The sequence below is a fragment of the Mirounga angustirostris genome, unplaced genomic scaffold (genome assembly GCF_029215605.1).
Source record: "Mirounga angustirostris isolate CCGP_5_RB_7025 unplaced genomic scaffold, mMirAng1.0.hap1 SCAF_10, whole genome shotgun sequence".
NCBI classification, from domain to species: Eukaryota; Metazoa; Chordata; class Mammalia; order Carnivora; family Phocidae; genus Mirounga; species Mirounga angustirostris.
Window position 1 is genome coordinate 117,518,209 of NW_026991718.1, and position 62,134 is coordinate 117,580,342.

The 62,134-nt window shown below is 45.9% G+C and overlaps 1 protein-coding gene across 1 annotated transcript; it reads left to right on the plus strand.

Moving 5' to 3' along the window:
* Positions 1–6,547: 6,547 nt before the first annotated feature.
* On the plus strand, positions 6,548–29,178 carry LBP (lipopolysaccharide binding protein). The gene is made up of 15 exons (XM_045886255.2): positions 6,548–6,671; positions 8,522–8,636; positions 9,797–9,925; positions 12,902–13,057; positions 13,656–13,719; positions 16,558–16,621; positions 18,663–18,754; positions 19,249–19,425; positions 20,763–20,822; positions 22,080–22,247; positions 23,471–23,538; positions 24,047–24,089; positions 26,531–26,594; positions 27,422–27,498; positions 29,134–29,178. Exons 1-15 carry the CDS (start codon positions 6,548–6,550, stop codon positions 29,176–29,178), a joined length of 1,446 nt encoding a protein of 481 aa, XP_045742211.2.
* Positions 29,179–62,134: the final 32,956 nt, after the last annotated feature.

Consider the following 62,134-nt stretch of genomic DNA (forward strand, 5'->3'; position numbering starts at 1 on the left):
TCACTTCCTCTCCCATCATCCTCTTTGGGGGTAGTTGGCCCCTCCAACAATGACCCTCTACTTCCCAAACATTCAGGCAGCCCCTGCCCTACTCTCTACAGAAAAAAAAGTCATTATTTCTTGGACCAAAAGACTAGTGAATGGAACGCACTGTGCCCCGTGGACAGCTCTCTGATGGGGGAAATAGGCAGTTGTTTGGGGTATGATTTGCGGAGAATTCCCCACCATGCTCCAAATGATCTGCCATGCTGCCAACAAAACCACTCTGAGCATCGCCAGCTCTAAATGATTGCTAGTGTATGGGTTTTCTTTGGGGGCTGTTGAAACTGTTCTAAAATTAGCTGGTGGCAATGGGGGCACGACTCTCTGAATACACTAAAAACCGCTGAACCGTGCATGCACTTGAAAGGTGAACATGAAAATATGTGAACGTGAAAAATATGTCCATAAAGCTGTTAAAAAAAATCGCCACTCCAGTCTGCCTGAAAGCTCACCATTCAAGCAGCTTCCCTTCTGGGTTAGGCATTGCCTTTGGGGGTTCCTTTTGGAAATGCTGACTTGTTAATATTCAGGAGGTGTCCCCTACTGGGGGAGAGAAGGGGAAGCAGGTCCCAAGGAGACTAACCACTACATTTGCCATTTTGCCACATCCCATTGGTGGCCATGTGTGGCCAATGTCTTCACACTTATTATCTCATGTCATCCTCATGGCCACTTCGAAAGGTAGACAGTTGGGGAGGGGGGAGTCTGAGGTTTGGACAGGCTATGTGGCCCACCCAAGGTCACTGAGCTCAGAGCCTGGTTTCAAAGGCCAACCCAGCCCCTAGTGGGCTGCACAGCTTTCCAAATGTTACTTAACCTCTCTGATCCTTCTCTGAAAAGTAGAGATAAAACCCTGCCCTCCTCTTTGGTGCCAGGTTTTGGGAGGAATCAGTGGTACAGTTAGTTAGTAGGCTCATGACTCGGTGGTTAAGAGCAGGAGCTATGGCCCCAGCCACGGTCATTTCAAATCCCAGCTCTGCTCTTTACCAGCTGTGTGTGACTCTGGGCAATTAGCTGGACTTCAGTCCCCAACGTGGGGTCCAAACTCATGACTGTGAGATCAAGACCTGAGCTCATATGCTCAACAGACTGAGCCACCCAGGTGCCCCAATAAATATTTTTTTAAATGATCTAGGATTTGAATCCCCAACTGTGTGACTCAAAGCCACTAGATCATGATTTTCAAAGTGTGACCTGGGCCTGCCTGCCTCGACAGGCCTACTACCCCCAAGAAGCCAACCACCGGCTGGTCAGAAATCTGGGTTCCATGATCAACTCATGGTGTGACCAGTCCTTCCCCCTCTCTCGGTCTCCATCTCCCCATCTATAAAAGCAAGGACCCTCTGGAATTCCCGGAAAGGAATCCAATAAAGGCAGCTCTGGCGAAGAGTAAAAGAATCTTTCCTTGCTGAGAAATTTTCATTTTAACTGAAGCTCCTTAGGGTCCCCCAAAGCTATCAAGACCCAGCAAGATGAGGCTATGGCTGGGATTTTAGATGCTGCCAATAGCAAAGGCCAAGAGAGGGTGGAGGGAGAGGGGGGAGGGTCTTCAGGTTCCTCAGAGTTCCCCTGGGGTGAGGGGCTGTGAATCCAGCAGTACGAGTAGATGACACAATTTTCAAACCCCACCGGATCATCGCTGAAAGTACTATTTTCTTCTGTAAATCCGAACGCACAGATCTGCAGCTGATGGGGCTGGAACAGGAGGCTGCCATAAATGTCAAACTCTCAACTCCAAAGTACCCCACAGAGATCCAGAAAGACAGGTCTTCGTAACATCGGTCTCTCTCAGCTAGAGCCGATGTTCTCAGGCATGTGAGCCCTGTCATAGAAAACTGCATGAAAACAGGAATGAACAGAGTTATAGAATCTCTGAGCCTGGAGGTAAATCGGAGTTCATTTTAGTCCCTTGTTCTCAAAACACGGTCCAAGATGGGTACCACCTGGGAGCTTGTTAGAAATGCAGAGTCTCAGGGGCGCCTCAGTCCATAGAGCATGCGATGCTTGATCTGGGGGTGGTGAGTTCGAGCCCCACCTTGCACATAGAGATTACTTGAAAAAAATTAACAAACAAACAAAAAGAAATGCAGAGTCTCAGGCCCTAGAGGAACCTGATGAATCAGAATTGCATTTAGCAAGATCCCTGGTATATATATACCACAACTTTTTTATCACTCATCTGTTGATAGATTGATTGATTCCATGTCTTGGCTACTGTGAATAATGCTGCAAAAAACATGAGGGTCTCGTTGAGATCCGATTTTCATCTCCTTTGAATCTGTACCCAGAAGTGGGATTGCTGGATCATAGGGTAGTTCTATTTTTAATTTTTTCAGGATCTTCCATTCAGTCTTCCACAATTAGAAAAGGTTAGCTGCACCAATTTACATTCTGACCAACAGTGCACAAGGGTTCCCTTATCTCTACACCCAAAAGTTCCACACACACACACACACACACACCACAGTGGAATATTATTCAGCCATGAGAGAGAAGGAGGGCCTGCCATTTGCCACAACATGGATGGAACTTGAGGGCATTATCCTAGGTGAAATAAGTCAGACAGAGAAAGACAAATACTATATGATCTTACTTATATGTGGAATCTAAAAAAGCCAAACTCATAAAAACAGGGAGTAGAATGGTTACCAGAGGCTGGGGTGGGGGAATCTGGGAGATGTTATTTAAGGAGACAAACTTGGAACAAGTAGGTAAGTCTTGGAGATCCAGTGTGCAGCATAGAGATTAAAGACAGCAATTCTGTATCATAAACTTCAAAGTTGCTAAGAGACTAGATCTTAATTGTTCCCATCACACAAAAAAAATAAAATAATTACATGACCTGGTAGAGATGCCACGTGACTCCAGAGTGGTAATCATATTGCAAAATATTAATGTATCAGATGAACACATTGTACACCTTAAATTTATATGCCAATTATATCCCAAAAATAAATTTACAAAGAAATAAACAAGATTCCCCGGGTGATTTGAGAAACGCTGTCATGGTCTAACACCTTTACCTGCATTGGCAGGCAAGGAAAGTGAGGATCAGAGGGTGTGGTTTGTCCCGCATCACACAGCCTGTCAGGAGCAAAGCCTAGACAAGGACCTGGGCTTCTTTGCTGCTAGTCCTTCCTATTTTATGGCTCTGTGTTTTGGCACATTCGGTTCCCTCCTCCTGGACTGCCCTCTGCTGTCCCCTCTGCAAAACGTCGATGTGACCTTCAGGACACAGCGGGATGCTACCTCTCTACAAAGTCTTCCTCTCGGTGGCCCCCAGAAACCCCTTTGGTGGCAGAGCATGGGTTGCTGTGTATTTATAGTACTGTCTTTTGTAACCTACTGTCCCCACAAAAGACCTGTACAGACTTTGGCAAAGAATTCAAAGCTTTCCGCAAGAGGAAGGCATTTGCTGCAAAAGATCAGTAAGTGCAGGAGAAATGTTCGGTGTGCTAATTGCATCCATCAAGGTCCAGGCAGGAAAAGAGAGCCCATCTCAGTTGGTTCTTGGGATTTGAATTAAGGGGCTATTTATAGAGGTGGGGGACAAGCTTAAGGACACCGGCAGAAGATGCTGAGGGACCCAGGAACTAGCATCCCTAGTTTCTGCCTTAAAGCAGCAAAGACAGGAGTCCGGTGTCCAAGCCCAGGGAGGGATGGAGCCATGGGTGAAGGGTTTGGGGGAGTGACACAGTCATGGGTCAGACTGAGATGCAAAGCATGGAGAGAGCTGAGACCTGCCCTGTTCCCTCTCTCTTCCAGACCTCTGACTTCCTGTCCTACTGCCCTTTAGCTGAGCCCAACTGCAGATGAGGAAATTGAGTCACGGAGTGCCCAAGGTCACACAGTGGGCAAGTCAGGATTCAACGCAGGCCAGGTGGCCCCAGAGTCCATGCCCTTAACCTCACACAGTTTCCTGCTTTTTGTTCATTCCCTCCCTCAACAGTGATCTCCTAGGTGCCACTTGATATTCCAGACACTGCGGTTTCCAAATTCTGGGTTTTCCAAACTCTTTCTAGCAACACTTTAGTAATCAGAATGCATCAATCACCAGCAGCGGATGGACAGCCAGGGAGAAGAAAGGCCCAGGAGTTCCGAGCAGCCTTGCAGTCATGCTGTTCCCGGAGCCTCTGCTGGGTCCCAGGTCACCAGGAGGGACCTTGAGCCACGGGCGGGCACCTGTGGGGGTGGAGGCCTGGCCTAGCGTCATGTGGCACGCTGGCTGGCTGGGCAGGTGTAAGGTCTGAAGTCCACCGCTGTGGGAATTCTCACCCCTGCCAACGGCCCCCAGTCTGGGACATCCTCAGACTGCTACCAGGGGAGTGACACTGGTGTCCCCAGGCGGTCCCCCCTCTCCAAACCGTCTTCCCCTACTCCGCACGGGAGTCACCTGCCCTGTCTCCCTCATTTTACAGAGGCAAACTGAGACACAAGGAGGACACGGGTTCGCTGAGGGTCACACACCAGGCAGGAGCTAAGCCATGTCAGAACTTAGGTCATGGTTCCAGCTCCCAGCCCAGGGCCCCTCCCCGCCTCCGCAGGCTGAGTCCGGGAAGCAGATGCCCCTGGCGCAGGGGGAGACCTTGCCTGCTGCCAGGCTTTGTCCTTGCCCTCGGCTCGGCCTGGAGTGGCTCCTCCAGAGGCTGGCTCCTGCTCATCTTTGGGGTCTCAGCTCAGCACGTTACCTCAGAGAAGCCTTCCTGGACCATCGTTTTGGAATGGCATCCACAGATCTGGATTCAAATCCCTGCTGGGTGACGGTGACCAAAATCACTTCACCTCCCTGAACCTCAGATCCTTCAGCTAAAATGAGACAGAGACACATGCATTAGAGGGCCGAGAGGTATATGCACAATCAGCGCGGGGTCCAGCACAGGGCAGGGGCTCACAGCTCCTGATTTCCTGCCCCTTCCCGCCCCATGCTGCAGGGATCACGGGATTCCGCAGCCTCAGTCCTGCCCTCAGGAGCTCCCAGGCTGGGGCCGAGGGTGGTGTGCAAGGGACCCCCAACAAATCTCAACCCAAAGGACACCAACAACAGGGGACAGAGGAGCAGAGAGATCCAGACTATAGGCTTCCCTGTGTTCCACGGCAGTGGGGGCGGTGGGGTGGAGTTCTGATCTTAACCAATCCCAGTGCCTTTTATGACCCATTGGGAAGAAACTGTTACTCCTGCCACATTTGATCTGTTGAGGTGATCACAGAGACCCAAGCCAGTGTCAGGGGGAGGATACAGAGACTCCACCTTTTGATGGAAAAGAGTATAAAAGAATTTGTGGACATATTTTTAAAGGACCACAGTTACAAAAAAGCAGAGTGGTTACTGCTATGATGGAGAAAATGCAGATATTCTGGGACCTCAGCAGAGGACCTCTCTCTAATCCGGGGAAATGTGGGGGTGATCAGGGAAGGCTTCCTGGAGGTGGGGGCAGAACAAAATTCACAAATATAGGATCTCTGGGAGGGGGGAGAGAGGGGAGGAATCCCTATGAATTAAGCACAATCCTTATTATAAATTTTGTTTCCTCAATGAAATTTTATTATCTTTACTTACTGCGAATACAACATGTCCCCCAAGAAAATAAAAATTTTAAATACCAACAAACAAAACGATTTTTTAAACACTCCGGCCCATCTAAACAGAGACAATCCCTCATAACTCCTTGCTAAAAATTTTCCAGGCTGGCAAACATTGGTACAGAATTTCACTATACGGTGTCATTGGAAACTGCCCCTCATGAGCATCTTTCCAGATCAAGAAATACATTTATTTCTGCAGCCTCACTTTTAAATGTACCATAGTTAATTTGGCCAGTGTCCTCTTGCTGGACCCTGTAGGTTGGGTCCCGCTGCTTGCCTGCCTGCTCCATGCAGCGCAGCGATGGGCACCTTGGTGAAGTGGCGTATTTGCACACTGATGTCAGGATGTACTGACGTTCCAGAAGCAGGACTTCAGGGTTACCAGGCATGCAAGCGTTTGAAGATTTACCAAGTTGCCTTCCAGAAAATGTTACCACCAGCAAGGTTTGAGAAAGCCTGGTTTCCCACGGGGGCATGGCAGAAAGATTTCTTTAAACTCAACTCTTGTTTGTTTAAAAAAAAGAGGTAAGAACTTGGCTGGCGCCAGACCCGGCTTTGACTCCCAGCTCCACCACTTGCCAGGTGTGGGATCTTGCGGGAGTGCCATGACCTCCCTGAGCCTCCCAGTCTGTAACCCCGGGCCTTCCCAGAAACGAATGTGGGGTCTTTTTGTGGGAAGGGTGGACACAGATTGTCACCTGGGGCCAGGCCAACCCACCCTCTGACCAGGGGCAGCAGCAACCGGCTTCTAAGCATGACCCATGACCCCAGCAATGTCGCAAGCAAGTTCCAGTCTCTGTGCCTCCCATTCCCGATGCCACGATTCCAGGAACCGCCCCCGCTCAGGAGCCACCCCTGCCCCAGGCCCCTTGCTACTTAAGGGGGGCGGGCCCTGCCAGGGCCACTGCACTGGGAATCCAGGATGAGGGCCATGGCTCAGGCCCTGCCCTCTTTACTGCTGAGACTACTGCTCACGTCCACTCCAGGCACCCTGGGTACCAACCCCGGCCTGGTGGCCAGGATCACCGACAAGGGCCTAGAGTATGGTAAGAGGATGTGGCTGTTGGCTGGACTTGGCCGACCTGCCAGGCGCCAGACTTCTCTGGAGCTACTTGGGCATGTTACTTGTCTGAGTGGGGGCCCCTACTAGCCGACAGGGAGAAGGATTTGGAGCAAGCGTTGATTTGGGAGAAAGTCTCCAGGATACAGCACAGGAGAGTGGGAAGGTGAGCTGAGAAGGGGGAGCCGCCAGAAGACAAGAGAGGTGTGTTATGAACCCAGCCACTACCCACTGACAGGGACAATTCCACCAGAAAGTTCTTGATAGAGTTTGAAAACATATGTCTTAAATCTAGAAGGCAGAATGGTGGTGACCCCCAGAGGAAGGCTGTGACCCAGAGAGGGCAGGAGGGAGGCTGTGGGGGTGCTGGGACTGTGCCGTCTCTGGTTCTGAGGGCTGGCTACGTGGCCGCAGAAACATTTAAAAGTGATCTGGTGATGTCTTTTATGTATATGTCAGTTTTAGAGAATGAACAAAAATAGGACGACTTTTTGAAAAAGATGCTGAAACAAAGCATCCGAATTCATCCATCCAGAGAGTAGGGAGCTGAGTCGTCTATACAGCACTCCCCACGATAACTGAACCAGGGCTCTCCTCACATTCATGGAACCTCAACTGCCTAATCTGTTAAATGGGGTAATAACATTTCCCCAGGTAGGGTTGTTGGGAGCAGAGGAAAGGAAATCAGGGAAGGCTTCTTGGAGGAGGTTCGGGGCGGTACAAAAGATGAGTGGCACTTGGTGAGGGACGAGCGATAGCATTCTGGCAGGACTGGCATGGGCATTCTCTCGAGGGAGGAGTGCCAGTTGGAAAGAGAGGAGGCCCCTGGTCTTCTGTGTACACATGCGCCCCTTGAGGGCAGAATCCTGGGTCCCTCATATATCCGAACAAACAACGAGTGCTAGTAAGAGCTGTTTATATTGAAATCCTAAATCAGGCAAAATTTGCCTTTGGTTCCTTTCCACTGTGTGATTGATTGTACCATGTTCACTTAGCCAATTGGCTAGAGTTGGATATTTTGGTCCTTTCCATATTTTTAATAACATAAACCCCGCTTTGCTGTTCCAGGCCTGAGTGCCTGGTGTGGGCCACGCACCAAAGCTAGGAGTGCATGTCATCCCCCCTCACCCGCTTTGTGCTCTGCAGTGATCTCCTTTAATATTCATGCCAGCCCAGTAAAGAAAGTTCTGTTGCCGGGGCGCCTGGGTGGCTCAGTTGTTGGGCATCTGCCTTCGGCTCAGGTCATGATCCCAGGGTCCTGGGATCGAGCCCCGCATCGGGCTCCCTGCTCAGCGGGAAGCCTGCTTCTCCCTCTCCCACTCCCCCTGCTTGTGTTCCCTCTCTCGCTGTGTCTCTCTCTGTCAAATAAATAGATAAAATTAAAAAAAAAAAAAAAGAAAGTTCTGTTGCCATTGCCATGGAGAAGGTGAAGCTGAAGTGTTGCTCAAGGTCACCCTGCTAGAGAGATGCTGGCGCCAGGATTCTATCCCTCAAATCCCTACAGTGTCTTCTGCACAGGCTAGACGCTGGGAAGGACAGAACAGAGGAGCACCCACCCACGCACACAGCCCTCCTCCCCTTGTGGGGCTGCTGACAAAGGCACTGTTCCCTCACCCACAGATTGGGCACCCACATAACAGCACCACGTGAAATGCAGTGATGCTCCTGTTTCTCATGTCCCTTGGTACGCAACAGGGGCTCAATAGTCTGGAACTGTCTTTAATGCTTATAAGGAAGTCAGCCTTTCTCCCTAGAGCAGGTGGAAGCCACTGAAGTGTTTAGAGGGGAAGCAGGCAGGCAGGCCAGGCTGACTTGCAGCTTTTTTCCTATCCACAGTAGCCAGGGAGGGGTCGGTGGTTCTGCAGAAGGAACTGCTCAGAATCACGCTGCCTGACTTCACTGGGGACTTCAAAATCAAGCCCTTTGGCCGAGGGCACTTTGAGTTCCACAGGTGAGGCTCCCTTCTGCTGGGGCCCTGAGGTGGCTGGGGGTAGGGGTGGGGCTCTGCAGGGCGGGGAGGGAGAACCCCAGGACTTCCTTGGGGCAGCGATGGGGGAGTTCCTCGCAGCATTCAGAGCGAAGTCCTGGGAGGAAATTAGGTTCCCCCATTTATTCATTCATCCAGCAAATATCAATGAAGACCTACTAGCTGTGTGACCTGAGCCTCGGTTTCCTTATCTGCAAAATGGGGATGACACTGTGAAAATCCAGGCTTCGGTCTGGCCTCGGCATGTAGTCCGGGAGGGAAGATAGACCTTAAACTTTAAATATAGTAGCCCAACTGTTAGAGCTAAGGTTTGTCCACCCAGGGGAGTCAAGGAAAACTTCCCAGAGGCGGTGGCATTTGAGCTGAGTCTTCAAAGGATCATTAGACATGGACGGCTGATGCCAAAAAAAAGGCGTAAAACACTTGTGGAGGAACAGGCGACGGAGGAGGGCAGTCGAGTCACAGCTCAGCACCCCCTGCCTGCCCACTACCATTGATAGCTCCACTCATTCTTTCTTTAATTCAGTCCATTAGCAAACATTTATTGAGCCCTACCACGTGCCGGGCATATCAAATGGAACTTGACCACTGTTTTCCCACTGACGGCCCCACAATATGTGTCGTCTTGGTTTGCTTCTCCCAGCACTTTGTACCTTTTCTTGGGGCCAGCCTCAGCCTTCCCTGAATCCAATCCCCACCTGGATCTCTCGAGGGAGAGGATGGCTCTAAGAAGGAGCTGCAAACCCAAAGGGGTGTGCCGATGTGCCCTACTCCAGATCCCACCCAGGATCATGACATTCATGGGCTCTGATCCCGACGGTGTGACTTTGGGCAAATGCATCTCTATTTCCCCCTCTGTAAACAGGGAACAAGAAGAGCGCTGACCCCTCTGAGAGGCGCAGGTGACATAAAGGAGGAAACGCGCTTAGCATGGCCGCATGGTCAGCACAGAGCACGCCTCAGGCGCTCAGGAAGTGGGGGGGCCCATGCCTGCCTGGAGCCGGCTCTGCCAGCCAAGTCCCCACGGGGTGGGAGTGGGGCGTGGCAGGGGCGGGAGCAAGAGCCCCGCTGAGGCTGGAGCCAAGCTGGGGCTGACGCCGTGCTCCCCGTGTCTCTCTCCTCAGCCTGAGCATCCACAGCTGTGAGCTGCGTGGTTCTGCTCTGACGCCCCTGCCCGGCCAGGGTCTGAGTCTCACCATCTCTGACTCCTTCATCAGAGTCCAGGGCGAGTGGAAGGTGCGCAAAGCATTCGTGTAAGTGGACTCTGCTCCCAGGCTCTTGGGCCCTTGGCCTTGGCCTTTGCCCCATCCTTCTTGGGTCCAAGGTGTTCCTAGCTCATCGGAAAGGCCCCATGGTGGATGGAAAGAGCCCACAGGGGTTGGAGGCCTGGCTCTTAGTTGAGTCTCTTCCCTTCTCATGCTTCCCTGATAGGGTTGTGGGTGACTTAAATGAGAGAATTCTGGGTCTTTTTAGTTTGCCTTCCCCAGCAGCAGACCCTAAGACAAGAATTCAAGCGTAAGTACTTTATCCGGGAAATGATCTAAGGAAACATCCACGGGGGTGGAAAAGGGAGGCAGGGAGGGAAGGAAGTCAGCTGAGCTGCCGACTGGAGCTCAGCCTTCCTGCGGACCTCTGCAGACCATACAGGCAGAGCACACCTCTGAGCTACCCCAACTCAGCCATTATGACCCCTTCTTCCTGTTTGCCGTTGGTCAAGGGGGGCTCCCAGGGGCACGAACTCCCTAGCACTTTGAACTGTTCTTGACCTCCAGGGTCCTTGGATGGAAGGTGGGTCGTCTGCTTGAGCTGCCATGCTAAGATATCACGGACTAGGTGGTTTCAGCAACACTTCTGGAGATCCAAGGTCCAAGATCAAGGTGTCAGCAGGCCTAGTTTCTTCTTAGGTCTCTCTTCTTGACTTGTAAATGACGGCCCTCTCGCTGTGACCTTGCATTGTCGTCCCTCTGTGTGCATGCACCCCAGTGTCTCTCCGTGTCCTCTTCTTACAAGGGCACCAGTCAGATTGCATTCTGGCCCACCCTGATGGCCTCATTTTTTTTTAAGTTTATGTATTTAAGTAATCTGTACACCCAACGTGGGGCTCATACTACAACCCCGAGAGCAAGAGCAGTATGCTCCACTGACTGAGCCAGCGAGGTGTCCCCCCAGTTGTCTCATTGTAATGGCATCAATTCTTTAAAGGCTCTGCCTCAAATGTAGTCACATTCAGAGGTCCTAGGGTTAAGGACTTCAACAGATGAATCTGGGTGGGGGCACAAAATTCAGCCCATAACAGGAGGGTTGACCAGTCTTTTCTGGGTGACCTGACCATATTTATACTTTATTTTTTTTTTATTTTATTATGTTATGTTACTCACCTTACAATACATCATTAATTTTTGATGTGGTGATCCACGATCCATTGTTTTCGTGTAACACCCAGTGCTCCATGCGGTACGTACCCTCCTTAATACCCATCACCGGGCTAACCAATCCCCCCTTTCTCCTCCCCTCTAAAACCATGTTTGTTTCTCAGAGTCCATAGTCTCTCACGGGTTCATCTCTCCCTCCGATTTCCCCCCCTCCATTTTTCCTTTCCTTCTCCTCATGTCCTCCATGCTATTCCTGATGTTCCACAAATAAGTGAAACCATATGATAATTGACTTTCTCTGTTTGACTTATTTCACTTAGCATAATCTCCTCCAGTCCCATCCATGTTGATGTAAAAGTTGGGTATTCATCCTTTCTGATGGTTGAGTAATATTCCATTGTATACATGGACCACATCTTCTTTATCCATTCATCTGTTGAAGGGCATCTCGGCTCTTTCCACAGTTTGGCTATTGCGGACATTGCTGCTATGAACATTGGGGTGCATATGGCCCTTCTTTTCATAGACCTGCATTGTCCAATACAGTAACTTCTAGCCATGTGTCTTCACTGAGTACTCGAAAAATAGCTGGTACAAATTGACATCTGCTATAAGCGCGAAACACCATATTTGAAGATTCAATACAAAAAAGAACAGAAGAAACCTCATTAGTGACATTTTGTGTCTGACTTCTTACATTTATCCTAAGATTTTTGAGGTTCATCCACATGGTAGCATGCATTAGTCCTTTATTCCTTTTTATGGATGAGTAATACTTCATTGTGTAGATAGACCACATTCACCCTTATTCTTTTATTTTTTTTTTTGAAAGGGGCAGGGTGGGGGAGAGGGAGAGGGAGAGAATCCCAAGCGGGCTCCACACCCAGCACAGAGCCCAATGCAGAGCTCGACCTCACGACTCTGAGATCATGACTGAAGCCGAAACCAAGAGTCAGACGCTTAACTGCCTGAGCCACCCAGGCGCCCCTACCCTCATTTGTTTTAAAGCCTGCGTGGCATAGATGCCCATGACTTACTGAACCCGTCCCTACTAGCTGACATTTAGGTGGTTCATCACTTTTTGCTATGACCCATGCTGCTTCCATGAGCTGCCCCACTCATATATCTGGGCGGGAAGAGCTGCAGAGTAAAGCCTTAGAAGTAAAATTCCAAGATCGAAGACATGTGCGTGAGGATGGATCCCAGCAGTCTGTATTCCAGAGGTGCTCTTCCCACTACAGCCCCTGGGACCTCTGTTTACCCATACCTGCTCAAACTTCAGAACTTGCATCCGACAGGTGAAAACTGGCATCATTGTTATTTTCATTTTTAATAATGTTTCATATGCTTATTTGCAGTTGAACTTCCTGTTTGATATCTTTGATCCCTCTTTTTAATTTTTTTCTTTTGGGTTGTTTTGTCCTTTTCTTATTAATTTGTATGAGCTTGTTCTTTGTGTATTAAGGAAATTAGCTCTTTGGCTGGCTCACCATGCAGGGTCTTTCTTTCTTTCTTTTTTTTTTTTTTAACTTTGAATATGGCATTTTTTTGTTCACTGAAGTTTTAATTTTCTATGCTGTCAAGTTTATCAACCATTTCCTTTAAGCCTCCTGAGACTTGAATCCTACAGAGAAAGGCTTTTGCTCACCCGTTCCCAGAAATAACTAGACCCAGGCTTTCTTCCTGATCTTTTATGGTCTTATTTGTAATAAATCTTTACTTTGTAATAACTTTCCCAATTAAATTTTTATTCCAGCTTCACTTACTTTGGGGTAAGAATCGAGCTTCATATTTTACCCACAAATGGTGGCTGATCTTAGTCTAGGAATGGATGAATTCTTCTCTTATCTCCTCCAGGAAACTACACGGCTCCTTTGATGTGCAGGTCAAGGGCATTACCATTTCGGTCAACCTTGTCTTGGGCAGGGAGCCCTCTGGGAGGCCCACCGTCACTGCCCCCGGCTGCAGCAGCCACATTCAAGATGTGGAGGTGGACATATCGGGAGATTTGGGGTAAGTCACCACTGAAACACTGGCCCGCTTGACCCCTGGGTGCAGCCTGAGGCCCATCCAGCCCAAGGCCTGGCCTCTGATAAATATATATGTCCAGGTGTAATGCAGGGGCACATCACAGGCACTTGGAGGTCATTCTTTGGGGGACCCTGCTGAGATTAACAGATGCAGCTTCGAGCCAGGAATACTGGTGGGGACCACCATCAGATGAATGAAATCTGTTAGAGGAACACAAGGGCTTTTGGCCTCCGGACAGTGTGTGGACAATGTACAAGTCTTCGGGGACATATTTTTGAGCCTCAGTTTCCTTGATTAGAATATATGGATTCTCAAGCCTCTCCCCTAAATCTACTGAATCTGATTAGGGGCAGCAGGTGGCTGGGATGCCAGACACGCTGAATCAACGAGTGTGCTGGGATCTGGGACTCTGCATTTTCATCCTTTCCAGGATTCTGAGACACAGCAGGGTCCCAGGATGGGGTGAGGAGGGCTCCCTTGTGGACCAGCCTGGTCAGAGGCCAGGGCCAGGCTTTCTCTGCTGCCTCACTGTCCCTGCATTCAGTGGTACACAGCTGACCGTCCACTGTTCTCTCCCTAGGTGGCTGTTGAATCTCTTCCACAACCAGATTGAGTCCAAGTTCCGCAGAGTATTGGAGAGCAAGGTAGGAATGTCCAAGCTTCTGGCATCTGCTGTGTCACTCAAGGGCTAGGTGGACACCTTCACTGGCCTCTGGCCCTGGATGGCCAGGCTGACTGGCCCAGACATATTTAGGCCCAAGGCCCAGAGAGGACAAATCATTTGCCCAAGGTCATGGAGCGTGGCCAAGCTGGGGCAAAATGTAGGTCCCTGGACTCCAAGTGTGTTTAGTGAGGCAGAGAATGTTCGATGTTCAGCCAATGGTAAAACAGCGGGAGCGAACAGAGACTCCTGCCCCTCCCTCTCCTTGACCTTGCTCACTGGCCCCCGCCCCCTAATGCCCTGCACTCCACAAGGCCAAAAAGGAAATCAGCACTTAGGTGCCTGCAGACGCCAAACAGGACAGTTGGGAAATGTGAGAACCAGATTGGAGCCCTGGTTCCTACCTGGCTGTGCTCATAAGCACATGCCCTGGAGGGGACGGCAGCACAGAGTGTCATTTTTTCCCATTAAAAAAATGTGAAATCTCCCAAATTTTGAAATCTCTGACAAAACAAAGAGGTTTCATGTTAACAAATACTTCACCCCAAAAATCCCATTTCTGAGGTATCATGGACCGGGAGCTGTGTCTGTAGCAAAGACTGTGCTTCGGAAGGGAGAAGGTCATTAAGGAGGAAAGAGGAACACACAACACACGCACACACACACACACACACACACACACACTCTCCACTGAGGCCCACGGCTGGTCTTGTGCCCCTGGTGGTTGAGGTGGGAATAGCAGACAGACCCTGGAGATGGGGAGTGGCAGACTGCATTCTGTTCCTTTTCTTGTTCTGGGGTCCTGGGGTCTAGGTGAGCCTGGGAAATATGCCAGCCTCCTTCTTGAGCACCTCATTTCCATGTTGCCATGCTTTTCTTAGTAGGACATAGTTATCTTCAGCGGTGTGCATTACCTTGCTGGTGAGGAGCTGAGTCAGCATTTGAACTTCCTAGAATATGGAGCAGCTTATACCAAAGGCCTTCTAGGGGCTGGGTGTCTTGGGAAAGATGGAGATCTCACTTGATCCCTGATCCTTATGGGTCTTCAGAAATTTCCTTCTTCTAGGAAAACGAAGAGCCTGGTACAGGATCTTTCAAATTCCCCACTGATGGTATCTGACCAACAGGGCTAAGAATAACCACTTCCTGCATGTTTGCTCTCTGGGCCATATAGACTCACTGTCTCAGCCCCCTCACCCTCCAAAACTCCCTGGGAAGCACTTGGCCTTGTCACTGTATCCTGTGGGTGAGGACTCAAAAGCAGGGAGAGATTCTGCAAAGGTCACACAGCCAGTGGGGGACTGGACAGGATTTGAACCCAGGTTTTTTAACTCACCTACAACACCCTTAACCTGCCTCTCTAGGAGGTCCTGTGATGAGTCTGGGACTGAGGGCCGAAGGCCTTCCCTCCCCCATCAGGCAAGTCCCCTCAGGGGTGGGGCATCCGGGGGGGGGTGCCTTTAGGAAGATCTGATGGGCCCTTGTCTGAAGGAAAATCAATAAGAGAACAGTCTCTAGTTGAGGCCAGCAGTTTCCTGGTTCCCGTGAAATCAACTGTGACTGTCCCTCACCACTCCATTCTTTGCTTTTTGGCAACAACCTGAGACCAAACTCCTTTGCCAAAACTAAGCTGTCTGCAAAGGGAGGTTAAGATTTCACCTCTTGCCTGCCCAACCCCCAGCATAGAGCTTCCCCACATCCCCATGCCTGATTCATGTCTGCTCACCCTTTTACCTGCCCTTAAAATGCCACCTCCCATGCTCATGGAGCCCCCAGCCCCCATATACCTCTCCTTCCTTATATACGTGGATCCGTCTGAGCAGAAGGTGGTGGCCGCTTAATCAAAACAACTTGTACCGTGGGGACACACACACACATGCACGAACAAAGAAAATATTTACATGTAACTGCAAATGTTTTAAGATAAAGTAAATATAAATCCATTTGTCATATTGTGACACAGGGCCCAGAACTGTTCTTTCAAAATAGTCTCCTGATTGACATTGGACTTTGTCTTTCGCGCATAAAACATTGATTTGCTACAAATTCCAGCTCAGATTTCTTTAACCACAATGAGAATTCAAAGACATTTGCAAAGCAATCCCAGTGCCGAATCCTTCTAGATTTTTATGATTTTTTTCCTCCTAAGCCTTTTCTTGTGCACACCAAGAAATTTCTCTAAGCAGCTCACCTTTCCCAAGTACTTAGGTTTTCTCAGTCATATTTCATTGGTTTACACAATAAATATTCCAAGCGATTATGAGAGCAAATATAGCCACCAGATTTGGGAACACGCATTCCCTCATCTTGAGAAGCAAGGCACTCAAGTGGCCACCACGAAGTGTGTGGGGAAACGTGGAATACGGATCCATCCAGCCAACCTGTGAAGTGATGATATTTGAGAAGTATCTACTAAGTACACACTTACGTATTTCTACTGACCGTCTAGTTCTGCTGTTCAATTCTAAATTCTGGGGGGGGCCAGCACCTCCCAAAGGAAAGTATCTTTCAGGCTGGAATTTCAGGCAGTGCCTCCAGCCAAGGTACCCTACCCAGCTGGGTAGCTGACTACCTAGCTCAGATGTCCAGCTCCAGGAAAAACTTGGAAAGGTCCGGATGGGCCCCATTGAGGTCCACATGGGGACCTGCATGTTTTTGATCATTTCTGTTTCCTGGCACATGGCACGTGATGAGCACTGATACATTTTTGTGGACTCAATCAATGGGCTAATATATGAACGACGATGACTACAGCAATTAACACAGTGGCAGACCAAAGCTGGGGGGACCCGCTCAGGCTTTCTCCTCCTGTGTTTTTCAGATTTGCAAAATGCTCCAGAATTCGGTGACCTCAGACCTACAGCCTTATCTCCAAACTCTGCCAGGTAGGCTACTCCACCCATCCCCGGGATACTCTATTAATTTATATAAGCACATAAGCATGTCTTATAAAACATTAAATGGGACAGAAGTATAGAAAATAATAATTTTTTAAATTTTTTGTATTTTTTATTTTTAAAGATTTTATTTATTTGAGAGAGAGAGAGCACAGAGAGAGAGGCAGAGGGAGAAACAGACTCCCCACTGAGCAGGGAGCCTGATGTGGGGCTCGATCCCAGGACCCTGGGATCATGACCTGAGCTGAAGGCAGATGCTTAACCGACTAAGCCACCCAGGTGCCCCAAAGGTAATTATTTTTAAGTATCCCTTCCTCCCCAAATTTTCTTCCAAGAGGTAACCTCTGTTTGGGGTGTCACCCCTCAGATATTTTCTTTTGTATATAAAAATATAAATATACATGATCATTCAAACATGCATTCATTATATATTCCTTTCATTCATGAATACATGTGTATGTGCCAAGTTATGAACATATATCAGTCTACACATAGTAGACATTGTTTCTTTTGTAACTTACATACCTTGGATATCTTTCTATATTAGCGCACATAAATTTATCTCATTTTTAAAAAACTTTTTGGGGCACCTGGGTGACCCAGTCGGTTAAGCGTCTGCCTTCAGCTCAGGTCACGATCCCAGGGTCGTGGGATCAAGCCCCGTATCAGACTCCCTGCTCAGCGAGGGGTCTGCTTCTCCCTCTCCCTCTGCCATTCTCCCTGCTCATTCTCTTTCTCAATAAATAAATCTTAAAAAAAAAAAAAAAACTTTTTGTGGAGGTTTATAGAGAGAGAAAAGTGTTCAAGTCATAAGTGAACAGCTTAAAGAATTTTGCCAAACTGAGCACAGGCACGTCCCCGCTCCCAGCGCAGGAAACAGAACATGATGGGGTTTTCAGAACCCTTCCCAGCTCCTGCCCCTGCCCCCCACTGAAGGAAAACCACTATCCCAACTTCTCCCAGCAAAGATTAGTTTTGCACTTTGTACGCGAATGGCACCACGTAGTATTTTGAGTCCTCTATCAAGAGCAGAAGGTTTTCTTTGCTCAACTTTAAAAGATGAAGTTGATCCATACTGCTGTGCAGAGAGAGTTCATTCATTCTCCTTGCTGGGTGCCGCTCCTCGGTGTGGGTGTCCCTCCCTTTGTTTATCCATTCTGCTGTTGAAACCCATTTGGGGAGTTTCACTTTGGGGCCATTATGGGTGGTGCTGCTATGAATATTCTAGTACATATGGACACATGTCTTTGGGTATATACCTAGGAAAGCGAATGCAGGCTCATCTAGCAGACATAGGTTCTGCATTATCGGATCCTTCCAGTGTTCCAAAATGATTGCCACAGACTTGGTTTTAGTAGCTGTGTAGTGTTCCATCCTATGGATGTGTCTGAGGTATTCTGTGAGGCCCTGGCCCCCGGGCCTTACCCTCACTTGTTGGCAGCTGTCTTTCAGGGGAGGCTCAGGCAGCCACAGACAACCTAGTGCATGGGACACAGGACTTCCATTCCCCTACGGCTTTGGAGGGCAGTTTCTGGGCCCTCTGGACATGGCCTGACCTTCCTGGTTATTTGGTCTGTGTTGATAGGAGGCCAGTTTCCCTGAAGATCAAGGCCTCAGTTGGAAACTGGGGAACAATTCGCTTGATTGGAGAATTCTCCCCATTCTATGGCTTCTTTGGCATGAAGCTCCAGGTGTGGAGGGGCTGTGAGAACTGGGCTCCTCCTGCCCTCAGATGTGTGTGTGTGTGTGTGTGTGTGAGAGAGAGAGAGAGAGAGAGAGAGAGAGAGAGACCCTGGAACCCACTCAGGCTCCAGGAGGAGCATACCACCCCCTTCATGGCTAACCCACCAGTGGGACAATAGAACCATGTCCTCTCTTTCTTGGAGGAGCAGCTCTTTGCTCCGGGGCTGGGCTGGGTAGAAGGTCTTGAGGCAGAGGGGCAGGGGGCCTTGAAGAATGTGACAAGCATGTGGATCAGTCAGAGCGCCCATCACCTGGCTCCTAATCCTGCCCCTCTCCTGGTTCACAGTCAAAACAGAGATCGACAGTTTCGCTGGTATTGATTACAGTTTAATGGAACCCCCTCGGGCAACAGCCCAAATGCTGGATGTGATGTTTAAGGTGAGAGTCCTAGAGCAGGGGTGTGGGTAGGCTCGGCCCCAGCGTAGCATACCCTCATGGCCAGCCCTTACTTGGGGCCTCCCATCTTTCTGGCTTCAGGTCTGTCCTCATCTCCCCAGGGGTTCCAGCTGTGTTGAGGGCAGGACAATATGGAGTGGTGGGGATCAGGGCTCCAACAGTTGTCTTACAAGCCTTCAGCCTTGAAACTCACCCTCATCCCCTCCTTCCTCTTGACCACCATGCAAGTGAGGTCAATCAGAACTGGGCTAGGCGGTGCAGAGGGTACTATGGGTTAAAATGCCAAAGTTGGGGAGCTTTTCATTTACAGATTCTGGACACACAACACTTTGACCCAAAGGAAAATACCTTTAATGGTAGTTTCAGACAGTGACTTGCCAGTGCCCCCACCTCATATATAAACAACTGCCTAGCTCAGATGTCCAGTGCTGGGGTAGACTTTGAAAAGTTCAAATGCATCCTATTTCTCTCTCCAGGGTGAAATTTTTAACCGTGATCACTATTCCCCAGTCAGCTTCCTTGCTCCTGTCATGAGCCTTCCTGAGCAATACAGCCGAATGGTCTACTTTGCCATCTCTGATTATGTCTTCAACACAGCCAGCATGGTTTATCATGAGGCAGGATTCCTGAATTTCTCCATCACAGATGACATGGTGAGGATGGTGGCAGAATAGCACTCACAAATGACAGGGTAACCTGTCCTTCTTCCTTCTTTCCTTCCCACCTCGTTTACATCAATGAAATAGGAAGTTACTGAGAAGAAAGATTCAGACAAGGAAATACATAAATTAGCACAATTTCCCTTTTCACCCTGGCTGCCAGGAAGCTCGAGTCAAAATCCTTTCTCCCTTAGAACTGTGAAAGATTATGACTTCCCTGTCTGGATTTTACTTTTGCCCCCATCTAGACCTGTTGTTCTAATTCATATTTTCTCTCCTGCTTGGTTTGTAGAGGTTTAAAAAAAAAAAAAAACTTTAAAAAATTTAGTAAATGAGGCAGGATAATAGATACACTAATAAATGCATAAAGTTATATTGAATAGGAAATTAAGACCAAGTTAAAAGTAAAGCACAGTTACAACACCATGCCCATAAGTTGATTTTTTTTTTTAAATAAAAAATTCTACTTGAGAGCTTCCTTGTAGCCAAAGTAGAAAAGGTCCATGATTTAGTGATTCGTGGTGAAAGGAGAGACAAGGTCTTCCTAGGACTTACCTCTGAGACAAGTGTTTCAAATGGGGCTTTGTATAAGGAATATTAAATTTTATAGTGGATTGCATCTTTAATAATTCTCAAGTTTCTTTAAAATTTCTGGGTTTCAGAAGATTATTTCTTGTAGCTTTTTGTCAAGCTGAGGCCTCGTGAACAATGTCAGGATGATGAGGGAAACACAGCACAGCCCCACTTGGATGGTCCAGCTCGCTCTGATAATAGATGGGGGCCCGTCAAGTGGGTGGGTGGGGTGGCTTGTGGTCTTTTGGGTGATTTCTCACCCTTGCACAGGCCTTTTGCTTCTATTATCATGTTTGAGTAAGGCACCCCACCTGTGGTGCTGTCCTTTCTTTTAGTGGATTGGTCAGAATAGCTGTGTTTTATAACAGCTATGCGCTGGGCCCTGTGTAGGCGCTGTGTTTACCCCACCCCATTTACCCCTCATGATGACCTGATAGGCTCAGAGAGGTGAAGGGACTGGCCTGTGACCACACGGGAACAAAGCCAGGAACCATACCTAGGTCCTTATGTCTACAAATCTCACCCTCACGGACCCTCTGAGTGTGTCCCACGTGTCACCTATGTGCCAAGGAGAGCAGCCGGGACCCTGGCAACTGGTGCTTGTGGTGAGTGCTGGGCAGGCATCTCACTATTGCTATGGCAACCCAGGTAGTCAAAGAAGCTGCAGTCTTGAACATTTCCCCCCTCCACCTCCCCATCTTTCTCAGACCTTCAGTTCCTGCGGGAGCACCCTAAAACTTTGTGTCTCTTTGCTGCAGGTTCCCCCTGGCTCTAACATCCGGCTGACCACCAAGTCCTTCCGCCCCTTCGTCCCCAGGGTAAGCCTTCTCTCAGACCTTGGCAGGAGCAGGCCAAGCCCACTAGCCTCCAGGAGTTTCCCTTTAAAACCACAGAGCTACTCTCGGCTTAACTAAGAGTCAGAAGGCCGGCAGTGAGACCCCCAGGGAGGGCAGGGCCTTCATTCTGCTGGCTTCGGGGCCCCTTCTCTCCAAAGCCCAACAACAGAGGCCTGAGCCCTGTGTCTCTGGGACCCTGGGTTGCCCAGTCTTTTGCCGACGATATCTGAAAATCCCAAGGAGCGCCAACATGTCCCCTCAAATACACCTTAGTTAATAACATCAGACAATTACAGAGGGCACACTAGGGACCAGGCACTGTTCTTGGTGCTTTAAAAATTATGTTTTGACCAGATAATAAATTCTCATGGTTCAACATCCAAAAGACATAAAAGGTTCTAGAGTGGAAAATTTCCCATCCACTCCTGGCCCCTAAGCACCCAGTTCCCATCCAGAGCCTACCTCCTTCTGGGAATATTCTATGTATATGCCAACAAATGTTGTGAATCTTTTCCATTTTTGTACACAAATGGGGACATATCATACACACCATTTTGTACCTTACTTTTTTTGCCTCACTGTTCCGGGAGACCATTCTGCAGAGGTAGAGAAGGAGCTTCCTCACTCATGTTCTCATGGGCATCCAGCCTGCCATCATATGGACTCACCATAGCTGGTTTAACCAGTCTCCCAGGAAGGACCTGGGGTTGTTTCCAGCAGTTGCTACAGCAACTCTGTCATCACAGGGCTAAGCTCCTCATTCAATCCCACAGAAATCCACTGTCCTCTCCCCCACCTCCCCAGTCCCCTCCAAGGCGCAGCTCAGACAGGCGGTCATGTCGAACATCCAAGGCTTGACAATACTCATCCTGCCCTTTGACTCAGCAATTCCACTTCTAGGAACGTACCCCTCCCCCCAACAGCCAAGGGTATTCACAGGGATGATCATTATAAGGGCAAAACCTTGGAGACCACCTGATGCTCACTGTGGCTAGATCAGTTACAGTACCCGTGCCCGATGGAACCCAATGCAGCCGTGAAGTACATATACAGACTCCAGATGTCTGACAGGGCAAGATAAGATCTCCAGGTGCACCATTAAGAGGAAAAGGAACAGAGCATTTTGTGAAAATAACATCAATCAAAAAGCATTCTCGGCTTTCTCTGACTCCCTCGGGATCCCCCTGGCAAACCTGCATATTTCCTTCTCGTGACATAATATCCTCATTCTGCCCCCAGTTAGCCAGACTATACCCCAACATGAACTTGGAGCTCCAGGGAGCAATGGCCTCTGCCCCATTCCTGAACTTCAGCCCTGGGAATCTGTCCTTGACTCCCCTGATGGAGATTGAAGCCTTTGTGCTCCTGCCCAGCTCTGCCAAGGAGCCTGTCTTCCAGCTTGGTGTGGTAAGGCTCAAAGCCTTTGCAAATGCTATTCCGTTTTTCTGCATGCTCTCCCCCTTTCCTTCAGATCTCAACTTCAATATCACTTCCTCAAGGAGGACTTTTTTGATTGCCTCTTACCACCTTAGGCCCCCTGTCATTTTTTTTTTCTTAAAGCACCCTATTGTTTTTCGGCATAGCATTTATTATAAAGATACCTATGTAGCTGTTTGCAGGTTTTTTTGCTTAATGTATGTATCTCCCACTAAGCAAGACGGGGCTATTGTTGGGAGGAAGGCATCAGGGTCTTTGACTTGTTTGCTCTGCAGCTGTATCTGACCCATGAAGACTACACTTCCCAGGCTCCCCTGGACTTTGACTTCTAACCAAGTCAGCCAATGGAAAACACTGTCAAGAGACTAGAGGGCGGGAGGAAGAAAGAAGCCGAATATTTCTTCCTCTGTCTTTGTCCTGGACAGAGGCTCAGGCAGTGAGTGTGTCTCTTCCATGGTGGTTCCCATAACCCTAGTCCCTACTTCTGTTCTTCCAGTCCTGGGGTGGAAGCAGCGTCCTACCTCTGCTAGTCTCTAAGTTGCCCCTCTAGCTCTCTTTGGCTTCTTGGCAATTCCATCACTTGTGTAACCAGTTCCCTATATTAAAGTCCCTCTGAGTTAAATATTGAGAGGGGTCTCTCTCAATAAACCCTAAGAGCAAAGGGATTCTGAGTCCTTTGGGGTTCCTGCTCACTGGATGTTTCAGGGTTGCAACTCAACAAGACAAATTTCTGGAAGGGTAATTGCTCCTAGATGCTATATCTGCAATTTGATTTTGTTGTTATTGTTGTCGAATTTGTTGTTATTAATATATTGTAAATTAAAACAAAATATTATTAATATTATTTTTATTATTATCACCCCTAGGACTGACTCTTAGCCCTGAGATAGCTAGAAATGATGCCTTTAGAGATCTCCAGAGATAGGCACTCTACACCTCTTGGTAGTCTGTCTATTCAAAGTTCAATCACTATCATAGTCAGAAACTTAAGGTAAAAAGTGTTCAAGTCCAAGTTCAAACATGTATTGAGTACCTATGATGAGCCTTCTGGGAGTCCACAGTCTAGTGAACAAGTTCCTGCTTTAACTAACTGAGTTGTTTGTTTAAAGGAAACAGCTGGTCCTAATAGTTATCATTCCTGTACGTGACAGCCTTTCTCATCTAAACCAGTTTTCTTCTACTGGAATTTCCAGGCTACTAATATGTCCGCCATGTTGACCTTCAACACCAGCAAGATCACTGGGTTCCTGAAACCAGGAAAGTAAGTCAGCCTCCTGCCCACATGGAGGCATTAAACTGGGTTCCTTCCATCTGGACACTGTAGCTGATTTTCTGTAGCTGGGGGTAGGGATGTGAGTAGATCTTCTTCTCGATGTTAGGGGCTGCCATTGGGGAAGGAAACTTAAATTTTACCTCAGTTGGCCCAAATCTTTTCCCCCACTAGTCCTGCCTCCACAAACTTCCTTACCACCTAATCCCCATAACTTCCAAATTTCTAAAGAATTTATTAATACTGATTTTTCTTAATCTGTAAATTTTCGACATCAGCTATATTGACTTTCTGACATACACTACCCACCTCCGCTCTGTGAGTCTTCCCAATGAGGTTGTATCACTGGTTTTGGGTCTTAAACATCTTTTCCAGTCCCATCCTTACGTTGGCTCTGTGTCTTCTCAAGCCAGTACTTCCTTTCTGGGGACCCCTACATTGCTTAGGTTTGCCATGGGCATTATGCCCCCATCTCTGAATCTTCTCTGATTCATTATAGGATACAAGTGGAGCTGAAAGAGTCTAAAGTTGGAGTGTTCAATGTAAGTTATCATTGTTTTTATTTATGAAGTGATTAAGGTATTAACTAATTTAGTATATTTACTAAGCAATGCTATAGCACCTATAGGAGAAAGTAGAAAAATGAAAAGAGCTACTCTCTGCTGTAGAAAAGTATAGAAGTTCTCGAGGACATGATACACAGGGCCAAGGAAGTTACATCCCAATAGAAGATAAGATATAATTAAATTGTCTGTTGGACAGAATTCTTTTAACTACAAGAATAGAAAACCAATTAAAAGTGTCTTAAGCCAACACGAGGAATTCATAGGGTCATAAAACTAAAAAACAAATTAAAAAAGAGGTTTCAGGCATAACTGGATCTAGGTGCTCAAATTAGTGCATCAAGAATCTCTCCCCATCCCTCCCTTCTGCTTTCATCTGTGTTGGCTTCATCCTCAGACAGGTTTTTCCCACTGATGGAAAACCTCAAAATTTTGTAGTTTAATTTTTTAAAAAAATCCAGATGCTAGCTCTCTTTAGGTGAATCTGAGTCATGTGTCCATTCTTTAGCCAATCACTGTGGTTAAAAATTGGAGAAGGCCAATTGACCAAACATGGGTTTCATCTACACTTCTGGAGCCAGGACGTCTAGTCTGAAACCATATGGACTGAGATTGGAAAGGAGGGTTCTCCAGGGGAAAATAGGGACTCTGTTATTAAAACAAGAGGAATTAATTGCTGGGCAGGCTGAACCAAGAGGTGATTTCCACAAGGAGGAACAACTGGCAAAATGGATGGCCCCATATTGAAGTAAGAAAGACAGTGGGAAAATCAATGTGGGCTGATGTGATCAGGGAGAGATTTTTTTTTTTTTACATTTTAAAAATTTTATTATGTTATGTTAATCACCATACATTACATCATTAGTTTTTGATGTAGTGTTCCATGATTCATTATTTGCATATAACACCCAGTGCTCCATGCAGAACGTGCCCTCTTTAATACCCATCACCAGGCTAACCCATCCTCCCACCCCCCTCCCCTCTAGAACCCTCAGTTTGTTTCTCAGAGTCCATAGTCTCTCATGGTTCGTCTCCCCCTCCGATTTCCCCCCCTTCATTTTTCCCTTCCTACTATCTTTTTTTTTTTTTAACATATAATGTATTATTTGTTTCAGAGGTACCAGTCTGTGATTCATCAGTCTTACACAATTCACAGCGCTCACCATAGCACATACACCAGGGAGAGATTTCTGACAAGAGGGAAGGCAGGGTGAAGGCAGCTCCTCTTCACAGGCCAAGGAGGAGATGGATAGACCTTAACCTGCAATAATTGTCTTCCTTTTCACCATCCTGCCCACACTGACCCCTCTGGCCAGCCTCCCTTTGCCCTTCGCTGCACAGACCCTCCCTTACAGATTTACGAAGTAGGAACAACCATATAAACTGTAGGGAGAGATGCAGCCCACAGGGACCCCAAAGGATGACCCCTTCCAGGGAATGAAGGAGGAAGTGAATAATGACACACTAATATTGCATCTGTGCATGGCATGTAAAAATGTCCTATGAGGTAAAACATCCGTATGTAAAGATTCACAAAAAGTCATCGTATCAGGTGTTCAGAACATGGAATGCAGAAAGCAAGAACTATAGAATCAGATAAATCTGGGTTCAAATTCTGCCCCTGCTGCCCCGTTTCTAAATGTCACTTTCATTCTGTGGGCCTCAGTTTTCTGGTCTGTGAAATGGGGGCAGTGATAGCAACTTCAAAGGGTTATTGTAAAAATTGAATCAGATGTATATGTAATGCTCTGAGCCCTATACCAGCTATATGATGAGCGTTAAAAGTTGTATTTCATAATTTTTGTTTTGAATTTTTTTTTAAATTATTACACAAGTAATTCAGGAAAATATTCTGTGAAAAAAAAATTAAACTGTAAAAAAAAAAAAATTAAAGGTAAAGCTAAGCCAAACCTTGATGTTCTCCTAGAGGAAAGACAGTTGGGTGTATAATCTTCCAAGTGTTTCTATCCCTTTGCACACAAATAAATGTGTATCTCAAAATAGTTTTATATTAGGGGCGCCTGGGTGGCTCAGTTGGTTAAGCAACTGCCTTCAGCTCAGGTCATGATACTGGAGTCCCTGGATCGAGTCCCGCATCGGGCTCCCTGCTCGGCAGGGAGCCTGCTTCTCCCTCTGACCCTCCCCCCCTCATGTGCTCTCTCTCTCTCATTCTCTCTGTCTCAAATAAATAAATAAAATCTTTAAAAAATAAATAAATAAATAAATAAAATTTAAAAAATAGTTTTATATTATAAAACAGTAGCATGATGTAGGCATCTATCTGAAATTTGCTTTTTTCAGTCTTGTTTGCCATGTCGGCACATACAGAACTACCCCCACCCCAGGGTGGCCATGTGGAAGTTCTTTGGTGGGCAAAATGGCACGTGTGGTCACGGTGTATCTCTCCTGTTCTCCACCAGGTGGAGCTGTTGGAGGCGCTACTCAACTACTACATTCTCAACACCCTCTACCCCAAGGTCAACGGTGAGAGTTGCTAGGGATTTTTCCATGTCAAGGAAGACAGTGCTCTTTGAGGGAAAAGGAACTGGACTTGGAGCTGGGAAACAGGGCTCTCCTGCAGGTTGAGTGATCTTGGGTTAATCATTGCTCCTCTTTGGGCTTCAGCGGCCTATGAGATGGGCGTTTTGAAGGTGGTCTCCTCTCCCTCCGGGGCTCTAGTGAGGGTTAGGGACTGAGGGACTCTTTGGAACACAGGAAGCCCCCTTCTAAGAGAGAAGGAGGGACTTGCAGAAGTGTGCCCCCTACACCCTGAAATGGCAGGTAAAAGACTGAGGACCAAGCTAATACAGAGGGCACAGGGCAGCCCGTCTCTGAATCCACATTCCCCAGTCAATTGCCAACTCCCTAGTCAGAAAATAAAGCATAAAGCCCTAAACACTGTTTCCACAAAGCCCTGCTTCATTTGGCTGCAACAGAAAGCAGGACGGGGGTGGAGGGCAGAGAGCAGGTGCCCACTAGCTTCTTACCATGAGCGTCTGCTGCCCCATACCTGCTACTCTTCCCATATAGCACCAGGGCTGGGAACCCAGGCTCCTGGAGCAGCCTGCCGGGGTTGATATCCCAGTTCTGGCTGTGTGACCTAGGACAAGTTACTTGGCCACTCAGTGCCTCGATTTCCGTATCGGTAAAATGGAAATAATAGTCTTATCTACCTCGTAATCTTTGGTGATCATTAAATGGGAATAAACTGTGTATAGAGTTGGCAGAGAGAAACTTATTTTTTTCTATTACTTTATTTATAGTTGTTATTTATTAACAAATCTCTCTCCATGTTATGCCTCAACCTCCAGAGAAGTTGGCAGAAGGCTTCCCCCTTCCTCTGCTCAAGGATATTCGGCTCTATGACCCTGTTCTCGAGATCCACAAGGTCAGTGGGTTCCGGTGGGCTTTTGAGGATTTGGGGGGGTGGTTAGTTTTCCAGGTTCAGAGCCATAGCTCAGTGGGCAGGACCCAGCCCGGCCCCGCAGCTCAGAAGGGGGAGGGAGACCCCAGGCATGACTAGACACCATGCCACCACCCACGTGTCCTTCAGAAGTGGCACCCCTCCTGTGGGTGACCTGGGGGAATCTCAAGACCAGCTCAGTTTGAAAACATTGCCATGGCAACAGTGCAGGTTCTGAGAGCCAGTTGTAAGTTTTGAAAATTTCTTCTAAATTCTTTTTCTTTTTAAAGATTTTATTTATTTATTTATTTGTCAGAAAGAGAGAGCACAAGCAAGGGGAGGGGCAGGCAGAGGGAGAAGCAGGCTCCCCGCTGAACAGGGAGCCCAGTGGGGGTCTTGATTCCAGGACTCTGGGATCATGACCTGAGCTGAAGGCAGACGCTTAACCGAAGGTTCATAGAACCATTAACAGAACCGACAGTTCTATCCATCAGAGACATCATTTACTGAACTATTTCCACACCAAAGAATATATCTGATTCTTCACTCTTCTCTCCACTATTCTGACCAAGTATTTTCTGGTCAGTCTGTGCCCACGGTTCAGGTTATCTTTCTAGAATAGAATCTGTAAGGTGGGATGACTGGGTCGGTAGCCCCATGAGCAGTAAAGGAGATGATGCATTGTGTCTGGTACATCGTCAACATCCAGCAAATAACAGTCACTAAAAACAGGGAAGGGCCGGGGCGCCTGGATGGCTCAGTCAGTTAAGCACCTGCTTCGGTTCAGCTCCTGATCGGTTCTGGGATCGAGCCCCACATCGGACTCCCTGCTCAGCAGGGGCGTCTGCTTCTCCCTCTGCCTCTCCCTCTGCCCCTCCCCCTGCTCGTGCTCTCTCTCAAATAAATAAGTAAAATCTTTAAAAAAAAAAAAAAAGACAGGGAAGGGCAGCAGCATGGTCAGGGACATGGACACAATGACCGACTGCTGTGTTTGAAAGACTAATATCCAACGTCCTTTTGGACCCAGGGATGCTCAACATCCTACTGCTGAGAGTTTACAAGCAGTCAGATAGCTGGTTATTTGAAGTAAGACCTGACAATTCATGCAGCTGGCCTCAGCTGGGCACATGGGAAATCATCAGAAGATTTATTATATACTCTCATGTTCAGCAGACTTTTGAGGTCATTTGTTTGATGCCCAAAGGCAAGGGCTGGATCACTGTGGGAGAGAATTGGACTTTGCCTCCAGTTCAGAGTTTCCGCCCCTTCGGGTGATGGAAACTTCCAAGGAGGTAGGAGAGTAAACCTCAGTGGCGCACAATTTTGTGTTATTCGCGAAGGAGAGAAAATTTAGGTGACACAAAGGACATTTATGGGGCCTGCCAGGAAGCAGCAGTAGCTTGGGAAATGACAGATAAATTGCCACCTTTGAGAAGGTGGCTGGAAAAAGCTGTGCTTTATGGAGACCTTGGGGATGGAGGCGCATTCAAGATTTATGCATTGACCTGGTTTCTGGCAGAGCTCATGCTCCCACCAACGTGGGCCTCCCTTTATATTGGAGATGCATTTTTTTGGCATAGGGGATGCTTTTGACAAGCTGTCCTGTCTTGTCTCTCCTAGGACTTCCTGTTCCTGGGCACCAACCTCCAGTATGTGAGAGCTTGAGAGCAGGGACACAGCCGGGGTTTGGAGGCCACAGCTGGATCGGCAACTTGCATTTCCAGATGTGCCGTGTATTCCCAGTGATTCTGGGAAGATGAAGACTTCTCTGTTCTCAGCTCCGGGGGAGAGGTCCGCCTGGCCTCTGCCCCCACACTGCTTCTCTTCAGCAGGTGCGCCCATACCCTCTCTGACTCTGGGCTTCAATGCCCCCACCTTCCCGCCCTGGCCTGGACTATCTTTAAGGGCGGGCATCATCTTTTTTAGTCACCATCTGATCCCTGTACCTGGAACTTAGTAGATCCTCAATAAATATTTATTGAATGGTTCAATGAAGGAACCAGTTGGTGTTCTCGATGAACCTCCTTACCACCCACCCTCTTTTGTCTGAGGGGTCTTTGGATGGTCAGCCCCATCCGTGGTCTCACGGACGCCCACCCAGCCCTGGTCCTGGCTCTAATGCCCGCTCTGGAAGGTGCTTGTCTCTCTTGGTGCACGGGCAGCTCAGGGGCTCGCTTCAGTGTGCGCTCCCTCCCTCACGTCTTGCCTGCAGCACCCAAGGGAACCAGTGGGTCTCCCAGAGCCAAAACTCAACCTCCTGCTGTTTTCCCCACTGAAATGGGTGTAAATTAGGAGGAAATGGATCCCTCTAGGTTTTTGGTCCGACCCAAATAAAAAGCTCATCCAACTGTTGTTTATGAGCCCCAAGCCCGGAGGAAGAGGCCATGATTTCTAATTACTGAACAACCAGCCTTTGATCAGACTTACTAAAGAGTCATTTCCAAGTTATGTAATTGGGCCCCCGGGAACTGGGAATCAGAAGACTCGTTTGATATATTTTTTTATTGTGTTAATGAGCAGTTGGATGGAGCTGCGGGCTAACAGATCATTCACAGGGAATAGACCCATTTACCCTTTGTGTGACAGAGACATGTTCCAAGATGGGACAATGCGCAGTCACCCAGCCGTTGGCAAAGTAGGCCATGGCTTTGTGTCCTCCCTCCTCTTTCCTTTGGTTCACTCATCCACTTACATCATCCATCCCTATGGTGGACAGGTGACAGACTTGGGCCTCGTCCATTACTAGCCATGTGGCCTTGGGCAGGTCCCTTCCCCCACTCAGGGTCCTCATCTATAAAATAAGGGTGATAATGACAATAGCCACTTCCCGAGCCTGCTGTCATGGTGATATTGGGTAATCCATGTAAAAGGACTTATTTAGCTGCACTGGGCATTTGATACTTATTGGCTGGACGTGCTTACTGAGCATCTCCTGCTTGTAGACTCAGCATGGGAGAAGTAGAGGCAACATAGACCCAGTTCCAGTCCCTGCTCTTAAGAGTGTTGCCTCAGGTGTGGTGGAAGGAGCCAGCCTCGACTCCAGTGTACTTGTTTTGGGCCCCCGGGCAAGTCCCGTGTCCTCACCTGTCAACTGTGGCTGCGAATCCCTCCTCGCAGGGCGACTAGGGACTCCAGGACTTCCTATCAGGCCCTCGGGGTTGCCCGGGCCATACTAGGTGCTGGTAAACGGCTGATGCGATTATCACCTGCCTTACTTTGGGCTCCTCAGAAGCAGCCCCGGGCACAAGGAGGTGAGTACAAGTAATTTATTTGGAGGAAGATCCCGGGAAGTTCTAGTGGAGGAGAGAAAATGGGATGGGTGGGGGAAAGCAGCCAAAAAGGGTATATGATCAAACCACGGGTGACCGCAGCTTAGTTCTCCTGGGGAAACTCTGGGAGCCAATGCAGAATGCTCCTCAGAGTGCACACCCAAGGGCCACGGAAGCTGGAGTATTTATATACCATCTCCCACCACTCACTCGTGGAAGGGAGCTTCTGGGGGACCTGAGTTCTCTGGTTCTCCTAGTCTTTGCAGAGAGGGCTCTAGCAACCATAGAAACCTCTCAGGCAAAGAAATACAAATGTCAGCAAGCAGAAATCAGGTTGGTGTACACGGCTGTGGGAAGATGGGTGGGGCCTGACATGGCCCGCACACGGTCCCACAATGGAATAGGAGCTCACCAGCTCAAAATCCTGAACGTGCTAGAAAACTGTTTGCCACAATGCCTGGAAAAGTTGTTTTCCTGCGCATATTTTTAAGAAACTTAGGCCAGTTTGCAAGCAAGCCTGCCTTCTGAACATTCTAGGACATTCCAGAACATCCCAGGGGATGGGTCCAAGAAAAGACTCAGGGGAGCCCAGGCAAGTCCTTGATGAGTATGGGGCAACCATTTTGCTATGAGACAGGGGAAGAGCACTTATTTGTAAAAGAACAAAATATTTGTTATTTATAAAGCAAGGAAAGGCCGTTCTTACCCAGTGAGACTAAACACATTCATTTAGTAACAGAGTGTCATCATATCTTGCTGGGCTAGGTCCAGGGCACCCACAGCTGGCTCATAACAGGTTCCAGCACCTTGAAGTCTGACTGTGGGTATGACTATCCTGGACAGCTCAGACCTGTAGAGAAGGGCTGGCTTTGGGACAAGACAGTCTGCTATTAATGATCAGAACTCTGAGCTGTCACAGAACCCTCGTGAGGCCACAGTCTCATTGCACCATGGACCTCAGCCTCCCACCAAACTACAGTGCCGCCCTGGAGACCCTCCTCTTGACGGCAAGCTGTAGCTCCCCCTTTGCTCTTCCCTGACTTCCCCACGCCCCCTCCTTACAGCTACACAGAATTTCACGCTTGTGTGTATACAAGACAACTTCCTCTTTCTTAAAGATGCATAAGGCTTCCTGGTGAGGAGATGCCACAGTGTATTTAACCAATCCCCTACCGATGGGCTCTTAACGTTGTTTCCAATACTCTGCTTTTATAAATAAGGAGTCCACCTCCTCCTTTTAACCAAAGTCTGGCATTTTCACCAAAAACTTACATGTGATTTCTGAGGCCTGACCATAGACGATTAGAAAGGCTTTCTCTGATAGGCCTCCCGGAGGAAGGCTGGCCTCCCTGCACCAGACCTGGTGAACAGCCAGTGCGTTGTATCTGGGAAGGCTTCCGCCCGTCATGCTCTTTGCATATTTGCATCCCTCGGTCTAAGTCTCTCCATGTGAGGCCCTCGGTAAAGGCTTCTTTAGGCGCCTCTGCCAAGGACCCTTCACAGGGAGAGAAGGGGGATGCCTTGCAGACACTTTTCCCCGACCATGACTCAGTACTCAGTACTCAGTACTTTCTACTCCCAGCCCTTCCCCCCATCACTCCCTGCTGGCCCAGGGTCCATAAAACTGCCAGGGGCTTCCTCAGCCGTGAGATGGTCCCCACGTCTACACTGATCCATCTGATCCACCAGCATGCCATTTCAAAGGGGGAAAGGGAATAGGGGGGTCTCGGTGCTTTCTCTGGCTTGATCCTTTGCTTACACTATCAGAGTGAATGACTGAAGGCCTCCCTCTTACTTTCATTTTGGCTTGTTGTTGCTGTAATCAGCATCTCCAACACCTGGCAGCTCAGCTCTGTCTCCAGCTCAGCCGAGCTCTTGACAATAAATAGTGCTTCAGTGAATAGCTTTATCCATACATCACTTCTATTCACACATCCACTCATGTATAGGTACAGATACATCTGGAAAATTAATATCCAGAAATGGAATGCAATAATTGAAGGAATCTCTTGCATAATTTAGCCCGTGGGTATGGGCTCATGGTCCCTCCTCTTACACACTCCCCCTTTCCCCCAAGCTGGGGCCTGAGTACCCATGAAATCAGGCAGTGGAGTGGGGGGGCTTCTGCAGTAAACAATTCAACCCTGCCCAAAATAGCGGTCTGATCTTTACCCTCAGCCCAAGAGCTAATCTCTAAGCCCTTGGGAAGTCTTGCTTGATTGGAGTGTCTTTGTCTACCTGGGGGCATTGGACCATGCCCGTCTAACAGTGTAATCTGTGCTAGGGGCTTTGGGTTACATGGCATCACCTGGGCCTCTGCAGGGGCTGCAGACTGCAGTCACCCACGTGGGTGCTCAGTAGTGCCGACAGATGAAGCCCCAGTAAAGACTGGAAGCCAAGGCTTGGGTGAGCCTCCTGGTCGGCAACACTCTATGTACATTGTTACGCACTGATGCGGGGGATGGGAGGGCATGGGGATGGAGTAAGGCTGTCCAAATATCCACAAGGAGAGGTTGACTGAAACTCTGTGTTTGGAACTTTCCTGGGCTCTGCCCTATGGACCTCTTCCCTTGGCTGATTTTAATTGGTATCTTTTACTTTTAACAAGCTGTCACTATGAGATGAATAGGTTTCGGTGTGTCCTAGGCGTCCTTCCGCGAATTACGGAATGTATGGGTGGTCTTGGGGGCCTTCAAACGTGTAGTGGGTGTCAGAAGACAGAGATCTCCACAAGATCACTGCCAGCTGACTCATCTTCAGCTCTGCTCCTGTTGGCACTGCAAACTTCAGAATCCACTCTGGTCAGTATAGGCAGGAAGGGGGTTTCAGCCTCCAGGGCCTGGAAGACCATGGCTGGTTGCAATGACCTTTATGCATATGTTTCCAGACCAGACCTATCCTGAGACCCCGACCTATCCCTAACTGCAGGCCTGACATGCCCCTCGGGCTGACTGGATTTGGGGGGTACACGGGGCCTGTGTGACAAAGGTATTTGTAAAGGCATCCTGAGGATTTCCCCCAGAGTCTGGTGCATAAATCTCCCCCCCAGCACATCCACCTGGGTCTGCTTCTCAGAGCCCGCACAGCGATGCTGGTAATAAAACACAGCAGAACAGAAAACTGCTTTATGGGCCAGGAGGAAACGATTTCCCACCCGGGACCACTAAAGAATCCAGGGCTCACATCTCTACCTCCCTTAGAGAAGGCTTTCCTCCCAGCTCAAGTGATCTCCTGGGGCCCTTAGTGCAGACCTATCAGCAAAAATCCCAGGGACAGGAAGGCTGTTTTTAAAAGGATGATCTTGCTGGGGCGCCTGGGTGGCTCAGTCGGTTGAGCGTCCCACTCTTGGTTTCGGCTCAGGTCACAACCTCAGGGTCGTGAGATCCAGCCCTGCGGCAGGCTCCTGCGCTCATAACGGAGACTGCTTGAGATTCTTTCCCTCTCCCTCTCCCTCTACTCCCCCCTGCTCCCCCTGCTCAAGTGTGTGCTCTCAATCTCTCTCAGATAAATAAATAAAATCTTTAAAAAGATGCTCTTGCCATTCCATCCCACCTTGGGGTGTTGGGGTGCAGGGGTAGGCCCAGAGCCATTACTTGAGTCCCCCAGACCCAAACAAGCCCAGCTTTCTTCCAGCCCCACCCCTCCACTGCTAGCTAGCCTTCTAAGACCTGCCATTCAATCAAGAGCGGTCCTCTAAGAACTACCCCTGCCCCTGCGTAGAATCATTTTAAGTTAATATAAGATGGTTAAAATGAAAAGTGCAGATAAAAATCTGTGTTGGCAAGAACGTGGAATAACTGGAACACGTGTCCACTGCTGGTGGGAGTGTAAGTTGGTACAACCATTGGAAAGACGTCCCAGAGTGGAATGTGCACGTGCCCAGGACCCCACAATTCCAGTACTCCGTAGATACCCAATGGAAATGCCTGCACACGGTCAACAAAAAACACATACCTACCGGGATGTTGATAAAGCACCCTTCCTAATAACCCCTAACTGAAACTAATCCAAGTGCCCATCAATTGTAGGTGGATAAATTGTGGAATATTTACACGATGGAATAGTATACAGCAATGGATACAAATGAACTTCAACTACAGGGCAATAATGTAGATGAATCCTGCCAAGAGAGAGCTTAGCTAAAGAAACCTGATATAAAAGGGTCCATGCTGTGTGATTGCACCGACACAGAGTTCAAAAACAAAATTAATTCATATGGACGTAAAAGTCAGGAGAGTATCCATGGTGCCAGGGAGGGGATGAGTAACTAGAAAAGGACGCGAGGGTCTCCCGGGGTCTGGAAAATGTTCTGCTTCCTGATCCCTGTGCTTACTGGCTGGGTGGGTTCACTTTGTGAGCAACACAAACAAGTGTATATCCCCAAGTGTAGTTGTGCATATATGTTTTACTTCCAAGAAATATATGTAAGATGATTCTAACTGTATTTACAAGACTTCTTACAGTGCCTTTGATGACTTAGGCTCCTAATACACAAAATCCTGTTTCTCCAGGTTTATTCATGTAACACACTGAGATGGACACCTTGTATAGGGTGCTTTTTATGGCATTATTTGTGATACAAAACAAGAACAAAACAAAAAAAGCAACTCATATGACTTTTGATTAGGGCTGGTAGATCAATTATGGTGCATCCATGCAAAAGAAAGCATTAAGAAGAATGACGCCATGTGCACACACATGAAAAGATATCAAGACATTAGTAAGTGGAAGGAGTGATCTAGCTATGGAACAGTAAGTACAGTATTATCACCTTTTATTTAAAATGATAGGGACACATACACACATGCTTAGATGTATACAGGAAATTTCTTGGAGTTTACCCAAAATGTTGGAAGCAGAGGTTACCTCTGGAGAGTGGGAAGAAAGGGTTTATAAAGTTGTGAGGTCTTGATTTCCCTTCTTGTGCCATTTTGTATTGTTTGGACTTTTTACACAAGTAATTATTATTTTGTCAAAATATAAATTTAAACACGTCAATCAAAGTAACTGAGCGCATGCTTTAAAAACCAAATGTTTGAAAGGGCCTCTATAAGAAACAATGGTCACAGGGGAACAATTTTTTTTTAATTTTTTATTGTTATGTTAATCACCATACATTACATCATTAGTTTTAGATGTAGTGTTCCATGATCATTGTTTGTGCATAACACCCAGTGCTCCATGCAGAACGTGCCCTCCCTAATACCCATCACCAGGCTAACCCATCCTCCCACCCCCCTCCCCTCTAGAACCCTCAGTTTGTTTTTCACAGTCCATCGTCTCTCATGGTTCATCTCCCCCTCCGATTTCCCCCCCTTCATTCTTCCCCTCCTGCTATCTTCTTCTTCTTCTTTTTTTTTTTCTTAACATATATTGCATTATTTGTTTCAGAGGTACAGATCTGAGATTCAACAGTCTTGCACAATTCACAGCACTTACCAGAGCACATACCCTCCCCAGTGTCCATCACCCAGTCACCCCATCCCTCCCACCCCACCCCCCACTCCAGCAACCCTCAGTTTATTTCCTGAGATTAAGAATTCCTCATATCAGTGAGGTCATATGATACATGTCTTTCTCTGTTTGACTTATTTCGCTCAGCATAATACCCTCCAGTTCCATCCACGTCATTGCAAATGGCAAGATCTCATTCCTTTTGATGGCTGCATAATATTCCATTGTATATATATACCACATCTTTTTTATCCATTCATCTGTCGATGGACATCTTGGCTCTTTCCACAGGTTGGCTATTGTGGACATTGCTGCTATAAACATCGGGGTGCACGTACCCCTTCGGATCCCTACGTTTGTATCTTTGGGGTAAATACCCAGTAGTGCAATTACTGGATCGTACGGTAGCTCTATTTTCAACTTTTTGAGGAACCTCCATACTGTTTTCCAGAGTGGCTGCACCAGCTTGCATTCCCACTAACAGTGTAGGAGGGTTCCTCTTTCTCCGCAACAGGGGAACAACTTTTAATTCCTTAAATGTTTGGTCTTAGTTCTGGATACCTCCAAATATCATGTAATGTTTCTATTCCCCCCCCCCCGCTTTTTTTTTTTACTTAGCAATTTTAAACAAAATTACCGACTTCATGAAGGTTAAGCTCATGAACCTGTCCCACTTTCCTTCCCTCTCTCAAAATAGTTACATAACTTAATATTTCTGGTTACGCTATTGGTAAGTGTATAATTTTAGATACTATATTCACAACTTTTTTTTTTTTTGCTCCATCAACTAGTTTTGGTGGTGTCTCTTGACTTCTCTTTACTCACTGTGTGACCTTGAACTTCCTTGAGTTCAAGATCCCCCCCCCCCCGAAAAAGAGGCAGGTATGGGAGAATCTGACCAGATAGCTATTCACAAAACATTTCTCTTTCTTCCTGGACACACAGCTATGTCTCCCAGCTTCCCTTTTAAGTAGTGTGACCATTTGGCAAATGGATTGGGTGGCAGAAGTAATGCTTACCACTCTGGGCAGAGCCCATAATGCACCACATATATGATTCTCTCTGTCTCTCTCTCTCTCTCCCCCACATCCCCCATAGCTGAAGCTGAATATTGACACCCAAGATGACTTGAGAAAAATGTGTTGAAGATGGCAGAGCCTCCAGCAGCCTGGGTCTTTTGAACGATTGTATGGAGCAGAGGAGCTCCTTCCATACCCAACCATCACTTGGACTTTAGAATAGCAGAAATGAACTTCTGCCATGTTTAGCAACTGAGATTTGGGGATTTATCTATTACAGAAGCTAGAGTTGGTTTAAATTGCCACAGAAGGTAACAATAGCAACCCATGAAACTGTTGAAAGACTTAAATGAGTTAAGTACAAAGTACGTAAACTGCTGAGTCTGCAGTCAGGGTTCAATAAATAGGAGCCATTATTATTGCTAACACGCTCCTTAGGCGTCAGGTTGTCTCCTGATCCCCCATCCAGAGTCTTCTGTGATTGTCCTGCTCATTCTTTAATATAGTGATGTTTATTTTAATTGAGTTTCTAAAATTTGTTTTATTGTGGTAAAAAAACACATGACATGAAATCTACCTTCCTAACAAATCTTTAAGTGCATAGTACAGTATTGTTAACGATATGTACATTGTTGTACAGTGGATTTCTACAACTGTTTCATCTTGCATGACTGAAAAGAGCTACAATTCCTCATTTTCCCCTCCCCACCGGCCCTTGGAAACCGTGATTCCACTTTCTGCTTCTATGAGTTTGACTACTTTAGATACCACCGAATAAGTGGAATTATGCAGTATTTGTCCTTCTATGACTATCTTAGTTCACCTAGTATAATGTCCTCAGAGTTGATCCATGTTGTAGCATCTGGCAGGATTTCCTTCTTTTTTAGGGTGAATAATAGTCCATTGTATGTATACACCACATTTTCTTTATCTATTCATCCATCGTTGGACACTTAGTTTGTTTCCACCCTTGGTTATTGTGAATAATGTTGCAATGAACATGGGAGTGTAACATCTTTTCCAGGTACTGTTTTCTTTTCTTTTCTTTTCTTTTTTTTTTTTGGTAAAGATTTTATTTGTGGGCGCCTGGGTGGCTCAGACAGTTAAGCGTCTGCCTTCGGCTCAGGTCATGATCTCAGGGTCCTGGGATCGAGTCCCGCATCGGGCTCCCTGCTTCTCAGGAGCCTGCTTCTCCCTCTGCCTCTCTGCCTCTCTCTCTCTCTCATGAATAAATAAATAAAATCTTTTTTTAAAAAAAGATCTTATTTGTTTATTTGACAGAGAGAGACACAGCGAGAGAGGGAACACAAGCAGGGGGAGTGGGAGAAGGAGAAGCAGGCTTCTCGCGGAGCAGGGAGCCCGATGTGGGGCTCGATCCCAGGACTCTGGCATCATGACCTGAGCCCAAGGCAGGCGCTTAACGACTGAGCCACCCAGACGCCCCCCAGGTACTGTTTTCAATTCTTTTGGATAAATACCCAGAGAGGAGATTACTTGATCATATGGGAGTTCTATTTTTAATTTTTTTTTGAGAAAACTCCATGTTTTCCATAGTGGCTGCACCATTCAACATACCCACCAACAGTGCACCAGGATTCCAAGTTTTCTATACCCTCACCAACATTTGTTATTTTTCTGGTTTGTTGGTGTGGTTTGTTTGTTTTTTTTATAATAGCCATCCTAACTAGTGTAAGGTTATATCTCATGTGGTTCCCATTTACATTTCTCTGATGATTAATAATGTTGAGCATCTTTTCATACACTAGTTGGCCATTTGTATGTCTTCTTTGGAGAAATGCCTATTCAAATTTTGCCCATTTTTAGTAGGGTTATTTGTTTTGTTTTGCTTTGTTTTGCTATTGAGTTGTAGGATTTCCTTACATATTTTGGATATTATTTTGGACTTTGGATATTAACTTGGATTTTATTTTGGATATTAACTCCTTATCAGATATATAGTTTGCAAGTATTTTCTCTCATTCTATGTATTGGCTTTCACTCTGTTGACTGTTTTCTTTGCTGTGCAAAAGTTTTTTTAGTTTAATGTAGTCATATTTGTCTATTTTTTTTTTTTTGGTTCCCTCTGCTTTTGCTGTCATATCCAAGAAATTGCTGCCAAGACTAATGTTACAAAGCTCTTACTCTATGTTTTTTTCTAGGAGTTTTATAGTTCCAGATCTTACATCTGGGTCCTTAATCCATTTTGAATTTATTTTTTGTGTATAGTGTAAGAAGAGTCCAATTTTATTCTTTTGTATTTGGATACCCAGTTTTTTCAGTACCGTTTGTTAAAGACTATAATTTCCCCATTATGTAGTTGTGACACCCTTCTTGAAGATTATTTGACCGTATATGCATGAGTTTATTTCTGAGCTCTCTATCCTCTTCCATTGGTGTAGATGTCTGTCTTTATGTCAGTACCATATTATTTTCATCACCACAGCTTTGTAATATGTTTTGAATTAAGAAAGTGTAAAGTATTTAGAATTCAGCTTTCTTCTTCTTTCCCAAGATTGTTTTTGGCTGTTTGGGATCCTTGTGGTTCCATATGCGTTATAGGGTTGTTGTTGTTTTTTTTCTATTTCTGCAAAAAAAAAAAATGCCATTAGGATTTTGATAGGGATTGCATTGAATCTATAGATCGCCTTGGGTAGTATGGACTTTTTAACAATATTAAGTCTTTCCATCCATGAACATGGGATGTCTTTCCATTTATCTGTGCCCTCTTTAATTTCTTTCTGCAATGTTTTATAGTTTTCATTGTACAAGGTCTTCTACCTCCTTGGTTAAGTTTATTCCTAAGTAGTTTATTCCTTTTGAAGCTATTGTAAATGGGATTGTTTTCTTAATTTCTTTCTTGGAGTGTTCATTTTTAATATAGAAATGTGATGGAATTTTGTATTCTGCAACTTTGCTTATTTTGTTTATTAGTTCTAACAGCTTTTTGTGGAATTTTTGTATTTTTTTTTCGTATAAGATCATGTCATCTTTGAACAGAGGTCATTTTATTTCTTCCTTTCTGACTTGGATGTCTTCAATTTGTTTTTTCCTTGCCTAATTGCTCTAGGTAGGACTTTAAATACTATGTTGAATAGAAGTGGTGATAGTGGGCAACTTTGCCTTGTCCTTAATCTTAGAGGAAAAGATTTCAGTCTTTCACTATTGAGTATGATGTTAGCTGTGGGATTTTAATATATGGGCTTTATTATGTTGAGATAGTTTCCTTCTTTTCCTCATTTGTTGTTTTTTTTTTTTTTTTATCACGAAAGAGTGTTGAACTTGGTGCTTTTTCTGTATCTATTGAGATGATCATGTGATTTTTAGCCTTCATTCTGTTAATGTGCTGTATGATTTGTATGTGTTGAAGTTTCCTTGCATCCCATGGATAAGTCTCACTTGGTTATGGGGTGTGATCATTTTAACGTGAGATTGAATTTTATTTGCTAGTATTTTGTTGAGGATTTTTGCATCTACAATCATCAGAGATGTTTTCTTTTCTTGTACTGTTTTTATCTGGCTTTGGCGTCAGAGTAACACTGGCCTCATAAAATGCATTTGGAAGTGTTCCCTCTTCTTCAATATTTTGGAAGAGTTTGAGAAGGATCAGCATTAATTCTTCTTTAGGTGTTTGGTAGAATGGTAGAATTCCCAGTGAAGCCATCTGGTACTGGGCTCTTCTTTGTTGGGAGATCTTTGATTACTGGTTTAATCTCCTTACTAATTATAGGTCTGCTCAGACTTTCTCTTTCTTCATAATTCAACCTTGGTTGGTTGTATGTTTCTAGGAATATATCCGTTTCTTCTAGCTTACCCAATTTATTGGCATATAATTGCTTATGGTATTCTCTTACCATCCTTTTTATTTCTGTGTTATCAGTTGTAATGCCTCCTCTTTGATTTCTGATTTTGAGTCTTCTCTTTTTTTCTTAGTCTAACTAAAGGCTTATCAATTTTGTTGATCTCTGTTAAAAAAACATCTCTAAGTTTCATTGGTTTTCCCTGCTCAGTTAACCCTTCCTTTCCCCCAGCAAGAAAATATGTAGCTATCTGGATCACAAATAAACAAATAATATCTCCTGGTTCAGAATTCTAAAAGCTTGTTATCAGCTCTACAGTTCATTTAACAACAGATCTTGTGGTATTGTAGATTACTATTTAAATATTTTGTTTTCCTACTTCTCCTGAGTTTTATGTCTAACCTTCCTAAGTAAATTATAATTTCCTTGAAGGCAGGAAATAGATATTATATGTCTTTGTGTCACACATGGCTTATTGCAATACTGAGTTGAGCACTTAATAAGTACCTGGTGATTTGAGTTGAAATCTCTCAACACTTAACCTAATACTCCAATCTTTTCCCCAGTTACGGGCTGCCCTAGGCCCTTATCATATAGCTCCTCCAATTTATAGTCAGTTGTTAATCATCTCCATATCTTTGCCTCTGCTTGTGCCACACTTTCACTTTCATGTCACTCCTGTTCAAATCACAGAGTTGCCCAAAGGATGTCTCACTCCATTCTCAATCTTTCTGATGGTTCTCCAGAGGTACTCAGGAGGGAGATGAGTCATGAAATGTTAAGTCAGGAGGATGGAAACCCAGGGCAGCAAAAAACAGGAGAGGACCCAGAGGGCCTGCATTTTGGAGGTTGATCAAGGACTCCAAGGATGGGCGATCTGGTAGACTGAAGTGACCTTTGCCATAGTTAATATTTTGGTGAATTTCCTTGACAACTTTCCATTTTAGGAAACGCTACTCATGGTTAAGGTCATGTAGAGGGAGTATAGAGTGGGGTGGTTCCAACAGGAAAAGTCCCTTTTAGCACTAACATTCCATGATTTGAAGTAACTTACTGCTATGAGCTGAATTGTGTCCTCCAAAAAAAGATATGCTGAAGTTTTGGCCCCAGTACCTCAAAATGTGACCTTATGACCTTACTTGGAAATAGGGTCTTGATAGAGGTAATCAAATTAAAATAGGGTCATTTGGATGGGCCCTAATCCAACATGACTGGTGTCCTTATAAAAAGGGGAAATTTGGACACAGACACAGACACAGAAAGAAGCAAGATGATGTGAAGACATCCATCTGATGACAGCTGCAGAGCTTGGACTGATGCAGTTGCAAGTGAAAGAATTCTTGAGGCTACCAGAAGCTAGGAAGAGGTAAGGAGGGTTCTCCCCAAAGCCTCAGAGGGAGCGGCCCTATGGATACCTTGATTTCAGACTTCTGGCCTCCACCACTGAAAGGCAGTAAATATCTGTTGCCTGAGCCACCCAATTTGTGGTCCTTTTTACAGCAGCCCTCAAAAACTAATATACTTACCTTCTCCATGCTTCCTTTCTTTCCCTTATCCATAAAATGGGCACCTAATGTCAACCTCCCAAGGGTGGGAGGGTATCAGCTGAGATAAAAATACCGATGGGCTTTAAATTAGTCATACTAAAGTCATCTCACTGAAATAACCACAGGTGTTCCAAGTATCTTTTTGAGAGGAAAATCTTCCAAAGTGTTCCCTGGAAGCTGGGCTCCCAGGTGGCAATGTTCTTCTCAGGGCAATGTCCCAGACAGCTCAGCTCCCCCAAGATCACCCCTGCCTGCCTGGGTGGGTCTCAGATGTGCTGAGGCAGAGAATCAAATGGTGGTGGCTGTTTAGTGTTCAATTATTTGGAAAAATTCTTTTTGTTTCCATTAGAACATTCAATTTCTCCAATCTACATGCCAATGGGGGGAAGAGAAAAATTTACTCATTCCACGAATATTTATTAAGCCTGCACTATATGCCAGGTGTTGTTATGGTACTTGGCCTATATTAGTAAACAAAGCAGGACCCCCAAATCCCCACCTCCGTAAAGCTTATATTCTAGTGGGGAGAGAGAGGCAATAAACAAAAACATAATATGTTAATTATACGGTTAATTAAGAGACAATAACAGTTATGGGAGGAAACAGAACAGGGTTATAATCCAATCTTTATTTTGTTGCTCAAATAGTCCCTGCTTTAAGCCTTTAGGAATAATTCAGGCTGGCTTCTGTGTCTTTTCACTATGGCCCCAGCATTTTCCGCCCACTTCCTTTCTCTCTAGCACCATAATATGTTCCAGGCTCATGTTTTACTTTCTCTAGCCAAGCTCTGGAATTAACCATTTCTCCAAGGAACTTTTTGTTTGTTTGTTTCCAAAATGTGAATTTCTTTCTTTCCTTTTTTTTTTTTTTTTTGGATCCACTTATTAATTTGAGAGAGAAGAGTGAGAGCACGGGCCCAAGTGCATGGGGGAGGGGCACAGGGAGAGGAAGAGAAAATCCCAAGCAGACACCCCACTGAGCCCCCAATGTGAGGGGCTCAATCCCATGACCCTGGAATCAAGAGTTGGTTGTTCAAATGACTGAACCACCCAGGCACCCCTCTTTAATTTATTTTAATAGGAAAATGGTATATAGAGGCCACAATCTGGGCACTAGAGATCTTGATGTGCTAGTTGCCACTGGGGCGTTACTGCCTTCTGAGAGCTCAGAACTGGGATATACACGTGGATGGACAAACACATTCATACATGTGTCTGTATTTATTTCTGTTTATCCATCCGTAAATATATTAAAATCCATGGATTCATCCTTATATTTTTAATTCCAGTCCAACACCACACAGGATTCATTCTAGCTCTTTCCTTATTACTAATTTCTTTTTCTGACCGTGAGAAACCTGTCTCTCATTGTCCACAAAGTATTTACTTTTTTGTTCAATACTAGCAAACATATATTTACTAAATAGAGTATCCAGTCAAAATACTGTTTTCCAAAGTTACTTAGGTTGGTTCTTTTACTCCCCATATGCTTCAGTGGGGTTATCTTATTCACTTGTAACCCAGGTTGGTTTCTTATTCTTTGTATGCCATTTTGGCTTTCTCCCACATATCCTGGTTGGTTTGGGTTATTTATTTGTTTATTGGGTATACGAAATACTACTTTGGTTTTGTGAGTCAGGGCTATACCAAAGGGTGTACTCACTAGCCCTTGGTATTGTCAGTATTTTTAATTTTAGTCATCCTAAGAGGTATGTAATGGTATCTCATTGTGGCTTTAATTTACATTTTCCTAACAGCTAATGATGTTAACATCTTTTCACGTGCTTATTTGCCATCTTTACATCTTCTTTGGTGAAATGTGTGTTCAAGTCTTTTACATATTTTCTAATTTGATTGTTATTTTAATGTTGAGTCTAGAGAGTTCTTTCTATATTCTGAATACAAGTGTTTTACGGGGTATGTGATGTGTACATATTTTCTTCCAGATTGTGGCTTGTCTTTTCACTCTCTTAACAGGGTCTTTCACACATCAAATGTTTTAATTTTGATGAAGTCCCATTTATCAATTATTTTTCTTTTATGGCTTGTGCTTTGGTCTAATGTCAAAGAACTCAAGTTCACCAAGCCCTAGGTCATGAAGATTTTCTCCTGTATTTTTTTCTAAAGGTTTTAGAGTTTTGAATTTTATGCTTAGATTTATGATTCATTCATTCAAGTTAATTTTAGCATACCCTGTACAGTTTAGGACCAACTTCATTATTTTTGCCCTTGAAAGTCCAGCCGTGCCAACACTATTTGTTGAAAGGACTACCTTTTCTCCACTGAATTGCCTTTGCTCCTTTGTCAAGAATCAGTTGGTCATAGTTCTGTGGGACTATTTCTGGACCCTATTCTGTTCCCTTGATTTATGTGTCTATCCCTATACAAACACCACTTTCTTGATTACTGTAGCTACATAACAAGTAGTAAAATCAGGTTGTGTGATTCCTCTAACTTCATTCTTCATTTTCAAGTGTTTTAACTATTCTGATTCCTTTGCCTCTGCGTACATTTTGGAATCAGCTGGTCTGCACCTACAAAAACTCCTACTGGAAATTTGATAGAAATTAAGCTAAACTTATGAAAAAATCTGGGAAGAAATATCATTTTGGTTATGTTGAATCATTCAATCCATGAGCACAGTCTGTCTCTCCATTTATTGAGGTCTTTTACTTCATAACACTTCATAGTTTCCATCATACAGGTTTTGTACATGTTTTGTTAGATTTGTACCTAAATATTGCAATTTTTAGAGCTATTATCGATGGTATCGTGTTTTTATTTCAGTTTCCAATTGTTCATCAGCAATACTTAGAAATATGATTGAGGGCACCTGGGTGGCTCAGTTGGTTGGGCAGCTGCCTTCGGCTCAGGTCATGATCCTGGAGTCCCAGGATCGAGTCTCGAATCAGGCTCCCTGCTCAGCGGGGAGTCTACTTCTCCCTCTTACCCTCCCCACTCTCATGCTCTCTCTATCTCATTCTCTCTCTCAAATAAATAAATAAAATCTTTAAAAAAAAAGAAATATGATTGAAATGACTGATTTCTGTGTGTCAACCTCCCACCATCTGGCAACTGATTGTTATTCTTTAATTATATTACTGGATTTTACTTCTTAATCTTTCATAGAGATGTTCTGCTTCAATATTCAAAGATGAAATTAGTCTGTGAAGTTCTTTTTGTTGCTTTGTCCTAGCTCAGGCTGCTATAACAAAATAGCATAACCTGGGTGGCTTACAGAACAGAAATTTATGTCTCACAGTTCCAGAGGCTGAGAAGTCCCAAATCAAGGTGCTAACCAATTCAGTTCCTACTTAGGGTCCAAATCTCAGCTTACAGATGGCCATTTCCTTGTCTTAATATGGCCGAGAGAAAGGGAGATCTCTCTTGTGTAAGCGGGCTCCACCCTCAGCACCTCATCCACACCTAACCACCCCCAAAGCCCCAACCTCCCAATACCATCACACTGGGAGTTAGGGCTTCAACATATGACTTTGGGGAGAGGACACAATTCAATCCACAGCAATATTGGTACCCTTCATAAGAATAACTGGGCAGTGTACCTTATTTCTTTATGCTCTGGAAGAGTTTGGTGAGCTTTGGAATGACCTGTTACTTGTAGATTTGGGACAAACCATGAAGTTCACTTGAACAACTTCTTCAGCTACTTCCAACTTAGTGGTTTTATTTCTTCTTAAGTCAGTTTTGGTAATTTGTGTTTTTTAACTTATTTTGGGTTGAAATCATCCTAATTTTCAAGGGGATTAACATCGCATTGCGTTAAACGCAACAGTTAAAGAGAATAAAGTAGAGCTATATATGCTGACATGGAAAAACCTATTAGACATAATGGGGGAGGGACACAAGTCTCAGGAAAATAAAAAAACCATTTTTTAAAATAAACTTTCCTTTTGGAGTTAGAGTCTCATTTTTATATATAGAATGGATGTAAAATGGTCTGAGCAGATACCCACTGGTTGTAGCAGTTTTATATTACCCTTAGACCCAAACAAGAGATGCCTCTGCCTTGGGCTTGCACTTTCGAGGGGCCTGCTCAAGCCCCCTCCAGATGCACCACACCCCCAGGGGACATACCCTTCTAGAGCCTGAGCCTTCCTCCTAGACCAGGCTCCCTATTCCTGGGAGCCTGGAATTCCTTCCAGGGTGTGTGGGAGCCTCATCCAGGTACCTCCTCCTGAGGATGATGTGACCCCTGCAAGGTCCAACCAGGGCGCACTCTTTGAGGTGGGGGAGGAGCTTGGATGTGCAGGTTGGAGTCCCCATGCACACAGGTGTGCACAAGGCCCTCGTGGTGCAGACCGAGTCAGGTGTGGGTAGAGAAGGGTGCTCCTACCTCCACATTCTGGCAAGGAACTCTGGAGAGTTCAGGAATTCTAAATCTGAACCTGGTTTTCCAGGTCAACATGCAGGTCTATTTGCCTAGAGGTAGGAAGATAGAACATTTTTATTTAAGTGTTTGTTAGCTGGATTTACAGAAAATATGTAGACATTCGGTATGTGAGCCTCAGTTTGACCTTTGTCCTGGGCCCCCCAAATGTCATGGGAGGACCTAGTCAGTCGGGACACTTCCAGGGAAAGAGGTAGGACTTGAGGCGAAGAAGGTGAAAGAGGGTGTTACAGGCTGAATTGTGTCCCCACTCAGATTCCCATGAAAGTCTTAACCACCGGTACCTCAGAATGGGACTGTGTTGGGACATAGGGCCTTTAATGAAGTGATCAAGTTAAAACGAGGCTCCAGTCTCCAGAACCATAAGAAAATACATTTCTGTTGCTTAAGCTCCCCCAGTCCATAGTATTTCGTTAGGCAGCCCCAGCAAACTAATTTAGAGGGCTTTAACTTTTTAGTATATTTTTTTCTTGTTATTTGACTCTTGTTTCTAAAGCACATGTATCCGCGCATTATTTATGTAATTTAAAAATACATATTAAAATGTTCTCCTATCATGCTTATCTGTCATTTCCCATTCCTAATTGTGCCTTCTCTGTCCGTGTCTTGCCCTGTGATGAGGCAGGCTAGCGGCTCGTCTGTTTTCCTGTGTGGGGTTCTTTCCCACAATGAATCAGCTCCTCCATTTATCAATTCTCCCTTTGTTGTGTTTTCTGATTCATTAATTTCTGCTTGTCTTCATTCTGTCCTTCATCCCCCGGATTGATTTTGCTGCTCATTTTATATCTTCCTGGATTGAATGCTTGATTCTGTTTTCCTTGTTCTTCTTTTTCTTTTTCAGAAATATAAACGTTTCAGACTACATTTTCTATTCGGTATGGTTTTAGCTTTATCTCATTGCTTTTAACACATAGTGTTTTCATTCCCTCCCCCCTAATCTGGTTTAACTTGCAATTCTGACTTCCTTTTGTTCTCGAATGGAGTTTTAAATTTTGAGGAGGGTGTTTTAAATTTTCCACGTGGTTGGGGTTTTGGTCCCATTTCTCCTCTTGTTTTAATTTCTCGTTTTATTACTTGGTGGCCAAAGAGGTCTCTATGATTTCTGTCTTGGGGAAATATATTTGTATTTCCTTTATAGCCATGGTCAATTTTTATAAAAGCTTTTATAAACATTTTTTAATAAAATCTCTCCTGGGTGTTTGAATGGAAGGTGTATTCTCTGTCTGCATGACTGATGTCAGCCTGATGAGTTCTTTGACTCAGATTCTCTGCATCCCTCTGGGACCTGTGACTCATGGTAAAGACTTGGGCCACCTTTATCCGGTGAGATTTAATTTATTTATCTCTGTTCAGCTGACATTGGGCGAGGGTGGTGTCGGAGTGTCGTTCCTACCTGTCCTCTCTTCATCTTGCCCTCAGGTTGTCGGTCTGGGTGAGGAGGCCAGAGAACAGAAGGGTGGTAAGGTTACTGGGTCCTCCCTCCAGCTCGGATCCCCACCTCCCTGGGGCTTGAAGACAGGCTCGAGGTGTGACCTTCCCTAACTCAGTCCACCTCTGCTCTGAATCCTCATCTTTCCAAGGAAAGACGTTGGCCAGACCTTTCCAGATCCTCTTGCTTACTTTTGGGAAACCGGACCTACTTAATATCTGGGAGACAGGCGGGGACTCTCAAGGTCTCCCTTAAATGTGTTGCAGATATCCCTGTATCTGGAAGACACTCTTTCCAATTTGCTCAAATCTGCTAAATTCCTGATCGATGGCATGTTCTCCTGTGACTCACTCCAGCATTTGTCTCTGCTTCTGCTGTGGCTGCTGATAGAGAGGGTCACCACGGGCTTTCCCTCCACCCTCGGCCTCCTCACACCCGTCTGAGCCGATCGCTTCTGTCTGTTGACACATTCTATGAAAGCCAGTAGCTGGATCCTCACGAAATCGAGACACTAAGTGTTGAAGTGTCTGACTCAGAATAAAAGCTATTAACTTTGTGGATCCCTGGGGACACCTCAAAGGTCATTCTGAAACTGGAAGCCAGTGGGAAGCTCGTGTGCTTGCTTGATGAGGACAGACGAGGCATGTTAAGATGCCGTTGAGAGAGAACCCAGCAGCTTCAAATCATGTCTCATGGCTAAGGAGATGCTCTGCATGGTGTCTCGCGCAGACAACTCGACTTGGTCTTTAGGCAAGCAGCAACTAGGCTTCAGAGGTTTGATAATATTCCTTTTAGTTTCCTGGGCAACATCGGGGAGTCTGTTGAGTGGTATATCAACATAGTATTCTCAAACTCTCTTTGCTTTTCCCTTAACATCTTACCTTTCTCTTTCTCCTTTCCATTTTGTTCTTTTTATTCCGCCTCCTGACCCTGAAACAAATCTGTAAGTACCAGTATTTCTGATGTCCAGGAATCATTTGTAGGACTCTTTCCCCTTTCCTTTGAATAAGACCTTACTAGCTCTTTCTTTAGCCATAATTCTTAACCTCCTCACAGTCTTTTCAGAAACAGAGAGATCTTCTATCTACCTTAACTGGCAATTGTTATATAAGACATTTTTAATGTGTATTGATCAGGTTTCACCAGGTTGTGCTGCAAAACAAAAAAAACCCCCCAAGATCTGAGTAGCTTATCACCACAATGGCTCGTTTCTCATTCACATCACCCATCAGCTGCAGTTCTGCTCCAAGTCCTCTTCATTCTGGATCCAGTTTACAGGAACAAAGAGAAAATCAAAGTATAAAAGGGACAAGCCAGACAGACCTAATCCCTTTTAAAGGTTGTTTTTTTTTTTCCGGGATCCGCCCCCTTCCCGGTTGGGGTGCGCTCTCTCCGCAGCCTCCTTCCGTGTGGGCAGTTACTCCAGCCCCCGGGCCCTGTGGTGGGGGACAGCCTGCGGCACTGCCACTCCAGCAGCTCCCCCCAGAACCCCCATCCATGAAGATTTTGCATCCCAGTGCCTCCACCGAGACACCTCTGAGCTCCAGCTCAGTTCTGAGAGCAGTGGCTGCTCCTTATCCTATGTTCTCTTTGCTTCTTCTTAGCCAATCCCTCATCACTGCAATCCCCTATTATAATTAATAATTCTTTATATTAAACTCTCCCTGTCCAAATTACCATGCGGTTTCCCTCTCCCGACTGAACGCAGACTAATACACCCTGCCAGCCTTATTGGCTCACATCTCATTGGCCAAGACATTGCCAGGGCTCTTGAGCTGGGCAGGTGGCCACTTCAGCTAATCCAGGGTTCTGCTAAGAAGGAAAAGAATGGGAGATGAGGTCTTGTATAAGCAACTGGCAGTGTCTGCCCCAATAGCAGTATATATTGAGAAGGATTCTTTCCAGAGCCCCAGACGTCTCTGTTTTCTAGGCCACTTCTCTTGACCACACCCTTAGGTGAAAATTCCCACCTGCCCACATCTCCAGGCTCATTTCACACCATCCTCTCAGATACTATGGACCCCATCTCCTGAAAATCCCCTCAATGCAATCTATTAGAAAAGAACTAAATAAGTAGAAACAAATGTAACAAGTATGATTTGCACTATGATATCACAGACCAAATGTCCCACAGTGTCCCCCAGTCTTTGAAAGCTGCGCAGCCCTTCCAGCCCCTCAGAGTCTGCTAGACAGCAGTCCCCTTGAGCCCCCTTCACAGGGGGATGACCCTGCGTCTGTCCTGGGCAACTCCAGGCCCAGTCACACTGGCCCCCATAGGCAGGGATGCATGTCCCCTCCTTTCTCAGGATGCTCCCAGGGCTCTCGGGGCATGTGCCTGTGATCTATGCCCTCCTCTAACTCAAACATGAATTCCAGCCACGATGAAACTGGAGGTGGTGATGGTGCCTTGCTGTGTAACTTGGGGCAGGTTACTTAGTCTGTACTAGGTCTTCCTCAGGGCAAACCCTGAGTTTGTTGTGAGCCTGCAGGAGACAATGAATGAGTCGTGCTAACCACGGCGCCTGGCACGCAGTAAGCGCTCAGTAAATGCTGGGCGTGGGTAGTATTCCTCCTGTTGTTTTAACCGTTCCTGGTTAGCTTTTCAGAAGAGGGGTCTCTCACTCAGGAGTGGATCCTCCCTGGCTGAAGAGCCTCCAAGTGAATTCTGGCCCCTTTGAGGTCTTGAGGCATCAAGAGAGGTCCCTCTGAAGGGACAAGATGGGAGAGCAGGAGGCAGGCAGCTTAAGGAAGCAAGCTCTCCTGATGGATGTTAGCTTGTATTCCCAGGAAACCAGGCACAGGGAGATCTTTCCAGAAGCCCAGAAGCTGCTTTCAAAGTGCAGACTGCACTGCCATCTGCTGGCCATGTCTTGGAGTGGTAGGCTTGAAGGAACTTAGGTAACTACTTAATATCCGGGAGATAGGCGGGGACTCTCGAGGTCTCCCTTAAATGTGTTGCAGATATCCCTGTATCTGGAAGACACTCTTTCCAATTTGCTCAAATCTGCTAAATTCATGATCGATGGCATGTTCTTCTGTGACTCGCTCCAGCATTTGTCTCTGCTTCTGCTGTGGCTGCTGACACAGGCAGGCAGGTTCCTGGCCCACGCAGGCACCCAGGGGTCCTGGGGTATTGGCGTGTTTATCGAGTCCCTCAGGGGATCCTCTGCAGGCAGTCCAGTGCGCCCCACCTCTTCCTGTGAGGGCACCCCATTTTTAGGTTGTGAACAAAAATATTCAAAGGATGTGACGAACTGAGATGTGCTCATGCCCAAAAACCCCTAACCTAAATCTAATTATGAGGAAACCTAAAGAGAGTGACTGACTGGCTTGTACTCTTCAAAAATGTCAAGGTCATGAAGGACAAAGAAAACTAGGGAACTGTTTCAAACTCAAGCAGACGAAGAAGACAGGACAACTGAATGCAAGATATGTTCCAAGACTTTTTCTCGTGCTGTACAGGATGTCATGGGCCAACTGACAAAATCGGAATATGGTCTTCCAATATAACAGTATCGTATCACTGTCAATTTCATGACTTTGATCACTGTTCTGTGACTATATAAGAGAACGTCCTTGCTTTTAGGGAACACACAACTAAGTATTTAGGGGTATAGGGCCACCAGGCCTGCATCTGATTTGCAAACAGTTCAGGAGGAAAATATATATATATATATACATGCATGTATAGTCTTGGTGGAGGGTGTTCAGGAATTCTTTGTACTGTTTTGCAACTTTTCTAACAGCCTGAAATTATACTCAAGTATGTTCAAAATTTTTCTCACAGCCCTCCTGAGACAATAAAGGGCGACATGATGCCGCCCTAGGTTCAGGTAGGCACCCCAGCAGGAACACCTCACAGCTCGTAGCTACACTTGCGGTGAGCAGAGCAGAACACATAGGGATTTGTGCAACCACCATTCTGTGCATCCACAGCCACTGTGACATTGTGTGCTAACTATACTTTGTTAAAAATCAATTAATGAAGTAAAACAGGAACACCCCAACTTTTTATAGATCCCCCCGGAAGGTGCCAGGTATGTCCTAATAACTTTTCGAGGCTTACGCCATTTATCCTCACGGCGATCCCATGGGAGAGATGCTATCATTCCCCCTCAATTTTCAGATCAGGAAATCTTCACTCCAGACAGCTATGTGCCAAGATCACACAGCTAGGAAGTGATGAAACTGGGATCCAGGGTCCTAAAAACCCAACTAGCAGCAGGTAGGGTCCACAACACTAGATGACTCCAGGCCACCTCACTACTGAAAGGACCAAGGCCCACTCCGGTGGCTGCCACATTGGACCCTACGATCTCAGCCGAACTTGCCTGGCCCTTGGCTCTGCCTCTGCTCACGTCCTTGCTCCTTCTCACTGCCTCCAATATTCCTCCCCTACTTCCTCTTCCGAGCTGACCCACCTCCTCCCCCACAGTTCCTTCCACGTCTCTCCCCGGGAGGGATCTCTCCCTCTTCTACTGTCCTACCATCCTATGGCATCCCTCTCTCTCTGAGACTCTCCCACCCTCCATCTCCCACTATAATTCCTTTGGCAGAGGCAGAAGAATGTAGTTATTGCTGGCTCTAGCTATGCACTCAGGTCTGGAGTCAAAGCCCAGTTCTGCCATTGATTGGCTGTGTGATCTTGGGCAAGTCGCTTCACCTCTCTGAGCATCTTATAAGTAAGACAGAGCTATTATAACCCAACTCATTATGAAGAGAAAGTGAGCCAAGCTCTACAAAACCTTTCATATAACATCTGGCAAGTGGTGAGTGCTCAGTAAATATTAGCTCCGATTCCTATGTCCTTTTTCTGTAATGACCGTTTTAAATTTTTCGGGTAAATTCGTTATAAGCAGGTGTCATAATTTTATTTCAATCTTGCCACAGAGCGAAGTCACATTTCCTTCTTGTTAAGAGCATTTAGCAGGAAAAGCGAATGGTTGGATAATCACTATTAAACTGAATACAAGACAAAGAATGTCTAATAATCAGCTGAATGTGTGGGTAGCTGATTTCCCCAAAGACGTTTTAATCTTGTTAAAGTTTATCAGAAAATTGCTTAAGCAGTTATCAGGAATGCTAATTTCCTCCCACAAGGAGGCTGTGCATTACATCAAGTGAGAGAGTTCTACACCAGACCGTGATTGGGGCACTCTCTTCTTAATCACACCCATAATCATCAAGGCTGACATTTCTCGAGGCCTCACTATGCACCCAGCCTGGAGCTGTGTCCCAGGCCTTGCAGATCCTGGTAGCAGATCCTGGGTGCATTTCAGCATTGCCCACCTGCTCCCATGGAGCACGCTCCCACTTAGTTCTGGGTCAGACTGTGCGGGCAGCTGCTAATCGCTGATGGAATGGGTACAAGGGGGTAGTGGCCATCATGCCCCAGGCCTTTGTGCAATGTGGGGCACACACCCTGTCCCACCCTCCACGCCACCAAGATGGAAATAAATGGCTTTCTGAAAGTAGAAACCACCCACTGTACCCCCAATTTAATGGGGTCTTAAGTAGGTGCTATTCGGGAAAGTGTGATGTGGTTAGGCTTTCTGGTCCAATATCGTCCACTGGGGCCTTTGTCAGCTAGATGACAAGGTGCTTTATTCTGGCCTCAGAGCCCAGCAAAGCAACCCAGGGCTCATTACCAAGCATGGATGCCTTTTCTCTGACAGACAATAAAGAGTTGGATCCAAGTTGCTCGTTAGCTTCTTTCGGGATTTGTTGGACATCTTGCTACTGTATGAACAAACAGATGGACTCGGCTCTTGGCTGTAAGGATATTTTGGAAGGAGCAGATCTGCCTGCCCATTGTGAAGAGCAAAACACCGTATCTGAATGGGGTGCGCTGTGTCCAAGGTAGTTGGGGATGTGGTCAGTGGTCCTCAGAGTGTGGTCCCCTGACCAGCAGCATCAGCATCACCTGAGAACTTGTTAGAAATGGGAATTCTTGGTCCCCACCCCAAACCTACTGAGTCTCAAACTCCAGAGTGGGGGCCCAGAAATCTGTATTTTAACAAGCTGTCTAGGTGGCGTGGATGCATATCGCAGCTGGAGTGGAGTCAGGCTATCTATCTACTCTGTTTTTCCTCTTCACTCACTTCCTACCATCCTCTCTTCCTTCCTATCTTCTCTCATTCGTCCTCCCCTCTAAACCAACACCTTCTCAGAAGCCCCTAGGGTTCCATCTAAACACCCCAGCTGGGTTGTGAGACCCCGTGGGCCACAAGGAAGATGGGAGATCATGACCAAGCTCCAGAAAACAGTCACGTCCTCCCGGGTGAATGTTGGTGCGCAAACCCGTGTGGATAAACTAGAAAACGTTGTGATGGACATCGGAGGCCATGGCTCCATGTGCTTCTGAGGCAGAAACGAGACCAGGCCAGAGTCTGGACCCCGTGCTGTCCTGGAGCCAGCCTTAGCTTCCTAGGAATGTTTGGAGTAAAATGGCTTAAGCAAAGAACTGCAACCAGAAGAAACTAAGAAGTAGCCGCCAGCAACCACAGAGAAGCCAGAAGCAATGGAGCCATTCAGAGAAAAACACAACACACAGCCGTAGGACAGATCTTTTGAAATATATCAGCATTTTCTAAAGACTCAAATGGATTTTCTGCAGAGTTGGGGGCTGATATTCAGTGGATGTTCAAGGAGACAGTGACTCCTGAAGGCTGAAGAACTAGAGACACTCATGCGCAAAAAGATGCTACGGTTGATTCTTTCAACAAACATTTGCCAAGGGCACCTGGGTGGCTCAGTTAGTTAAGCATCTGCCTTCTGCTCAGGTCATGATCTGAGGGTCCCGGGATCGAGCCCCACATCGGACTCCTTGCTCAAGCCTGCTTCTCCCTCTCCCTCTGCTCCTCCACTCACGCTCTCTTTCTCTCTTTCTCAAATAAATAAAATCTTTAAAAATAAAGCAATAAATAAAAATAAATATTTGCCAAGTGCCAACAGGTCAGCACGGTGCATGCTGGATTGTAAGCAGAGGACAAATCTAATACCTCACTCTGGTACTGGAGTCCCTTCTGGTAAGCTCTGCAGCCGGCTCCTCGGCTCCTCGTGTGGCTGGGTCTGCTCAGACCCCTCAAGATCCTAGAGCATCTCAGGGAAACTAAATTCCAAGGCCCCCTGCTATGAACTGAATTGTGTCCCTTCAAAATTCATATGTTGAGGGCGCCTGGGTGGCTCAGTGGTTAAGCGACTGCCTTCGGCTCAGGTCATGATCCTGGAGTCCCGGGATCAAGTTGCGCATCAGGCTCCCTGATCAGCGGGGAGTCTGCTTCTCCCTCTGACCCTCCTCCCTCTCATGCTCTCTGTCTCTCATTCTCTCTGTCTCAAATAAATAAATAAAATCTTTAAAAAAAATTCATATGTTGAAACCTAGCCCCCAATGTGACTGTATTTGGAGTAAAGAAGTAATTAAGGTAAAATGAGGTCTCAGGGTGGAGCCCTGATCCAGTAGGATTAGTGTCCTTACAAGAAGAGACACCATTGAGGTCTCTCTCTCTCTCTGTCTACTATGTGAGGACACAGTGGGAAAGTGGCCGTCTGCCAGCCAGGAAGAGAGCCCCCACCAGAAACCAAATTGGCTACCACCTTGACCAGGACTTCCCAGCCTCCAGAACCGTGAGAAAATAAATTCTGTTGTTTAAGCCACCCAGTCTCCAGTATTTTGTTATGACAGCCCAGCTGACTTAGACACCCCCCATCCCCCAGCCGCCCAACCCACCAAGCTGTCCTGTTGTCCTACATGTACTACAGGTTAGCACCGGGAACTGTCCCAGAGGAGGGCTGAATTGCAAGCAGGGTCAATGATTCCCTCCTTGTCTTCCATGTTCCCACTAATCCACCTTCCCCCTCCAAACTTGAGTCCAGCGAAGGGAAATTAGGACACCCATCTTAGCCTTTCATCTCCTGCTTCGCTGTCCTTCTCCTTCCTCAAACTCCAGAGGTCAAGAAGGTGACAGGCTTTTCTTTTGTGGCTCCTAATTACACCTTCTTTCTTCCTGGCACCAGCTAAGCCTTAATGGTGGGCAACGTACCTACTCCACGTCCCTGAAAAATTCAACTGGGACAGATTCTCCAAGTTTGCTTCCTGATACAGGAATTTGGAGAACTCGCCTTGCAAGGCTATTGTCCTGTTGTATAATTCGATTTTTGAATGGCAAAAGTTGGTGCTGTGGTGTCTCTTGGCATTTTTTCTGGAACAGATTTGAATCTCTGCCTGGCCCAAAAGATATCTAGGGTGTAATGGAGAAAAAGATTATGGCTAGGAAAGACAAAAGAGAAAAGCACATCGAAATAAAAAGACTACTCCATTTTAAGTATATATATATATATATATATATATATATACACACACACACACATATATACACATACACACATTTTTTTAACAAAAAATGACATCATGTTTTATATACTTCTGTGCTCCTAGCTTCATTCAACTAAAAGTATGTCCTTGCCTTTCATATTGGCACATAGAGATAGCTCTCATTCTCTGTCTCTACCTCCACGGTCCCGGCCGCCAACATAGCTCCTCTAGGCCACTGCCTCAGTCTCCTACCCGGCCACCCTGCTCTCACTCTTGTCCGGCCATAGTCTGCTTTCCAAATAGGAAAGAAGATCTTTAAAAAAATAAAGACAGCAATAAGACAAAACTCCCGCTAAGAACAACTGGAGAAGGGAGATAAAATATTTTTTAAAAAAACTATTTTTAAAGACATCCAAGAGCTTTGAAGTCCAAAAGCACTAGAGGGATTGAGTGGTGGTGATGGGGAGAACTGCAGCCCCTTCAGAAGAGGTTGGCTGAGCGTGTGCCCCACCCTTTCTTGCTGAGACCACGGTCAGTCTCACATGGGCTGGAGGCTGCAGATCTGGGTTTGACTCCTGGTAAGAGTCCAAAACATGTTAAATTCTACCTGTGGCTCATGTTACTTTTTTTTAAAAGATATTTATTTGAAAGAAAGCGAGCGAGAGAGAGAGAGCACAAGCAGGGGGAGTGGCAGGCAGAGGCAGAGGGAGAAGTAGACTCCCCGCTGAGCAAGGAACCTGATTCGGGACTCAATCCTGGGACCCCGGGATCATGACCTGAGCCGAAGGTAGAAGCGTAACCGACTGAGCCACCCAGGCGTCCCTATGTACTTTGTTTTATAACAGCTTTATCGAGATGTAATTCACATACCATAAAATTCACCCCTTTCAAGTGTATAATTCAGTGTTTTTTGGTATTTAGTACAAACATCACCATTATCTAATTCCAGAACTCCTTCATCACCCCCAAAAGAAATACCCATAACTGTGAGTAACATAAAACAACTCTGAGCCTAAAACAACTCTGAGCCTTTTAATGAGTTCAGAACTTTTCTGTGTGGGGGCTCCTGGAACTATTAAAAATTGAAGCAATTCTAGGGCACCTGGGTGGCTCAGTTGGTTAAGCGACTGCCTTCGGCTCAGGTCATGATCCCGGAGTCCCGGGATCGAGTCCCGCATCGGGCTCCCTGCTCGGCGGGGGGTCTGCTTCTCCCTCTGACCCTCCCCCCTCTCATGTGCTCTCTGTCTCTTTCATTCTCTCTGTCTCAAATAAATAAATAAATAAATCTTTAAAAAAAAAATTGAAGCAATTCTAAATAGGTTTACAGGTTTGATTTACAAAATGTCTAAAAATTTAGATACTTACATTTAACATAGAAACACTATTAAAATATCATATAAGAATGCCATGAAAAATAACCGTGCTTAGGTAAGTATGGGATCTGTTTTTTAAACATTACTTCCCAGTGCACCGGAGGCAATATTAGTCCAGTAAGGAGATGCAAATTCATCTTTGCAGATTAGCTTCCTGAGAGTTCAAATCAAGCGGCCCCTGGAGAAAAGAGGCCCAATCAAGTATGACTGTTTTCCCACCGCTGCCCACCCCTAGCATCCAAGGTCTTGCTAAGGTTATTTTGGGATTATGGAATACTTTGTTAAAGGGTATAAATGCAGACCCCAAAAATACACCAAAAAGGAATGATGTTTATTAAAAATTAGGGGAACACCTAATTTTTCTATTTGGGAGACGATGTGATGAGTCTTGCCCACCCCTCCTTAGAGCAAGGCCAATCTTCTCAATCCGATATGCCCAGAGGCCCCTTCTCCACAAGCTTCACATGTTCCTTTACTGAGAAGATAAAAGGAATGAAGAGATTGGAGCCTCTCTGGGGTAATGGACTGCGGTAACTGGTCTCCAAGCAGAGCCAACCTCTCTCCCCGGGTCAAAGTCAGGCCTTGTGGGGTTTAGGTTTTGTCCTAAGAAATATGGAGAGTCACCAAAGTGCCTTTAACAAGATTCACTTTTTTTAAAGGATGGTTCTGGCTGCGATGTGGCAAATGGGCTACAAGGAGCAAGAAGGGAATCGGGGAGACTAGGTAAGAAGTTCTTTGTCGTGGTCCAGGTAGAGACATAGGGGAAGCTTGGACAAGCAATAGTAATGGCAAGGAGTGGTTCCCTTCTGGACACCAGCGCTGCCAGGACTTGCTAATGAATTGGAGTGGGGTCTGATGGGAAGAAGATCCTTAAGTACGTGGCTTAATTACTGAACGGACTTGTGAAGGAGCCCTTTGAGATGCCTACCAGACACCCACATGGAAATGTTGGGTAGAAATTTGGTGCTGTGAGTCTGGAGCCCGGGAGAGAGATAGGAGCTGGAAATAGAACATGAGCCTTACACATATAGAAGATATTTAAAGCCAAGAGACTAGATGAGGTTACCCAGGAATGAGAAAAGAGAGGAAGGCCCAAGCCAGAGCCCAGAACACTCCAACATTTAGAGGTTGGGAGGAGGAGCAGGCCAAGGGCCCCGAGAAGAAAGGGTTAGTGAGGTAGGAGGGAGTGCAGGAGAAGGTATTGTCCCAGAAGTCAGGCAGGCAAATGTTTCAAGGAGGGAAGGGTCAACGGTCAAAGGCTACTCAGAGACTGGCCCAGATGGAGGATGAGAACTGACCACGGGCACGGAATGATGGAGGTGACTTCAGGGAGAACAGGGTCTGTGCAATGGTGGGGCTGAAACCGGACGGCTGTGAGTTTAGAGAAGAAGGAGAAAAACGTCGTGAGTCCAGGCAACTAACTCAGGAAAGGTTTCCCTTTGAGCTCCTAATTTCCTCTTCGCCCTTCCACTGGGCTCTGTGCCCAGGGGGCTGATCTGTGTGGACCACACCAATGGGCCCCTTACCCTCTGGCTTCCAAGGGGGTCTGGCAGGGTCTGGGAGGGAGAAAGATGAGCGGGGTGTCCTCCCTTCTCCTGTGGTACCTGAGGTATAACAGCTCAGCTGTCCCCAGCTCCAGGTTCCTGCTCTGTCCCCTCTCTATATCTTGCCCTTTCCTTTGAAAACAGTCCCTTTGTAGATAAACCCTCCTCCAATTGTCCTAACGTTAAATATGTCCTCCATTTCCTGTTGAGACACTGATTCACATAAGCTATAAGCCAAGAATTGAGCAACTAGCTGAAAACCTTAAAAAAAAAAAAAAAAAAACACTCTGTTATCATGAAAAATTTCAAGATATATTAGAGTAGAGAGAATATTAAAATAAACTCCCCAGGGACCCATAACTCAGCTTGAGCAATTAATTTCCTCTAATTTCCTCTAACTCCTGCCCACTCCCCACCACTGCCACTGGATTATTATTTTTTAAGATTTTATTTATTTATTTTATTTTGGGGGGAGCAGTGGGGAGGGACATAGGGAGAGGGAGAGAATCTCAAGCCAACTCCACTAAACACAGAGCCCGAGACCATGACCTGAGCCCAAACCAAGAGTTGGACACTCAACCAGCTGAGCCACCCGGGCAGCCCCTGGATTATTGTTTTTTTAAGATTTTATTGAGAGAGAGAGAGAGAGAGAGGGAACGGGAGAGAGAATTTGAAGCAGACTCTGCACTAAGCACAGAGTCCAGCACAGGGCTCGATTTCACCACTCTGAGATCTCTACCCGAGCCAAAATCAAGAGTCAGATGCTTAACTGACTGAGCCACCCAGGCGCCCCCCCACACTGGATAATTGTAAAGCAGATCCTGGACATCCTGGACATTCATCCATAAGTAGTTCAGTATGGGTCTCTAACAAAGTAAGCATTGTTTACATAACCACAATACCATTATCACACCTTAAAAGTTAATACTAAATTGGGGCACCTGTGTGGCTTTAGTCTGTTAAGCATCGGACTCTTGATTTCAGCTCAGGTCATGATCTCAGGGTCGTGAGGTCCGGGCTCCACGTTGAGCATGGAGCCTGCTTAAGATTCTCTCTCCCTCTCCCTCTGCCCCCCACCACTCCCCTGCTTGCACACGCGTGCTCTCTCTCTCTCTCTAAAAAAAAAGTTAATACTAAATCACAAATATCATCAAAATATCCAGTGAGTGTTCACATTTCCCCAATTGTCTCATAAATTTTTTTCCTACTCAGTGTGTACTAGGCTCCACACACCTAAGATCTAAAATCTTTCAGGGCTCCTAAGCTTCTAAGAGCCCCCTACATCTGCTTTTTCTCTTTCTCATCTTCTGGTTGAAGAAAACAGATCATTTGCCCTGTAGAATTTCCTATTTTCCTTTTTCTATGGGGTCTTTGAACATATATCACTTCCCCTGCACTTTCTGTAAATTATTAATAAGATTTAGAGGCTGGTCTGATTCAGATATGAGTTTGTGGCAAAAAAAAAAAAATACTCCTAGGTGTCTCTGTGTACTTCTATTATATCAGGAGTTACACCCTACCTTTTGGGGTGCAATGAGCACACCTATCATCCAGATCTCAATTTCTAAATACCATTCTCCACTAAAAGGAGCCAGGCTCCTTAGAGAAAGGACTGATACCAAGGCTAAGGCAGGAGAAGTATGAAATGAATGTGAAGTATCTTCTTGCACCACAAAATAAGGACGTGCTCAAAGGATTATAGAGACGCATCGAAAGGACTGTACAAGTCAGCTTCAGTGGTCTCCCATTGGACACATCTGGGATAATCTGAGCATCAAAATAAATAACGATATTAATGAACTATAACCCACTGAATAAAGATCCATTGGTCCTTGGGACACCTGGGTGGCTCAGTGGGTTAAGCATCCGCCTTCAGCTCAGGTCATGATCCCAGGGTTGTGGGATCTAGTCCTGCATTAGGTTCCTTGCTCAGCGGGCAGCCTGCTTCTCCCTCTGCTAGGTGCTCCCCCTGCTTGTTCTCTCTCTCTTGCTCTGACAAATAAATAAATAAAATCTTTAAAAAAAAAGATCCATTAGTCCACATAGACATAGATAAGTAAGTAAATAAGAAGAAAATGTGCTTCCCTATAGTAGAATGTCAATGAATATGTAACTTTATGTTTTGGTAGTTTTTTATTTTGAAATAATTTAAAAGTCACACAAAAGCTACAAAAATAGAACAAAAACCTCCTATCTACATTTAACCAAGTTTCCCCAATTGTTAACAATCCCCTATATGTAGTTTAGCTACCAAAACATAAAGTTATTTTCTTACGGTCAAATTGTAATGTGCAAATTTCCACCCTCATTTCCCCACCAATGTCTCCTTGTGCACATGTGTTGGCAGAAATGTGAGAAAATATCCTTACAATAATTTCTTGGCAGTGAAATGAGTGGGTCAAAGTAACTTAAACTTAAATATGATCACATTGTCCTCTGTATTAGCTTCCTAGAGCTGCTGTAAAAAA

Bases quoted from the DNA above. Each gene is read 5' to 3' on its own strand.
- LBP (XM_045886255.2), top strand. From the start codon at position 6,548: ATGAGGGCCATGGCTCAGGCCCTGCCCTCTTTACTGCTGAGACTACTG. The intron at 8,637-9,796 runs GTGAGGCTCCCT...CTCTCTCCTCAG, and splicing joins GGGCACTTTGAGTTCCACAG to CCTGAGCATCCACAGCTGTG. The intron at 22,248-23,470 runs GTAAGGCTCAAA...TGGAATTTCCAG, and splicing joins CTGTCTTCCAGCTTGGTGTG to GCTACTAATATGTCCGCCAT.